The sequence below is a fragment of the Anoplopoma fimbria genome, chromosome 6 (assembly GCF_027596085.1).
Source record: "Anoplopoma fimbria isolate UVic2021 breed Golden Eagle Sablefish chromosome 6, Afim_UVic_2022, whole genome shotgun sequence".
Lineage (NCBI taxonomy): Eukaryota > Metazoa > Chordata > Actinopteri > Perciformes > Anoplopomatidae > Anoplopoma > Anoplopoma fimbria.
In genome coordinates, this window is record NC_072454.1 from 2,819,038 (window position 1) to 2,891,126 (window position 72,089).

The 72,089-nt window shown below is 39.2% G+C and overlaps 1 protein-coding gene across 2 annotated transcripts; it reads right to left on the minus strand.

The window, feature by feature from the left end:
- Positions 1 to 14,779: 14,779 nt before the first annotated feature.
- b3gnt2b (UDP-GlcNAc:betaGal beta-1,3-N-acetylglucosaminyltransferase 2b) lies at positions 14,780 to 37,042 on the minus strand. 2 transcript variants are annotated; one of them, XM_054600669.1, is made up of 3 exons: positions 36,608 to 37,042; positions 23,757 to 23,888; positions 14,780 to 18,563 (listed from the first exon to the last, which is right to left on the minus strand). In XM_054600669.1, exon 3 carries the CDS (start codon positions 18,539 to 18,541, stop codon positions 17,351 to 17,353), a length of 1,191 nt encoding a protein of 396 aa, XP_054456644.1. In that variant the 5' UTR covers positions 18,542 to 18,563; positions 23,757 to 23,888; positions 36,608 to 37,042; the 3' UTR covers positions 14,780 to 17,350. The 2 variants fall into 2 exon arrangements, with proteins under 2 accessions (XP_054456644.1, XP_054456645.1); XM_054600670.1 differs by lacking the exon at positions 36,608 to 37,042 and adding an exon at positions 24,669 to 24,729.
- Between the last annotated feature and the right edge of the window lie 35,047 nt (positions 37,043 to 72,089).

A 72,089-nucleotide genomic window follows, 5' to 3' on the forward strand; every position in this document is an offset into this window, starting at 1 on the left:
AGATCCATCGAAAAAATACGAATTTTAAGCATCTGACAGTCATGCATTTGTTTTCATTTAAATTAATGAGGATGTATAAGCAAAAAGAAATATACAGGATGAATGAATTAAGAGGTATATTGAGGTCATTTGGGTTAAAAATGAATTATATGTAATATACATACTTTTGTTTCTGCCATTTAAAGGGACAATGCGTGAGATGTTGTGGCATCTTCAGGTGTAGCTGCAGATTGCAACCAACTGAATTCTCCTCCGATCGCTCCTCCCTTTACGAGAATGCGGTAACGTGAGCCTCCGAGTATAAAACCGTGGTAACGCCATTGACCTGCTCGTAAACCATCCATCCTATAATAACACCACGGTTTTACACTCTGCAGCTCACGTTACTGCAGTTTCACAAGCGTGTCCATGAACTACGTTGGCCTTCAGGTAACGTATGTAAGGTTTTTTCTGTTCTTGGCTACTGTAGAGTTTTAGTTTTCGATAAAAATATAAAAGTCACTTGTTCTGAATATTTGTTTCCTGGTTTATGGTCAAAATTTGAAAACACATAGTTAACATTGTACACTGAAATGATAAAACACTTGAAAAAACTTCTTGGCTAGTAGAAAAAACACAGTGGTTCAGCTCAAAATAAATTCAAAATTGAAACAAAACAAAACAAAAATGCAACAAAAAGTACTTTTGTTCACAACAGTCTTCTGGATGAAAGCCCTGTGCTTTCTTTGACACATCCACCACCTCAATCTCCTTATTTATGCTGACGTCCATGGACTTCCTTATCCAAAACAACAATTTGCACAAACATTCATGGTCCTAGAGGATGAATCCTGTTGATGTTGAAGATCCCCTGATTTATCCTCGAAGGTCAACAGCAGTTCAAATGTTCATTATCCAATGAAATATCTCAACATCTTATGAATGAACTGGCTCAACATTTTTTACAGACGTTCGTGGTCCTCAGAGGATGGATCCTACTGACATTGGTAACCCCCTGATTTATCTTCAAAGGCCACCAGCAGGTAAAAATGTTCAGTTATCCAGTTAAATATCTCAACATTTACTGGATGAACTGGATAAACACTTTGCACAAACATTCAGGGTCCTTAGAGGATGAATCCTACACTAATGAAAGCATAGCAATGAATATATTTTTGCTAATAGATCCCTTAATGCTACACAATGACCCATAAAACAAATTGGAAACCATCCACACTTTCCTCTGGGACTCCTGGAAGTGGAGGAGAAAAGACATAAAATATAAATGTGTGAATCCACTGCAGTACGATGGTGTAAAATAGAACAGGAATGCCCCGCTAACCTCCCCGACAGGAAAGGGAAACGAGCCGGAGAGATGTCACTAGATCAGCACACTGCTGCGAGATCATTAGCTAACAAGCGTCAGCCAGTATCAGCTCACTGGATGAACAGTGACAGTCCAGCAGACCAGTCTCTCTCCAGTTACTCCCCCGAAAGAGAGAGAGAGCGCTCCTCTTCCATTCACACAACCTGAACAAAGGGGCTAAATTAGTCCCTGGATGTCTGTCTCGGGGGCCTGAACCCAGTCAGCCGGTGAGCAGAAACACTTTCCTTGTGAGCTCCACCACCAGCAGCCCTGATGAGAACCTTCCTCTGTTTGAATAGCTTGTTAATTAGCAGCACGGTGGCTGGATGAAGTAATCAAGAGGTTCACTGCAGGAAGTGATTCATCAACACCACAGGGCTCGTTTAATATGCTGAAATCAATAACGCCTCTGATTCTCTCTGGTGTTCCTAAATGGTTGTATGCGAGGCACACTTTCAGGATGTTCTCTGTGTTGTTTCATTTTTCTGCAGGCTAGCAGTGTAGGAACATTCATGGTCCTTAGCAGATAACATGTTCAGTTATCCAGTTAAATATCTACTGGATGACCTGGCTCAACATTGTGTGCAGTCATTCATGGTCCTTGGAGGATGAATCCTACCGATGTTGGGGACCCCTTGATTTATCCGTTAACAAGGTTGACATTTCTGGTTTTGACTTAAACAAATATTGGACAGATTGCCATTCAATTTGTCAGACACATTCATGTCCTCTTCAGGAACTCGAGTTCGGCGTTTTGGCCGTCGCCATCTTGGCTTTTTGCAACAAGTGAACAGAAGGGCAGCGACCAGTCACTCACAGTAAGCCCCGCCCTAAAGCAAACTCTGCTTTATGGTCTGTTTGACTCTAAATGGAGCATCATTTACTAAATGAACATCATGCTGTATTGAAGAAGACTTGAAACTAGAGATTGAGACCATAAACTCATGTTTACAATGTTTACTGAGGGAATAAATCAAGAGAGAAGTAGAGTCATTTTCTCATAGACTTCTATACAACCAGAGGAGTCGCCCCCTGGTGGACAGGAGAGAGAATGCAGCTTTATAAAACTTTAGTGACTAATCGTACTTTTCCAGCAGCAGACTGAAGCAGTTTGTGCAGAATAACCAGAAGTTGAGCTTGTTAGCTTTGTCCCTCCACTCATCATTCTTCTCCATTTAAAGTCATGTTTCCACTGTGAGGACAGTCTTCTACTTAAATGAGCCTGTTCCTGTGTGGAAAGTCAGGTCAACTTCCATGTAAAAGCAGAAAACAAAATTACATTTTTAGGGTGGAAAAACTTGACACCTTGACAAATATCCTGCATTAGCATCAGCTATTAGGGGCTAATCTGCAAAATGCATCCAGATGCGAGGACTTTGGTGGACACTACGAGGCTTTCAGCGCTTGTTAATCCGGACTGAGAACACATTGTTCTGTTGGACGGAGGACGGAGGGTCACATGCATTAACACACCAACTACTGGAGGCCTTTGATAGGTTTCTGTAGAGGATAGAGTGCTATTCAGGGTCGTTTCTAAGAGAAGAGGAAGTGTCAATCGCCTCACTTCCACCACCCAGATTTCTGCAGATATTGTGCTCATTTGAACTGGCAGGTTTCCAGTACACAAGGCCACTTATCTTGTTTTCCCTACAATGTAAACACAACAAAGCATCAACACATTTGAGTCAGCAGTATTCATGTAATTATCCTCCAAGTGGAGTTCTGCTGGAGGTGAAACAGAACTTTTGTTGAAGACACAAAGAGTCTCAGAAGTGAGAGAGAATAAGATGTTGGTCGGGTTTATGTCGGCTCAACGCAGGTGGCTGTAAATTCCCTTTTCTCCTGTTTAACCGAGCTGAATATTAGACTTTATTGTTTCTTCTCCCCGCGGCTGCTTTGTCACTGAAGAGAAATTGACTTTTTCTCCCCGTCGCCAACAAAGAAATAAGAGCAGCTCCGGTCTGTTCGGCATTAGCGATGAAGCTTTTATTCAATGCGACAGAAGGAAGACAGTGATTTGTAATGTTCAGCTGAAGAGGGAAACAAAGTGTTTTTTGAGCTGCAAAATACAAGAAAAATCAAAAGCAAAGAGATGTGAAGCAACAGATACGAGAACATCTCTTCTGTTCCATCATTTCACAACCGTTGCGAAATGTGTCGCATTGAGTTTTGAGGAACGGTTTCTTTGTGAGGTCGGAAGTTCACACAGAAAAATGCATCTGTCATTAATATACTGCAGTAGGGTTATTGAACGTGTCACCTCTCACTGATACTTTCCATCCAAACATGCTGACATGAGCATTGCAGCGCTTCAACCAGTTACAGTATAGCTTTACGTATTAATGTTATAATAAGAAATATTGTTGGAAAGTCTGTACAAGATGTGACAAAACTGCTGATTTAGCACATTTTGGCAACCATGTCAAAGTTCATTACCTTTAGTCTGTTTTTTTCTTTCATTTTGTATGATATAAGGCTGTCATTTAAGTTTATTATACTTATTAAACAAGAAGTAGTTTATTTTCTTATTTAATTTGATTGACCATTTGATCTATAAGATGTCAGAAATAACAGAAAAGTGAATTATGAATTCTTAAAGCTCAAGGTTAAGTGTTAAAGTGTCTTTTGTCCAACCACAACAGATCACATTCTTTAAGTATCGCAGAAGACAAATAAACGCCGAAAAATCACAATTTAGAAGCTCGAAGTGGAGAAAGTTTAGATTTTTTTGCAGAACTTGAATACGGACTGTGCTTCAAGATGTGATGACTCAGCAGTCACGCTGATGATCGCTAATAATGAACAAACTCTCTAAAGTCACGGCTGATTCGTTAATTCAGCTCTTGAAACACTGCTTCTGTTGTGCTAAACTCTGAAAAGCTCCCTCTCTCTCTCTCCCTCTCTCACTCACCCACAGTGAGATTGGCACAGGGATAATCGATTTGTTCTGGAGTTTATTATCAGGAGTTTAGTCTCTCTGGCTGTCCAAACACATTGAAGGCAGGAGAGAGAGTTCAGACTGAGGAGTGTTGGCAGTGTTTCCACAAAGAATTTAACGACAGGGGAAGAAAAAGAGACATTTTAAAAAGGAACATGGAGGAGGATGCAACAAATATCGAGCTCTTAGATTATCGTAAAAAGCTTTTTATTGAGGAAATGAAGAGCTAAATAAAAAGCATTAATAAAAGGGGGAGCGTGGAGGAGTGAGGAGTCCCTTGACCCAGAAAATAAAAAGCAGAACAAAGAAACGAGCAGCTGCATGAAGAAGCAGAAACAGGGAGGATGAAGAGAGAAGAGTGCCTGATACTCCTCCCTGGATGATCTCCAGTTTGCTGCAGATCTTGCCGACCCGCTCATTGCTTGCAGGTGTAATAACAGGGACTGATCCAGAACCGGGGTCGGGGGTTCAGCAGCTCACAGAGAAGATATTTCTAAACCCCTCCTCCTCCTCCTCCTCCTTCTGGAAACCAGCAGTGAATATCTGCGTCTCTATCTGCCACGATAAAGAGCCCAGAGGAGTCTCCCTTCCAGTTTTATTATCGCTTTTATGTTGCATTAAATCACGTTAAGTGTGCTGGACTCGAATCCACACAATAACAGGCAAATCTTCTGTGAGCCGTGTTTATTAGATAAACATTTTGGAATCTAATATCAGCAAAGTGGAGGTTTAAACTCAACGGTTATTGAGGTTCAGGCTGCAGATATGAAGAGATTATTGACAATGTTTTAACATGTTATTGATCTCTGGAGGGGAATTATTTCCTCCTCTAAAAAGGTCAGAGGTCAAAGGTCAGATTTGTGTGTTGTTTTGAAAAGTCTCGGCTGCAGAAATTCTTTCACGTTTTCATCCCAGTTTGCAGAAGAATGTGTTCAGTTATTACAGTGTTTATTCTGTCTTTCACTGCTTGTGGGGTTCTTCAATTATTATTTTGCTCCATTTTTACTTTTATATTCAATTTCTTCTTTACTTATAACAAAAACCCTTTAATAAGTTGATGTATAAATGCATTTCTGGACGCATGAATGAATATGTACAAAACAATGTGTGTAAATGGATAATAAAGAAGAATGTTTTTGTTCTTTTACTTTATGGCATTTGTAATACTGCATATATAAAATACAATATCAATAAAAAACATGTAAATATATTGGACATTTTGTGGTTGTACTGACTCATGAGTTTATCCCAATAAAAAATATATTAATAAAAGATCAATTATTAGCTACAATAACATATTTCTCTGCAAAGTCTACATTTCAAAAAGAGGCAAAAAAAAATCACTTCTGCAAAACTGAAACTTTAAACACGGTGCAGTCAAGTTACTCAGGCATGAGGAATTAAAAAGTCTCTTATCAAATCAGATAAAAGGATCACTGCTGCAAAATGAACTGAGGGGGAATTCAAACCAGATGCTGGATGACTTTGGGTCACATCTGGCTTCATCAGGGCTAAAGAGACAGATGTTATGAGCTAATGTAGTCGCAGCTATTGTGCTGTTTTTGGCAAATAGGCTCTATTATCAACATACTTACTGAAAGTACGATAAGGAAAAGAGCTTGTTTTCTGAGAAGTAAATTTAGACTTCCTTCCAAAGAGAATGTTTCTATTGGTCCATAATCACAGAATAATCACTGATATTATGGCTACAAGAGGATTTTACATGATGGAGGCTAGAACCAAGTTCCCAGAGATTAACAGAGAGATTTGGAGCCAACAATGTGAGACTCTGAGGTCCAAAGTGATGACACAGTGCTTGTTTGTGAGTGTAACTCTATTATATGTTAGTAAGTAGGATGGTAAACATAGTCAAATGCTCTAACTCCTTTAAACCAGCACTTAGTGACCTGCCGACTTCACAGACTTCCCTCAGCGTTCCTCTGAGAATGGAGCATTTGAAGCTCTGCAGAAAACACACCGACACAATTATGCTGAGCAAACACAGAGGCCTCCTGGGTAACTCGATCAGAATAATTCAATTCATTTCTTCTCCAAACAGGCTGCTCGGCTGTAAGTTAATTTAAAACAGTTTATGCAACGTTTAGACGAAGCTGCCTCAGTGTCACGATTTGTGATAAAGGAAACAGGACGTGGACCCAAACGCAGACAGTAGAAGGATTTCAATGATTCGAGGCCTTTACACATCGAATAAACATATATTTTTGTACTGTTGTTTTTGTCATGAAGACTTTAAAAAGATACAAATATTACACAGCGAAAAAACTATATTTGTGTGGAACAAAGTTGATTTTTCTGAACTTTCTTACAGCAAATAAAAGCATCTACAACGGACATATTCAAAACATAGTGTACAAAAACACTTAACATTTTACTACTCCTTCCATCTTTAACAAACAGACAAGATCCACTTCTTTCTATTCTTACCTTTCACAATAAAAGCCCTAGAAATGTTATATTTGCTGGCGAGTGTCTTTCATATTTGTCTCATTTATGTGTCAACATTTTATGCGTAAATGCCTTTACTGTGAAAATAGCTTTACAGGCTTGAAAGTCCGAATGCAGGCAGGTATAGGTGGTCAAGTATCACGTAGATTCCTGCAGCTTTAGGCAAGAAAAAAAACTAGAAACTGGAACAGAAACAAGAAGCACTAGGGGAAAAGCTGGACCACTGAACACTGTGGTACGAACAAAGGAACCGGTGTGGTTTATATGTGACTGATTGTGGAGGAGAGAACAGGTGAGAGCCGGACTAATGGACAGGTGAGACTAATCAGGGCGGGGCAGACGATCAAAACTGGCGGGAAAAACGCACAAAAGCAGGAATTAAGCGGAGAGGAGAGCTACAAAATAAAACATTTGAGTTGTCTGACTGATAAAGATGAGGAGAAAAGTTTCCATTTGGGATTCCGTGCCACTGCTTTCCTCCGTTACAGAATATAAAACCCACATCTGCTTTCACTTTGGGAGGGAGAGATGTTTCGTTTGCTGTTTGTTTTGGTTTTGACAGTGAGAAGGCGTCTGACGCAGGTGGAGCTCAGGATGAAGTTTAACAAACTGTCCTCACAACCTGAAACAGGAGAAGAGAGAAGCAGAGAGGGGAAATAAACAGAGGAGGGGTTAAGAGGTTTGAAGAACTTCACTTTGTTTAACAGAAGAGGCGAGAACGAGGTAAAGAGAAGAAGAAAGAGGAGAAGAAAGAGGAGAGGGTTCACAGAAAACATGATGGAGGGAGCTGCTCTGACACTTAGAGAGGAATTTGGATGAAAATGAGTTGATATTTAGGGGATTTTTTCCTCTAACCATCAATAAATATGAGAGTGTAGAAGGGAGATTAAAAGAGGCTGGAAAAGCAAACACTTCAGATCCAGATCTCAACTTCACCCAAACGTCATCAAAAGGAAATAAGTGTTTTTGTGTTGTTTGGCCAAGCAACAGAAGCGCCAGTTAATCATCCATTGATCAGCCAGGTGCAGAAATGTTTGGTCTTGAAATGAACTGCTCTGCTTTCACAACGATCCAAAGTCTAACGCTCCAAACATCTGCACCAATCTGGCAGAGTCAACTCTGTCTCCTACAAATCATATTCATATACCACTGGTAGATATAGAGACTCGAAATGACAACAAACACACACAAAACATATAAGAATAGACAACACAACTACAACGAGACACAAAACAACTTAAAAAACACACACAGCAACTACAAAAGGACCAAAATAACCACAAACAGACATAAATGAACAACAAAGCGACCAAAACAAATACAAAGACACATACAAATCTACAAAAAGACCACAACAACTACATACACACACAAAATACTTCATAGATACACAAACCAACACCAAAAACACAAAACAACTTAAAGGACACACACAAACACTAAACAGAGACCAAAATAACCAAAAAGAGACACAAATCAAACCACAAAGACACATAAAAACAACTACAAAGAGGCCAAAAATAAATACAAAAGAAACACCAAACCACTTCAAAGACACACAAAATAAACACAAAAAGTGACCAAAACAACTACGAAGATGCAAATAAACAACAATAAAACACAAACCAACTCTGTGTCTTCCTCCTCTGTAGCAGAGGTGATGCGGTCTTTCTCTCATCACCTCCTATGGTGGGAAACGCTGCATCAGGCCCTTTATCACACTGTGGAGCTTCACAAAGCCTTTAATGTTTCATCTGTGTTTAGTCTCTACAGGCGTCATGGATCATGAGTGCAGGTTTAACGAGTCCTGGTTCTATTAAAAGTCTGTATTAATGAAATAAATCTGACGTGCAGCATAGCTCCGGTCTCCTGCAGAGATTAAATGAAGCCTCTGTGCTGCAGAGAACTGAACTCTTTGCATTTCAATATTCTCCAGAGGTTTTCTGCTTCTATTTCATTCTTTTTTCTTTTGCCACATTTCCAACTCTCCATCATTTCTTCCTCTTCTTCGTCGCTGCTTCCGTTTCCTTACTGCAGAGAATCAGAGCGAGTCTTCCTCCCTCTGAAGCAGACCGGAGGATCTGTGTGATGGTTAACACCAGGGCTGAGGATCATCCATCATAACTCCCTCCACCTTCAGGACACTCGTTCAGACACAGCGTTGCACTAAATTGCTTTCTTTCCCTCCTGTGAGCAGAAAAGTGCTTCCTGTGGATGTTCATCCAGCGGAGGGAAAACACGGCTTGTGTTTAAGAAGGATCATTAGTTTTATTACTGGCTCTTTTTTCTCTTATAATTATGTTTTTTATTGAGAAAACAGAGACAATTTTCTTTATGGTTGTTTGTTGTTAATGTATATTTTATTAGTTTGTTAGTTTGATTATTCCCACTGTGTATTTAATGAAACCACAGTTTGCATTGGACTTATCTTTGCACATTACGCACATAAAACTCAAATAAAATTAACTCCCTTGTTAACTCATTTGTATATAATGTTTTTGTGTATTTGGATATAATGTTTGCACATCATTTTAAGTATTAACAATTGTTTCACTACGATTCTACATGATCGCTCTCTCTTTCAACTAGCTCATCTTATTGTTCTTATTTCTTAGTGACACCTGCACAAAAACAAACAAAGTAGTTCCACAGAAAACTTCTCACAGCGAGAACTTTGGATGATCCAGAGGAACGTGCACACTGATTATGGAAACACTGTTTTACTGTTATTTTTTAATGATACAAACACTAAAAAAGAAACTCCATTTGCGATTATATCGGGGGGTTAATGGCATTTAAACGTCACCTAACAGACATTTCCTGCTTCGTTATTTAAACTGTAAAGAGTAGATTTGGATCAGAGCAGTGACTCACTCCCTCCATGTCACATCCTCCTCCAGACAAAAACCTCCTCGCTCTCTGTGACCGACTGTTTCCTCCACGGAGATTGTTCCAGTTCGGAAAAATAACTTAAAAAAACCTTTCCAGCATTTTGGGTCGTAGGAATGAGACTCAGTTATTCTGTTAGAGGAAGTTTCTCTAAAGCGTATTCCCTAAATGTCCAACTTTAAAGCTTTGCAACTAAATGTGACATTCAGTTCATGATATATGCAGGAGATGCAAGAATTAACATATTTTGAGCATCAGTGTGATATAATTCCACACATGAAAACGTCCCTTTTCTTTCCTCTAAATAAGAAAATGCACAAAATTGAGGAGTACATTTTAAATGTTTGTTTTCGCCCTGATTGCCTGAAAACGCATATCACATGACCAATCACGTGCACTGGGCCTGCATGTTCAGGTGTAAGCAGGAAGCAGATTTACACACTCTGAGGTTGGTTGTTAAGTTGCGGGAAATACTACGAAGGAATATCAGCACAGCAAAAAGTACGACCAGAGATTTCATCACTTGGAGGTCAAACCTGTGCTGAAAGTAACATTTGAGTTAAGGAGGTCAAAGTGACGTCTCCCTTTTAAAGGTTCTGAAACGCCGGAGTAGTGTGGACGCTAGGCGTAAACGTAGGAACAGATATGAGTTTTAAACCGTAGTAGTGTGGATGAAGCCTAAGAAGTATGTCATTGGAAACTGTTTGGAAAAGGGAAGACACTTTCAAAAAATACTTTTCAGTCTGAGAAGATGGTAAACGTCTAGAAAAGCCTTCAGTGTCGTTCTTCGCTCTTCTTTCAGTGAAGACATGCTCTCCAGTTCTGATATAACTGATGCTAACCAAGCTAAGCTAACCTCTTCAGGAGCTGCCGCCGTTGTTGTTTAGAACGAACAGTGGCCTCTCCGTGTCGTCACACACACACATAAGACACGCCCAAAGCTGCCAGTAGATCCTCAGAGGACACCGATTGGTCCGTGATCTGGCTCACCGGACCAAAACGCATTACTTGATGCCTGAAAAGATGGATTTTTGTTGCACGAAACCAGCTGTGAGAAGGACTGAACCTGTATTCTGAAGTGTGAATAATGTCGGCTAACTTCTGCTAACTCTTCTTCTGTCTTTTCATCTGCAGGCACCAGTTGATGCTGGAGGCTTTAAACAGAATCATGTATGGAGTGTCTGCAAACATGTCAGAGAGCAGGTGAGAACGGGAGGAAGAGAAGGCGTCCCACAGGGATGTAGTTATTTTAGATGGAAGACGAGGAAGTGAAAACCTCCTGAGACGCTGAAGCACAGATCAGCTCCTCTGTGTGTGTGTGTGTGTGTGTGTGTGTGTGTGTGTGTGTGTGTGTGTGTGTGTGTGTGTGTGTGTGTGTGTGTGTGTGTGTGTGAATCGCTGCTCCCATCAGTTTTCCGGTTTATCATCACGGCTTCCTGGCAGTATTATGGAGATGACGCATCCGTGAGTCAGGATGTGGTCGGCTCTGATGATCACCTTCAGCAGTCAGATCTTTAGATTATCATTCAGTCAGATCCAAGGAGGGCTAAGTTAACAGAAGCCATTTTCAGGTCTAATCATAACCTTTACTTCTCTAAAATGAAGATTGCAGTTATGTTTTTTTGTCTAATATTGATGGAGTGTCTTTGCTCAGCTTGTTTAAAGTCCAAAAATGTGTTTCCAAGCTGATGGCGTGAAATCTAAATATTGGCTTAAAATGAAAATCCTCACTGGTTGTGAAGTTTGTTTTCTGCATTAAGCAATCAGCAACAACTGTCCGAAAACAGATAATTTATTTATGAATATGAAAACAATGTTCCTACATTTGATACAGAGACATTGAAATGATTAAATTAAAGGTAATTCAAACTATATAGAGGAAGAGAGAGATCTAAACATGAACAGAGAGAGAGAGAAGACTTTATAATCCTTGACAAAGTAAAACTGGACCGGCTTTTAGTAAAAGTGTTTAAAATAAATTTAGCTGGAGAAGAAAATGGAAAAAAAGCTCAGTGGTGAGAATGACTCAGTCTCAATTTTATCCTGCAGAGTACCAGGTGGGTGGGGTTTGTTAAGTGACAATGGAAGCTTTCTAGTACATTTATTTATTTATTTATTTACTTACTTATTTACTTACTTACTTACTTACTTACTTACTTATTTACTTTTATTTATTTATTTATTTATTTATTTATTTATTTACTTACTTATTTAATTATTTATTTAATTATTTATTTATTTATTTATATCCCTACAGTTGTTTTTTGCAATTTCTGTCTACCACAAATTGTTTTTTTTTTTTATTTAATGTATTTAATGTATTTATGTATTTAATTTCAACAGAAATACATTAGAAAAAAAACAATTGTCTTATATATAAATAAATATTTTTTTTAAGAAAGAATGAGGCTGTGGAATGAGTTAAGGACAGTTATGGAGGAAAGACTGTTTCTTGTACTGACAAGTGTTCAGGTGTTGTTTCCAAAATGCCTCTCTTTTCAGTAATGAAGGAACAATGTAATAAAAAGGTAATGAAGGAAAGGTGGGGTTCGTTAATGTGATTTTAATTAGTTTTTGAACAACAAAGGAGCTCTATGGTGCAGAGGAGTAAGACAGGCGTGACTTTAAACAAACTGGAACTGTTTGAATAATATATTTAAACTTTGTGTTTTAAGAACTGATTGAGCCGAAGCCCCAAAAATAAAAATAAATAAACATTTGTCTTTCAAAATGTCCTTAAAAGGTCATAATCCTCAGTATTGAAACAGAGTTGCCTGGCTTCAGTTAAATGTGGCAACACTGACGATAACATAAAAGTGATTCTATTAAAACTGAATTAATTAAAATTAAAATCATAATAATTACATAAATATAAATGAAAAAAAAAAATTAAAATGAAAATGAAAATGAAATATAATAGAATAAAATAAAATAGAATAAATTAAAAAAAATAAATTAATTAAAAATGAGTCTGTAGAAAACACCCTCCCTCTCATGAACCTCTCTGCTCTCACACACCTGCACCAGATGAGGATTGCCACCTACCCTTAGGGCTCCGTCGTCATGACAACCGCATCCCATCATTCGAGTGAAGAGGTGGAGAGGAAACACCCGAGAGAGGAAAAGGTCAAAGAGTTTGTTTTCTGCTGCTGCTGACGCTGAGCAAGGCACTGAATCTTCCCTTTCAAAATAAGAGCCCATGAAAGGTTATTAAAGACACATAATGACCTGGTAGGTGTTATTGTGTGTGTGTACAAACAATACAAAAAGAACTATAGAAAACAGTAACAACCACAGACTAGATCATTCTATAAATAAAGGAAGTGATTGCATTATTGAAAACAGGATATTTGTTTTAGGTTGAGGAAACACAACATTAATATTTAAGAGTCATTTATCCAGTACTGCAGAATAGACGGTACTTTACTTCCCAAATCTATATTTCATACAGCGTGTATATGCAATTGTTAAACTGGATTCAGCAGTTATTACATAAAAATATCAACATACTTAACTGCTTCATACTAACAGCAAATCATACAATGAGTCTTTTATAGAGACTTTGGAAAGTTACAATTAAAACTAAATGTTTGTTTCTTGTTTTATTCAAATATATCATTTTTTCCTTTGTGCATTGTGTGAGAAACGTGTGCATCAACAAGTTCTCTTTTCTCCACTAAAAACCTGTTTATAATCAGTATTTTAGGATTATGGACACTAGTGTCTCTCAGTGAGTCTCAGTTTAAACACTGCTGCCCTCTGCTGGTGAGTCGCTGCCACTGCATGAGTTAATATGAATATATATATATATATCTTAATTAATAAATCCAATTAATTGTTCTAAAATATAGTGTTTTTCTTTGCATCTGGATTTACATTATTAACCTGCTCTTTGTGCTGCAGCAACAATTTAAGTTTAAGTGGTATATTTGATTTCCATAAACAAAAACGTCTTTTTCTGATTTTTTTTCTGGTAAATGACTGAATACTTTCACCTCTTCAGGCCTCTAAAAATCTAAGTCAACTATTTTCTCAAAGGCTGTAATAATAATCTATTTCAAGTACAAATAAAATAATTATTATCTTATTATAAGGGCATCTCAACAGGTCTGAAATCAGCTGCGTGACTTTAAATATATAGAATAAGGGTCTAGTTTGCTCAGGTTTTCAATTGTTTTATGTTTGCTTATTAATGCAGTAATTAGTCAAAAACAATGTGAAGGTTTAAATTACAGTTGGTTGGTTTTAAAATGAAGTTCATCTTAAAATCAAGTTACTTGTGTGACGCTTTTACTTTTAAAATACAAAAAAATATGTATTAACTTGTTTTGGGCTGCAACTAATTATTGTTTTCATTGTCCATTAATCAGGCAATTATTTTCTTGATTAATGAATTTGTTGTTTAGTCTATAAAACAGTTTTGTGCACAACTCAAATGTATTCAGTTTCCTGTTACTGACGAGGAAAGAATATTCAAATTAAAAAAAGCTGGAATCAGATTTTGAGGGGACTCAAACCGATAAATTGTCGGGCAATATCAATATATATATATATATATATATATATACAGTACCAGTCGAAAGTTTGGACACACCTTCATACTGTACATTTTTATATTTATTTTTATTATTATTTATTTTATTGTATGATATGTGTATTTATTATCTGTTTCTATGTAGTTGAGCTGCTGCAACACCCAAATTTCCCCCATGGGGATCAATAAAGGAATATAATAATAATTCAACTACTTTGAAGAATCTAAAATATAAAACATATTCTGGTTTGTTGAGCATTTGTTTGTTTACCACATAATTCCATATGTGTTCCTTCATAGTTTGGATGTCTTCAATATTAATCTACAATGTAGAAAAAAATTAAAATAAAGAAAAACCATTGAATGAGAAGGTGTGTCCAAACTTTTGACTGGTACTATATATATATATATATATATATATATATATATATAAGTTTTCAACTAATCCGTGAATCACTTCAGCTCTACACTTTCAATTGTGTCCATGTTTGTAGTTTTTTGTGTTTGTGGACATGAAAGTTTTCCAACCTAATCATTTATCAAAAAGTAGAATAATAATTTCTTGATTTGGCATTTTACAAAATCTAAAAATAGACGAACAAATCAATTAAACGCTTACTTCACATAATTTATTTGTATTACAATAAAAATGCATAGAACAGAATATATACAAAAAAACAGCTAAATATAGCTTTATTGAAATAATCAAGTCATCCTAGGTACTTTATAAAAAAAAAAGCGATCACACTTAACATGGTTGAAGATAATCTCACACATACAGTACAAACAAACAGGCACATATTTGGTAATCGACTGAATAGTGCAGGTGTGACACATAAACAATGCTTTTTCTGAATTTATTGAATAATCTGAAGTATTCAGAGATACTTGTAAATATGAGTTAAAGGCTTGTGATCAAAGTTTTTTTCTCTCTGGGTAACAAAAGACAGATTACGGTTGAATAAATGCCCAAACACTCGTGCATTTAATTGAATATTCCCCGTCGTGTTGACAAATACATTTCACTGCATATCAATGGTAATGTGATGATTTTCTACGGCCGCTAGCTTACTCTGCTTCCTCCAAAAAACAACTTCTACAGAAGCTCAGAAAAATAAACATCCTGGCTTCTGAGACCAGAGAAACACTGCGAAAAGGAAAAACTGTGAATCAAAATTTCAAAATAAAACGCAGTGACGAATAAAGGTTTTTAAATTCCAACATAAGAGAAACGGTCAGGCATTGAAACAACGTGGACAACTAGAAAATACATCTACAGCCAATCATCAGACAGATGTAATAATTATATTAAAATAAAATAAGTGATGACTTCTTTAAAAAAAGCATGTAAACATCATTCAAGTAGCCACAAACTGGTCTGTGAGCGGTGGGAAATAAACAGTGAGGAGGTTTCATGATGCTCCCGTCCTTGTCTCCTTGTTTTTTAGTGTTTGTTTTTATCCTACATGGAGTTTAGATGCTTTAAATAGTGTCCAGTAAGCCTGTGATCCCAGAAATAAATGACTTAATTGACCTCTAAGAACCTCCTTGTGATTGTCTTTCAACTTTCTTTGATTTTTTTGCATGAAAAAAAATGGATAAGTTGCTGAAAGTGAATGAACGGATGATTAGAACGTGAAAAAACAATAAATTAGGTCTACAGTTTATGGGGTCATCAGTGTGTGAGGATAAAGATCAGCATCCTGACCAGCAGGGGGAGCTCTAACAGAGGCCTTCTCTCAGCTCTAAAGTGTAACAAACAGGTTCAGGGACCGGCTTCTTCACGGACATTCAGAGTGACAATACTGAAGAGAAAATCCACCTGTTGACCCCTTGAACCTAAAGATATACATTCATGTAACGCACTTCTCTGACCTTTGCTTTTTACTAACTGAAAAAAAAACAATAAACGGCATCAACTTCACTGAGACCTGTAACATCAGAAAGAAAACAAAAAACGTGGATGTGCAGCACTTCTCTCATAAAAAGACTAAAAGCCGTACAGCAGTGACCTTCAAAAACGTGAAGACTTTCATTCCAAAAACATCCTTAAAGCTTTAAGAAATGATTTCCTCCATAAACATACGTAACATTATGAAATGAAGCCGAATGAACATTGTAGAGACGAATAAATGTGTGTTTTCAAAGCCCTCTGACACACTGCATTGCATTCAACACGTCCACACAGCAGCTGCAGCAGCACACTCAAAGTTAGAGCGAGTATTTCAGCTTGAAATATCGCTGACAATGCACTTATGGTTCATTTGAGCAGCTTGTCTTTTCTTTTTTTTTTTGGCGTGTAAAGCGAGAAAACCTGAAGCGGCGTTAAGGACAGCATTTGGATTTTTCAAAAAAGAAAAAAAAATCAGGCCCAGACCTGCTGAGCAGCACAGAGCCAGACTCACATTCCTGTTTTTCCACATCGAGAGGATCTACAGACGATCTGAAGTTTGGTCGCGAGAATAGAAAAGACGTGTAGTTTTTAAGAGAAACAAACTGAATGATGAGTTTCAGGTGAGAACAAAAACAAGGAACTGGTTTAGCTTGAGTCCAAAGTAAATACTTGAGGGAGTGTGGATGGGACTAGCAGCACAAACTGAGCCTCCAGCAACACCGAACCAGGACGTGTTCACCAGGAAGCTCCTTTAAAGCTCTGTCACGCTCTTATTTTGAAATGTTTTAACCACCCGACACCGAGTGCGTTTCCCTTGAACGGAGGAGACACACTGACTCCCAGGTGGACACATCCTGGTTTTTAGTCTCTTCATCTCTATAATACAGCATTTAGATGCTCCGTCGCAGAGCTCACACACACACACACACACACACACACACACACACACACTCACACACACACACACACACACACCAACACAGTGTTAAAGCATTTCGAAGGCCATATAAATAGTTGTGATATAAATATGTGCACGCAGAGAAAAGACGGTCACTTTGGGTGAAGCTCGTTTCGTTTTTTCCGACGGTAAAGCGGGGTTAGCTCGTCTACGGAAGTCTGAAAAAAATACTTATGGTGGTCATGTTGAAATCATTCATAAACTTCTCTGAGCCGAGGCTCCACGGGACCGTTGTCATAACGTCTTAACTTAAAGCTGCCAACTCTTAAAGTCACGACCCGGTTTTCAAAATAAAACATTTGTCAACAGCCTCAAAATGTCTCTCATCACTGGCACTTCAGAACTGGACTACTGAGCCAGGCCCAGATCTGGATCATCTCCTGTGGCGTCCTCGGGTGGACGAGCATCAAGCTCTTGTAGGCGCACGGGTTGGACCGGTACTTCTCCTCTATGTTGAAGGTCCTGAAGCCCTTGTGCTTCTCGGGGGCGAGCCCCAGCTTCCTCAGACACATCCCCGTGTAGACGTCGTCTATCGGGTAGAGCGCCACGTGCCGCGTCACGTTGTGAAGGCGAGCAGCGATGTCGCCGGAGTACAGGTACCCGCCCCCGCCGGCGTACGGAGGGTACGTCCCCACGTACATGCTCTCCGGGATGAAGTATTTGACCTTCTTGTCCCGGTGCGGCCCGGCGTTGGTGATCACGTCGCCCACAAACAGGTCCCTGGCTTTGGGCTCCGAGAGGCCCTTGAGGAAGTCCATGATGCGGTAGGTGTTGACGAAGACGTCGTCGTCGCCTTTGAAGATGAAGCGAGCGCCGGGGCAGCGGGTCTGGATCCACTCCAGGAACAGAACTTCCTTGACGGTCAGGTTGAAGAAGGAGTCCCTGTAATCCCACTGGATGACGTCTTTATGGCGGCCGCTCTCGTAGCGCAGCATCCCCGACAGATCCGGGTGGTGGTCCCCGGCCGTGGCGTTGCCGAGGAGGAAGATGGTGACCACCGTCCGATTGGCTATGACGCCCGCCCGTCCCCAGGACTGGCGGATGGCCTGGCGCCGGTCAAAGTGCGGCGCCAGGGACTTGACGGCCAGGAGGAGGAACGGCGGCTCCTTACAGACGTCGGGCTGGTCCACGATGATCGGGTACGACCGGCAGTGCATGAAAATCAGGAAGTCCTTGAAGCGGACCGGTAGGGAGTTGTAGTCCTTCACCTGAGTGGTTACCCTGAAGTTAGGCTGGCAGGGGTCAGAGGTCGAACTGGTCTCGTTGAGCCACTCTGGCAGGTCCCCCCCGCTGTAGTTAGACGCCAGGACGGGGTTGTTCTGGTGGTCCAGGATCTGCTGCTGCCGGTTGCAGTAAGCCGCACTGGGGACCAGCTTGGTCCAGAACGGTTTGGAGGGGATGTGGACCTTGTGAAGGTCGTTCTTGTCCTGGCTGCTGTGTCGGGAGATGATGATGAAGATGAAGAAGTTCACCATCATGATCACCATCACCACCAGCTTCAGCCTCCTCCGCGCCATGACGCCCTGCAGCCGTCACCACCTGAACACACACAGAGGGAGAAACAGAGGCGTTAAAGGGATTAGGTTGCAACCAACTGAAACTGTATGTAGATATAAGTGGCTCATTCTAAGATAACAAAAACACACAAAAAAATGTTTTCAGGTGATTATACACAGAAGAAAACGTTTTTCATATTATATTCCATTTCTGCTAATCGATCATTTTAATGTTATACAATGTACATTTTTTCAGTCAGTCTTGGTCATTGTTATGATAGATTTCTGTAATGTTTCCGTTTTTCTTGTTGGATTTTGCTTCTTAAAAACTTCCCAAACAAAACTAAATAAACAAAGTGTAATAAGTGACAGTTATCTGTGGCTTATATCCGTAAAAACATCCATAAAAAAAGAAAAACACTACAAAATACAAAACATTAGAAGAGAGTGTAAGAAAGGGGAACTTTTGAGACAGAAGAAGTCTTTCAGAAATGAATGTTTCTCGGAGACTGTAGAAAAAAGTAGAGTCTCTTGTCGTCCACAGGCTTCTGCAACACTGAGCATCCCTTCTCTTGTAAGAGCTGAGTCAGACTTAACAGGAATCCCTGATGGAAAAATTAATTTAATTTCATTCCTCAGCCTTAATGATCATGTAGTTTCCATTTCAGGGAACACGAGATAGTCATCGCTGCTTTTATGGTCTGTTAGACGTGACGGTACCATGGAAGTAACGAGTTTTAACCACTTCTCTCTTTGTTAAGGAACAAATGGGTGAGATAAAAAATATTTTGAACCACAAGACACAAGGTCACATGAAGACTATTTAAAACTGCTGAATGAAACTAAACGGAGATTTAATATCTGGGAATTCATGTCACATTTCCACAAACAAGAGCCAGTGTGTTTTCGAAAACACTTCAGGCTTAAAGATCCAAAAGTCTTATTGCAAATCCTTTTTCTACTAACTAGTGCTGCACTTTAAACTCTTCTGGCTTTATTATTGTTTTCACCGGATGTGTAGCTTTAAAAACAGAAGGTTATTATGCAAACTCTGCAAATCATGAACCAACTGTTGCCATTCAGGTAACCAGGGGCGTCCTGAGGGAAGGAAGTTATCACGACCATAAAATATTAACTGACAGTTCTGGCAGCAGTCCTAACGGATTACAATAAAACAATCATTAAGACAATTACCCACCATAAAAAAGGTTTGCCTGAGGTCGTGATACAAAGCCTGCTAGTTAGTCATCTGCTCTGTTAAGGCTTGTTTGCTTGATTCAGGCGATATAATGGTCATAAAACTCACCGTTCAGGTCGCATCATGGACCAGAGACAAAAAAAAATGTGTTGCCGACGTCCGAAAACAACATTTAAACCGCTCTGAATTCAGCGTAAACAATCAAAAGTTCTAGAATTGCTTTGTTAAAGTCAGGTATAGTGTTTTATTAATGTTTAGGAAATAAAATATAGTATTTTTATGGATTAAAACAGATCTTTTCTTCTGTCAGTAGTTATAATGATGTACTACTAGAGGTATTGTATACAGCTCATAATTCATCTCTGTAAAAAACATCTTCATACGACTGGCTTTATCCAAGTTTCTCACCAAAACTACATTTTCAATGAACAGAGCCTGAACGCATCATAATGTATCTGAGCGTAACCTCCGTTCATTAGCCGTTAGCGGTGCTGCTAACGTTACCAGCTCTCCTCCTGTCGCTTTAAACACAGATTGGTTTGTTTACAATGTAACGTCATCAGAGATCAGAGACTAGATAAGCATAAATGACGTCCTGATCTCATATTTTACTGAAAACCGGATACCGATGGTCAGTAAATCTTTATTTCACACTGTGATGGTTAACGTTAAAGTGTGGAATTAATCAGCCAAATACTCCAGGATGTGTTATGTCCCTTTTTGGCAGTGTAATCTGAACGCACCGAAAAAGAGAAAGGCAGAAAACATGTGAGGTTGTGAACAGACTGTGCCTCCGGTTTCCTCTTTGGCAGACTCCCTCATCCTCTCTGATAACATCCTCTTTGCCATGCCGCACTCTTTCCTCTCCTTCCCGTCACTTCCAGTCTCCGTTTCTTTCTTCGAATTGAAAAAGGAATGTTAGGTTCCTGCTCTCTGATACTTGTTATAAATATGAATAACACTAAAGCAAACCGTTTTAAAGGGTGAGTGAACTCTAGCTGACAAGTTAAAATAGATAACTGACTCGTGCTTCAGTGGGTTCATCCTTCCTGCCTTCTGTATTGTGTTGCTCTCTCTCTCCTAGCAACAACTCTGCTCTGCTGGGCTCCTGTTTGCTTTCTTTCCTACTCCCCATCTCTTGTTTATCTCCCTCCCTCCCTCCCTCCCTCACCTGCCATCTCCTTGCTCCCTTTCTTGTGAATTTTGCTCATGTTCATGTGAAAACAGAGTGAAAAAGGCCCGTCACATCTCCACAGGATGAGGATACATAATCCTGAAGGGATATCAGTGTTACATTACAAACCAGGACAAGCACAGGCAGACAAGTCTTTCTCTTCAGACCCCCTCCTCCTCCTCTTTCTCTCTCTCTTTCTCTCATGGATGATCAAGCTGTCCTGTCCTCTGGATCTCAATACAAACAAGGAGACTTCTGGGAAATGAGTGGGTGGGGGAATGGGAGGAGGGTTGGTTCTAAAGAAGGAACAACATGTTGACAAGACTGCATCTTCCGGACGTCTAATTACCCATCAGCAGCGCTAATCACACGTCTAACCTGCATCAGAACTGGGTTGTTGCCGACTGTAATATCTGAAAACTGTTCACACGAGTTACTTACAGTCTTAATTCATGACTGAGGAAGTCCTCATAGCATCAAGTCGAAGTGTTTTCCCTCCAGATGCAAACTCGTCACCCAACCCTAACCGCTGCTGTTGTGGTTTATACTGCACATTTTGCACAAACCAAACTGCTGCACGAAGACGTTCTTTATACACACAAGGTCGGATTTAGATGCAGAGCTCACATGCACGTTTCCCCCCCAAGAATAGACATAAGAGTCCGAAAGCAGCCCAACAGGAAGCAAAGCAAATGATTGAACTTGAGAAATATTGGTAGAGAGCACAAGTAAATGACTAAACAGTGGAAGTGAGAGAGAGAGAGTGATGCGTCTGCTCAGGAGACACTGGATTACTGACTTTGTTGTACTTTTGTTGTCAAATCGGACACTACGTTACTACTATTAGTTCCTTTTTAAAAATGTATTCTATCTGACAATCAGAAAATCCATTGGCATGACTTTCAGTGATTCATTTCAGCACATTAACATAGATACCAGGCACATTTCCTCCATGTTACTGTGGCTTTTTTTGTTTTGTTATGCCATATTTGTTTATGATTCAATTGATTACAAGAGCACTAAGTTCTTCATCATATATCGAGCCTCTAATAACAATGAAAGTGGACAGAGTTATGGACTTTAATGGAGGAAGCCATGAATATTGTATGAGATCAGATGTAGAAAAATGAAGGAGCAGAGCGGTGAAAACAACCATTAGCTGATTTAACTGTAAGTGAGTCAGGCATGAGTGTGCAGAACCATCAGGGCTACATACAATCCATAAAAGAGTGTTCACGTTTTAAATGGACTTTAATAAGTGTCTCCTTCTTACAGTCGAAGCTTCTTTCACTTCAAATCCACACAACTCAGAGAGTTCAGTGATGAAGTAACAAGTGGGCGAAGAACTGCACACCCTGTGACAAACCGCATGATTCTAATATTAAACAAATGTAATGTAACAATAACTAAATCAAGGAAGAACGTCCCGTATCAAAGTTGGATAATATTAAATTTAATCAAATTATATATTAAGAAACCTCTCAAAAGGCCTTGTTTGATATTTCCAACAGGTCTTCTAATATTGAGGTTAATATTTAACATTTTATCTACAAATCTAACCGTATATCGTGACAGTGAAGGTCATATCCTAGCAACGAGAGAGAGAGAGAGAGAGCGAGAGACGTTTTTAGTTTCATTGATCAGCAGGTCGCTGGCACACTGATTCAATCTGTGTTTGAACACCGGGGTTTCAGTCTGATTAGCGTCCCGGTGGGGTGAGACATCTCACCTGCGTGGGGGAGGGGGGTGAGACAGAAGGAAACAATGGCTGTGGGCCGGTTTAAAACTAAACCCTTCACACAGAGCAGGGCTCCAGATGACTCCATCATCGGAGGAAAATTACTACGTAGATGAAATGTTGATGCTACTTTCTACTTCACTGCATTTCAATTTACTTCAATACAGTCATTTATAATAATCAAATTGTTCTACATTAAATTAGTTTAGGTTTATTTATTGTCCAACTAAGGAAATTAGATTTTAAATCACCCGAGTCTGAGTCACAACCTTGTTGTCTCTCCTCTTTCTCCTCATGTTGCTTATTTTTGTCCACCATAAGTCGCTTCATTTTTGGAACATGGCAACGTTTAAATCGGATTGATTGGTAAACTTTTTTGCCAGGACATAAACGCAAATCAGGCGTATAAATCACATAAAAAAACAGGCACATCAAGTGATACGAGGGCACAAAGGGAGCAGGAAAGCATCCTATCGAGGGATCATTTCTGCTCCACCCTCCACATATTCGCAGAAGCTCAAAGCTTCGGTCATCAAGTTGACTTACGAGACGTTGATGGAATAGGAAGTGGCCGATGCCGTCACTCCACAATGACCATCATGCACTGGCATAATGTGACCATGATTGCATGTGCAGTCGATCGTGTCGTCTGCTCAGAGGGTAAGAAGCTCCTGGAACCTCGTTGCTTCACCCAATGTGCAGTTCTTGGTTGCTGTAAGTTAGCTGCTATCGTTGTTATGAATTTACCGGTGGTCGCCCTCGAGCCTTTCATACAGAACAGCGAGGCGAAATAACAGCCCCGCCTTGAACAGGGTGTATGAAAGGGGCTACAGTGAGTGTTCCTCTGAGTTTAAGTAGATCTAAATGAGCTTCTGGGTTCTGTTTCGACTAAATGTAAATACATCTTTATGCAGTCACAGGTTGAATTGAAGTGTAATTTGGACAGTCTTTTGAACGCATTTGTCCAAATTGAATCATCTTCCAGACATCTGACTGTCAAGGCTTACTGATAAGTTCCTGCCCTTATAAGGAAACAGATTCATTCCCAGAATACTTTGCGGACTAAACGGTGTTTTTAAATGTAATATGACGTCTATGCATGCGTGTTTCTGAAGGAACATCTTACCTGTGCAGGTTAGACGGCCTCCTCAGCTTCGTGTCGTCTCGGTGTCTCCTCTCAGCTCTCTTGCCCCATACTTAGCTCTGCCCTCTGGGGGAACAGCAGCCAAGGAAGGTGAGACGGAGGGGAGGGTCCAACCTGAAAACGGATGAAACAGCCTTTGTGTCAATAGCTGTAAGGAACTTGGCTTGCAGGAAATGACAAAGATAAATATCAAATATTGAGGAACTCTAAAAAAACTTTACTGAAAACCTGTTGAAAAGCAAACGTGTACAAAAGAGAAAAAAATAATCTCTGTGGCAAACAAATGCGTAACTGTTTTGTTCAGCAAGATAATCTCCACAAATACTTATATGATTTTTGAAGTATGAAGACAATCAGCAGAAGTTAGGCTATAAAAATGAACTACAGCCGGTCACATGAAGCTAAATGAGGACCAGTGTTCTGGTGAGGACGTTTGGTCGTCTTATTTAGACACCTAAAAGCTTCTAAGTTTAACAGAGGCGCATTTACTGACCTATTTTATGCCAGAAAACTTAACATTAAAATCCTTTCATTCCCAGGTTTTAGGACTGACTCCAGAAGCTCTATATACATGAATACATCATCAGGGGTATCAGTAATATGTGGACAATAAATCCACCCTCTCCAGGGGGAATCAGGTTTCTCTAATCCTCCATGCTAATTGCAGAAAACCAGGCTTCTCATTTACATGATGTCAAAGAAATCAAATTACTGCCGAAACCAGACCGGCGCCTGGATATTCAAGTGCATGTAAATGACCTCACTGACAGTTAAGCACATGCAGGTGGAGTAACGAAAATAAGACATCACGTTTTGCAGAAGGGGTAACATTCAAAAACAGGAAACAGACACCGACCCTGCATAGAGTTTATAAAACGGAGCGTTCGGACTCACTTGTGAGGAAGATGTGTGGAGATGCTGAATTTACTTGAAAGCTCAGACAAAGTCACAGATGTTCTTCCCACCAGAGACACCAGCAGCTGCTCTAATAGTTGTTTTCAGAGACTTGCATTAGTTTACAGACATTTGTGCTCACCCATGTCATATTGCCCTCCTCTGGCTTAGCGCTCTTTATGTTCGAGCCTCTCTTATTCATGTATACACGCTGCTGCATGCTCGTCTGCTGCGCTCCACATGCATCAGGGGGCGAGGAGGGTCTCATCGTTCAACCACAGCTCTCTGAAGCAGCAACGCCCCGTTTACCACTGTAATGCCTCCATATGAGTCATAAAGACCCTGTTCAGACTGTGCATCTGGTATCCAGACCGGCTTAAATTGTGCCTAAATCCTCCAGGTACGTTGTGCAAAAACAAATTCAAACGACCCTTTGTGATAACGTCGCTCTTTTTCTTTCCCATTTAAATTTACGTGCGGGAAAACAGAAAACATTTGTATTAAGCCACACTGCTAGACTGCTAGACAGGAGACGCTTTGTAGTGCATCGACTACACATGGAGACCTTGTTTGAGTTGTTTGTAAAGCCAAATATTTTCCTGAGCTGCCGTGATTAAATTAAAACAAGTGTGTAAACAGGGCAGAGGGAGAAAAACATCAGGGGTGCACAACACGCTGGTGAACTCACGTCTAAAGCATTTATTTTAAGCTCGACTCCAAACCAAGGATGAATAACTCTTTTGTATATTTACCACGCTGCTTAACGCTGTCGTCATACTGCAACACATTGATGATTAATAACCACCAATACGTCAGAAATAAACACCAGTCAAGCAGCAGATAAAACCAGCGAGTGGTCAAACACTGGTAAACTAAAAACATATTATGTGCCAAAGACACAGATGTGGAAAGCTCCCTTTATACACACACGACTGGGGGTTTGCTAATCATTAACCACTGGTTCTACTGGTTAGGTATGAGGGGGCAGCAGAGAACAAGGACAGATCACCTTTTACAATGTGGCGTTAACGGACAAACCGTCTGAAATAGTCACTTAAAGATTATCCAACACGTTACAGTGAATAAGAGCAGAAGAGTTAATCAACAATGGAATGTCTGTGTAGTTCCTGAATGCGCTCTAATCTAAATACTGTGTGCTCAAGAGTTCACCCTGTGTTTGTTCTTCTTCACTCCTCAGTCTGTTTGACTTGTGCAATGAGCCTTCCACCTTTAATTCCTGGCTCTAATTCTCTATTTTAAATGATTCAGATTCGTTCTGACGTAGTTGTTATAGCATTTATTTTAACAGCTTTTAAATGTTGGTGTTTTAATAAGAGACAAAATAATCGTGCACACTGTCGATGGCTTCTAATCACTTCATCCAGAACACGCTTATCTACACGAAAATAAGAAACGTGCCCCAATTCAGACTGGAGCTAGACTGATAAATAGGACAGGCTGGTTTTTAGCCTTACACAGATATAAGTAACAGCATTGGTGTGTATCATGGCCACAGTTCTTCAGAAAAAACTAATCTAATGGGGTCCACAGCATTGTTTTAAGTTTAAAAAAAGTAAGGCTGATTTATCGTTTAGAGATGCACCTATTGCAATTTTCTCGGTCGATTTCAGAATTTAAAAAAAGTCTGAAATGCCGATCCCAATTTTTGCCAATTCCAATTTAAAATAAACTATCATGCAGCACATGTGTGTAAGCCGATCGTCTGCCAATCGATCGGTGCATCGCTAACATTGGTCACATTTCTCTCGACTCCTAAATATCGACATCTGCCTGAAAAAGAAAACCCAGCATCGTTCAGGCTGAACATCAGACACTCAACAACAACAACGACTAAACATGCTGCCATCTTTCTCCACACTTCCATCGCTGCCTGCCACACAGAATGAAATGAACAAATGTCAAAAAGGTGTGACATCTCTGGGGATTTAATAACTGGCCTTAATAACTGCGGTGCGTAAACGGTGAACACAACACGTCTTGACGGAAAAACAATATTCAGGTTCAAGGTCGAGTTAACGGCCATTTCTATTAGCAGAGCTAATGAAGCAACACTGAGGAGCACACCCTGCTGTTCTGAAGTCTCAGAATTAGAGAAGTGTTTCCAAAGTCATGTCCAAATATTGTCTAGAATAAAAAAGTTGTACAGGTGCATCCTCTGCACCAACCAGTTATCAGTGTGTGGAGTTTGTAGTTTGTATAAATACACACACACACACACGCACACGCACACGCTGCTGCTGCTGCTGCTGCAATAAACATTTCCTCATTTTGGAAGTGCTCTGATGTGTGAAAGCAGATAAAGAAGCAGCACAAGCAGTACAAGCACACAAGTATCCACCACAGAGGTCACATCAGGTCTCTGGATGAAGTTCAACTCAACATGAAGCCAAAGGGGTTTGAACGTTTATCTGTGGGCGTTCCGACGTGACCATAAAAAAGTCCTAACTAGCATTGAGTATAAAGACCTGGCTCTGCATTGAAACCAGTTTTCCTCGCAGCGAATGGACACCATAACAAACACAGTGTTTCTTTCAGGCATGTCTACTTCTCATGTTTTACTTCTTAAATTCCACAGTGGGGTACCATGTGACGTCCTCGGCGAGAAATAGAAAAGGTAGGCACACGACCAGCTACCCATGCCACGCTGGAAATGCATCTGCTTGAAATACTGCCAGTCTAAATGGATCCTACAAATGGCCTATGAATACACACTTAATCATTCCTACTTCTCAGGCAACTGCAAGTCATCCAAATCAAAATATACAAGATGTTTTACTCTGCCATGTTTCGTAGAGTATCACTGTTTTAACTTTTTAACTGCTGTATTCTTATCTCATAGATTGTATGCATTACGTAAAGCACACAGAGTGTATCAATGGTGCAATGTAAATAAGTGTTCCTCGCCCCTGTCATCACCCTGCACTTGTGTACATTACAACCACCAATGAGATATTTTTGAGGTCTACTCGACAGAAGGTCTGAAGAGTATAAGAGCACGTTGAGGGAATGTGGGCCTAATAGCGAGATGGTGCGAATAGAGAGCTCCAGAAATAGACCAGGAGCTGACAGCGAGAGAAGGTGGCGTCTGAGCTGCAGTCTGCCCAACAAAAGATCCACAAAGAGGGTTAAAGGTTTCACGTCAGCCATTAGGGTTCGGCTCACTCATGTGGGCTTGGTTTATGGTTTTGTTGGCTTTTAACGTAATCCTGTTTGTCTTTTTTTCTGAATGATGCATCATCTAAAAACGTAAACATTGCCTCGTTGCTTGGATGAACACTGGTCAGGTTAGGGATGAGTAAAGTGTGCCTGCAGTTGATCACGTCTTGCTCAGTGACACTTCAGCAGCCGTCAGCACTTAAAAGATGGATTACAACGTGATGGCTTGAACCTTGACCCCCTCTGTCTAACGGATGGTGTGGCCAAAACAACAGTGGCCGACCTGCTGACTTGTTCTTATCCCTCAATATCTTGTTTAAGCGACTGAATAAATGACGCATTATTACAGCGAAAAACACGTCTGTGGATTAAAGATAAATTTACTTCAGCAGGCAATAATCCACACACACACACACACACACACACTTTAAATAGAATGGAATTTGTAATTATCAACAAATACTTGTGACTCAGACTCTGCACGCTAAAGGTCAACTCTCTCTCTGGCGCGACTCGTTCACTCACACTCAACGTAATCTAAATTTAAAGGTGTGTGTGTGTGTGTGTGTGTGTGTGTGTGTGTGTGTGTGTGTGTGTGTGTGTGTGTGTGTGTGTGTGTGTGTGTGTGTGTGTGTGTGTGTGTGTGTGTGTGTGAGACTGGCCGATAATGCATTACATAAAACATCCCAAGTTTAACCCTGATGAGCAGAGACACTGTGTACATACATCAGGCTGCAAAATGAATCATGCACTTTATACTGTCATGATTATACTACACAAGAACTATAGAGTAGTGATATACAACAAACAGGATTAAAGGCATTATGAAGCAGCGCTACGTCCATGAATATAAACGCATTAGAGTTAAAACCTAGAAATATCCACCTTTGGACAGTATTAAATAACCAGCAGCACAATCCCATCAGTTTATCATAAACCACCATCTATGGGTCATGATATGGAATATAATTGAATGTCACAATGCAGCCGTCATCATGAGGAACTATTTTTCCAGTGTTTAACGTCGATATGTTAATCTTGTTAGCGAGCAGCTGCCCACTTTCACATCCAGCAAATAAGGAGAAACATTATCAATCATTCGGAGTTGACATGAAATAAATATTGTTCAACAATATAAACGATAATGGTTCTCACATACCACAATAACAGAACAACAATCAATTATTCAATACTGGTTAGGAATTTTGCATTATATTCAGTCTCTTTCGTTCTCTTGCTTTCCATTTGCTTCACCGCTTTGATGTAGAGAATAAAGAATAAAGTAACAACATGCTGGCATACGTATGACACTGTACGTAATTACTAGGGCTGTAACAAATCATTTTAACATTCAAAGCTTGTTTGCTGATTGAGGGTTTTGAATAAATGTCTATTGTTATATTTTACGATGTAATCCCCTTAACAAATGGAGAAAGTATAATTGTGTTATTGTGGTTATATAAATGTCATTAATGTTGTTCATAATAACTTGAATGTGAACGTTATGAAAGAAGCTTGAAACTATTCGGTACAGCCGTAGTAATAACCAATCCAACGACGCCCGCTTTTGTTAGAAGAAAGAAAACAAACGCACCTATTTGACAAACTAAAGGAAACCAGAGAGCCATTTGTAAACTGTGCTATAAATAAACTGGGACTAAAGAAGGAAACAACATACATGTACCCTCATCTTAAAACTCATCATTTGATAGAATAAACAACTCCCCCCCCGACTCCATCCCCCAAAGAGCAGCTGGACCGAAACCCCCCCAACGGTGAGCAATCAATACTCAATCATTGGGCCGTTTGCAAAGCACTGTACCAAGACCGGTTCTACAGACCTGTAGAATAATGCTTACTGCCAATACATTTTGGTCAGTTGCTATTAAAAAGGTCTGTATAGATGATGGAAATGCAGATTAAAACTATATTTCTGGGTTTGTCACTACACTAAGCCTTTTAAACATTACATATTGTCATTTGACTCATTGATATTATAAAAATAGTGATGAGTGCTGGTTAAATACATCTACAGGTGAAGAACAATGCAGCTTCACTGATGATAAAGCAACTTAAAGGAGTACAAAGAAAGAAAAAGGCTCAACTCTTGTTCGTCAATTTTATACATTTAAGTGGACTGACAGAAAGCCCTCACTGCAGCTGTGGGAGATGTGGTTGTTCAGCCTGTAAGTGAAAAATTGCAAATTGCAACTAATGGCTTTAGATATTACAGGAAGGCAAATAAATATTACCGAGTGCATCTTAAATCGAGAATTAACGGTCTCTCCATCTTGTACGCCTCCAATGTCTCCAGTGACTGATAGATGGATAGATAAATCAAATAAACGCTTCCTGTTGTGTTGTAATAATCTGGAGGCTTAACCGGTTCATTTCTCAGATCACAGATAATCGTGTGAATTAAATAATGAAAAAGCCAAACAAACGGACAAGGGAACAAAAAGGGCAGAATCCTCCCAGGTGTGTCTAATTTAAAGCGCAGGTTAGCATCATGGCTAGGCTAAGGTTAGCGTGGTCTTCCCACAAGGCAGACTTGCTTGGTGGATCCGTTACAGACAAGCCTCTCCCTCCTCCATCCATTCACTTCCCTTCTTCATACGTGACACAATGAGTCCAACACATGACCATATTTCAAAACAGGATGCTGAAGATGCTGAAGTGTCTATAGTCTATATATGTGTTTCTTGAACTGCGCCTCAACTAAATCACATTAAAATAAATCAGATTATAACTTTCCATGTGCCTTGAGTTTGAGTGTTTGTAATTAAATAAAAGGAGAGAATGATCATTACTGAGATGATAAGGCTGGAGCCTTAGATCGCGTTGACCCCAGACAACCTGCATGCACTAGAGAAAAAGCCAATGGACCCTTTGCAACATCTGATATCTAGCATTACGTTTGGATTGTGAACTAAAAACGGCTAAATTAGTATGCTACACATCCTCAGAGACGGGAAGGAAGGAAGAAGGTATGTGAAAGAGAGGGAGGAAGAGGGCAGACAATAGTGCAGACAAGGTTACACAAAGCTGACTGAATAAGAACATTTCTAACTTCTTAGACTCCACGTGTCTTTGTTGCGTGATTCCGTTGTAAAGTTTAGCAAAGCAGTTCCTCTGTGACTGGGTTGTATCCTCACATGTCAAACAGTCGTATCCTGTTGCACAAGTCCTGAGGGGTTGCCTCATTAACTCCTCTCATTGTCGTCTCTGCCACAGTTCACAGAAAGGAGGGAAATGGGTGGAGTACTAGGCAGCGGACAAGTCACTGGGTGTGGTTCCACTACGGGAATTTAACAAACCTGGAGCTGCTCATAAGCTGAGCTTGTCCATCCCAACTTTCATAGTCCAATTTGACACAATTAAATGTTTTGTCTGAACAACAATTTTGTTAAATATCATAGAAGACTAAGAAAACCAGAAAATAATCACATTTGAGAATGCAAAAGCTGTTATTCTTTGGCGTTTATGCTTGAAAAAAGCCACAAAATGAATCCATTATCAAACTGGATTCATTGATAAATGTTTTGTTGATTAAATAATCTCATTGTTTTAGCTGCAGGTGAAGAATCAGGTGGAGACTGCAGGTTCAACAGTGAACCGAATACCTTTTGGTTTTGTTCTTTTGGTCAGACAAAACCAGACATTTCATGACGTCACCTTAGGCTCTGCTAAAGTGAGATCGCCATTTTTCATACAATCTGTAGACAAAACAATTGAGGTAAAACATCATGCATACAAGATGTTACATGGAAGTTTGATTTAGCCTCCCGAGCAGTGCCGAAATGTAACTCCAGGAACTGAGGAAGTAGGCAGGAAGAGTGTGAAAAAGCAAAACTGGTGAAAAAGGCTATAAGTTGAGTTAAAAGTGCTTTATACAAAACTAGGGGCATGAGTATACCCTCTTAAGGGCTCTTAACATGGCCACGGCTGAGCCACCAGGTAGAAGCCAACAGTGTTTACCTGGGGGGGGAAACTGGATCTCAATCTGACCACTTGTCAAAAAACAGACTGGGTGGGGACCCAAAAGAAAGACGTCCACCCACAGAGAGGGTTACTTCCTAAATCTGAAGCCCAGAGTGCTCATACAACAAATATGTCTCTCCTTGCTATATGTAGCTATTTAATCTGCTCATTGGACTGAAAACATGCACAGTAGCACTTACATAAAGGCTCTCTGTGCGCATCATACTGGTGTCAGTTTATATCTTCCCCTTAATGCCTATAAAGAGTTTAAAGCCACTGATGCATTTGCCCTAGTCAGGAGCTATGCTGTGGGAAGAATGACTGTAACATTATGGATTAGCTGTGTCTATGCAGCAGTATATCCCCATAAGCTGGTTTTAATGGATCTCGGAAAACACGGAGGCAGCCAAGCACTTTAAAAGAGGGGGGGAGGAATCTGCATCTGACTTTGGAAAATTCACATTTGAGTTGAGACTCATTGTACGCATTATTAGTATCAACACTGTAAGAAAACATTCAACCATGGCCCTCTTTTGAGAGTTAGATGACACGTGGTTGGACGAGACATTTAAGGTCTTTTGGTTTTGTGTAGTTTGACTACAGTGTCTCATCAGAGAACTGAAACAGCAAGAAGAGGTCAAAGTAGTCATGTCTGACTTTCATACCTTTCTCGAGTAAGAACTGTGTGTGGGTGATCAGAAAGTGTGGGCGAAGTTATGAAGTTTTTTCACAGTGTTGATACAGACCTTTGTCAACTGTAGCTGCTGACACGGACACTAAATACTGTGTATTTTCTTACTCACTTTTAACAGGACATTTTATAATTATCAAGGTATCATGCCAGCACACAAACCGCATGAGTAATGTCAACCAGCGATGCTTAACACGCTGACATTTTGGGAAATAACACTGAATGCTTGTTTATTGCATTACAGGTATTTAGAAGAGGAGGTCAATATCGATTTCATTTCTTTGCGTCCTGTGTGTCGATACGTCCAGGATGAGTTAAGCCTCGCTCAGCAGAACCAGGGGAAGCACTGCTCTGTGAAATGTTCATTCAAAGCCATCTTAGTTGTATTTAACATATAGAAATTGAAAATGAGTCATTGTGGTTTACAGGATGTACTAGCTCAGTAATGCTGTGCTAGTAGTCAAGCAAAACGTTTTGTAGTCTTGTTGTACTTTAACAGAAGCGTGAGAGTTTTGTTGGGAGGTGTTTGGTGAGCTAGAACCTGCTGCTGCTAAAAAAAAAAGCAGTGAGTAAGAAGACTGCTGGTTGTGTTAAGATAAGGGCTGCACAATATATATTGCGATATGAAAAAAATACAGGAATATTGTCCCTACATTTAAGATTATATGCATAAATCTAGGCTAGATGAACATTTGTTGTGCTCTAGTGAACGATTTGATCATAAACACATTGGTTGTATGAATGGTTACGACAAAAAACAGTCACGCCCACAAAGCGTGGTTAACGAGACGGGATGCGTGTTTATAGACCGGGCCGATGGGTGGCAGACGTCGCCGCAAACCCCTCCCACTAACGACAATCCACCACGGTTAACAGTCACACCAGGATCCTCGCCCGCCCCTGAAGGGAAAGAGGGTGCAGCGAGCATTAAGTCCAAACCCTGGGAAGAACGAGTTCCAGCCGAGGGGTGCTGTAGACTGTAGGTAATGAATGGGAAACACTGGCTTAGTCATGGAGAAGGAGAACTGTGGGAGTTTTCCTTCTGTGTCAAGCAGAAAAAAAAAAAAAAAGGTGCCAGCACAACCTGTTTGAGTGAATTTGACGACTGTGCACTTCCTGTGGTGCGACCGTTTGCACACTGGCACTTTGCAATGTCGCTGCGGAAACAATCCATCACGTGGGCCTGATTTAAAGAAGATTAAACTTCATTTAGACGGTGGGAAATCGTCGTGGCCCTCCCAGTTGTTTTGGGGTAAAAAGGGATCTCTGCTCCTGTTGAGTCATAATGCCGAGTTTCTTAAAACAGACTAATAATGTGACTGAGTACGTGGCAACGCAGGAAATGAATATTTAGTCAGGGTTAACCAAAGGAAACCAATACCAAGAGGACCTCTTGAGAGCTGGTTGATTACGGGGTGTTTCTTTAAACCAAAGCCATGTCTGTATTAATGCAGCTTTTGTTTAATATTTAATATTGATGCTAAAGGAAACAACATATCTGCCGATGGTAGGTAGTGAGCAGAGGAAGCAGGTGGATGTTAAATCTTTTTCTGTCGTTCCCTGCCATTATCGTGCAGACAATGCCTCTTTTGTTTGCTGATTTGCTCGGTGTGCCCACTTAAAGTCGGATGTGATAAGCAGCTCAGGCGACCAGCCAGGTAAACACAATCACTCTGTGGTCACTTGTCGCCGGTTCCATGCAATGCAAACTAGTTCTAATGGGGATTAGTTTGACAGTCTCTCTAAACAGGAAAGAGCAGATTTCTGTGTCAATACGAGCAACGACATTGTGGTTTTATAGAACACACCTGAAGGGATGTCCCTGTAATTAGCAGCGCCGCTGGGTAGATCCAGATCTCCCATTTGGGATGTGCTCAATTCACTGACCTTGAAAGGAGAGGAAGGAGCAGATCTGTCAATCAGCTGCAGCCTTCCAGCCAACACCTAACTTCACACTTCAGAAAACCCAATTCCTTAAACTATTCTGCATCGAAAGCAGCCTGTTTCCTGCTGTACAGCCAATAGTCACCTCCCCTTGACAGAAAAAACATATTACTCACCACATTGCTAGAAACTGTTAGTCAGCAACTGTCAGCTATGTGGCTGGAATAGTAATGATTCATTTGGGGAGGCATGGATTGAGTTAGAGGAATAAATGAAAGTGGGTAGAGAAAAAGGTCACAGGTTTGATTAAATCAACAGGTGAACGCACATCCCGTGACGGTCAGAGTGTCCTTGAGCAGGAAACTGGAGCTCCAGCCTGCAAATGTTCAAAAGAAAGCCCTCTGCATGGCGTGGAGAAAGAATTGGCTGTTTGTGCAAAAATGCTGGACGGGCGAAGCAGCTTTGAGACGTCTCTGTTAGGCCATTTGGCACACTAAACCTTTTCTGTGTTAAATTAAAGATCTAATAATACAGTGAACAGCAGTTTATTATTCTCTAGGGGTCATGAAATAAAAACATTTATGAAAAATGACACCCGTCACCCCTATCTCCACCAACCCTTCTCTAACATCTCAAATACATTAACGATGTCATTTTAACCTCCTTTATATAACGAGCACATCAAAAGACAGACAAGCTGTACGTGCATACTGTTCTGCTTTGGGCTACCAGACTAGATAGAGAGATAAATAGAGATTAGCCACATCAGAGAACTTCAAGTAGGAACACATTTCTCACGACTTGCAACCTGGTGTGCAGAACAGAAGTGTATAAATGCAACGACATATGAATCCAGGATAATACATCTTATATTCATGTGGTTTGTAATGCAAAAAAAATGAGCCAAACCACCAAATGAACCAATCACTTTGTTCCAAAATGTCGTATTTTTCCATATAAAATCTCAAAATAGCTAAACTTGCCCTCGGCTGGAAGGAGGCTTCTCATCCAAAGTGTGGTTTGGACTTCTGTCTAAACACAGCAGGACTACGAACAGCGCTGACACACACACACACACACACACATCTGTGCAGATACTCTGGAAAATATTACTCATGTGATTAAGAACGCTTTTATCTTGGAGATGATGGATGAGAGGAAGAGGAGAAAGAGTAGACCACTACGTCTGGAAGAGGAAGAAATGTAGGTGAAGCAATATTCCCTCAGTTATCTCTGTCAAATATTGGATATTTACCTCCTCAAATATATATTATTTGTTTGTGTAATGGGAATAATCAGCTGTCTAGCTCGCTATTATGGTAAAAAAGTGAAAAATAGATTTTAAAAACAGGATTTATCATGTAAGGAAACACAGATGTTACTATTTTCTTCTCTTAAATGTATTTATTCTTAATTTAACCAGAGGGAACTTTGACTTATGATTACTTTTGACGTTTGTTTGATTGCATTTTCCTGACAAAATACATTGTAAAGGGAGTGAATGATTGCCTCCTTCAGGGACGCGTTGTGTGTTTAGCTTGGTGAGTGTTTACATTGCCTAGGGCAGCAACTAATGATCATTATCACTATTGATCACTATTGATTCATCTGCTGGGCCTTTAACATAAACTGCTCTTTTGTGTAATCTTAAAATAAATACAAAAAAAAGGCCCAAGAACTGAATGTGTGTATTTTAAACTAAGTTAAATGTTAAAATGTTATTTAAAACAACAGAAACACCACAAATATTAACACGTGAGAAGCTGAAAACATGTGTTTGTTCTGGTAACGTAAGAAACGTAAGCTTACGTAAGAAACGTAAGGTAACGTAAGGTAACGTAAGAAACGTAAGTTTACGTAAGAAAAGTAAGAAACGTAATAAAAGTAAGAAACGTAATAAAAGTAAGCTTACGTAAAAACGTAAGTTTACGTAAGAAACGTACTAAGAGTAAACTTAGGTAAAAAAACGTAATAAAACTAAGAAATGTAAGTTTACTTAAAAAACGTAAGTTTACGTAAGAAACGTAATAAAAAGTAAATTTACGTAAAAAACGTAAATTTACGTAAGAAACGTAATAAAAGTAAATCTACGTAAAAAAAGTAAATTTACGTAAAAAAAGTAAATTTACGTAAAAAAAGTAAGTTTACGTAAAAAAAAGTAAGTTTACGTAAGAAAACGTGATAAAAGTAAGAGAACAAAACTCACGTGAAAGCTCGGTGCTCCTCTGAGGTCCTCACAGGGAGATAAAGCTGCTCTGAGGTCCTCACAGGGAGATAAAGCTCCTCAGAGGTCCTCACAGGGAGATAAAGCTCCTCAGAGGTCCTCACAGGGAGATAAAGCTCCTCTGAGGTCCTCACAGGGAGATAAAGCTGCTATGAGGTCCTCACAGGGAGATAAAGCTGCTCTGAGGTCCTCACAGGGAGATAAAGCTGCTCTGAGGTCCTCACAGGGAGATAAAGCTGCTATGAGGTCCTCACAGGGAGATAAAGCTGCTATGAGGTCCTCACAGGGAGATAAAGCTGCTCCTCTTTATTCCGCCGTCCGTCGGCGCCCCGAACATGACGGAGAAGTTCAATAAATCCATCCGACTGCTGCTTCCTCCGTCAGAGACTCCTGCGTGTCCGCGGCGCTCCGCAGACTGAAGAGAGACACAGAGAGAGAGAGACACAGAGAGAGAGAGAGAGAGAGAGAGACTGCTGAGCGATGACGGGGGGGGAGGGGCTTACTCCCTCACCCTCCCTCTAACACTAACACACATGACACACACACAGAGACACACACACACACGACACACATGACACACACACATACACAGAGACACATACACAGACACACACACACACACACACACACACACACACACACACACACACACACACACACACACACACACAAAGACACACTAACACACACACACACACACACACACACACAAAGACACACACACTAACACACCTACACACATACACAAAGACACACACACTAACACACACACATACACAAAGACACACACACACATACACACATGACACACACACACACACACACACACAAAGACACACTAACACACACACACACACACACACACAAAGACACACACACTAACACACACACACATACACAAAGACACACACACACACATACACACATGACACACATACACAGAGACACACACACATACACAAAGACACACACACACACACACACACACAAAGACACACACACTAACACACACACACATACACAAAGACACACATGACACACATACACAGAGACACACACAGAGACACACACACAGAGACACACACTAACACACTAACAGAGACACAGACACTAACACACACACACACACACACACACACACATGACAGTGGAAGAAGTTAAAATACTCTTGTACTCTTGTTACTTAACTAAAATATAAACAGCAGCAGAGGGTAAAGTGCAAACAAGAGACAGAAGATAAAAATAAAATGAAATAAAAAACAAGTTTTATAAATAAGCAATAAAAAACAGTAAAATCCACAATAATTGAAATATTATATGTACAGACAGAAACACTATTATATATATAATGCACAGTGTATTTTAATGCACAGTGTATTTTAATGCACATGTGTCATGTGGTCAGAGTTAGGCTATACAACTATATATATTATAGGCTAATAATAGTGATTAATCACTTTAATGCTCATTTAATTACTTGAGAACTTTTTAATTTTCCCCATTATTATCTTAACCTTAATAGTGTATTAGGTGATTATATTTTGTATTATTTAATCTGAATCAGCAAAGTAAGTATTAAAGTATCAAATAAATGTAGTGGAGTAAAAAGTATAAAACGGAAGGTCGAAGGCGGCAACAAAGTCGGCTATAACGTTGATAAAAGTTCTTCACAGTAATTTAAAATAATATCATTTCTTTTATGAAAAACTCAACCTCACAGCTTCCCTTTGTTCAGCATTCACAACTTTGAAGAGCCTTTTTGTAGCTCTATTAAACTGAAGATATTGGTCACAAATCAAGTCACTTTTTGGGTAAACATTTGCTCCTATTAAAGGAATAATTTGATAATAATCTTTTGGAACTACGTCTAGTTTGCCAGAGTGTCCGTCATCAGTCTGCAAACAGAGATCAGTTACAGTCCAGTGGGTGTGACACTCTCCATTAAAGTCTGTTTATTTAATTCATCCACAATTAAAAAATCATCCGTAACTGGTGGTCAAAAAGAAATAAAAGAGACTAAGCAGGTGTTTGTACTAAGAGTAAACTTACGTAAAAAAACGTAATAAGAGTGAGAAATGTAAGTTTACTTAAAAAAATTAAGTTTACGTAAGAAACGTAATCAAAGTAAATTTACGTAAAAAAACGTAAGTTTCCGTAAGAAACGTAATAAAAGTAAACTTACGTAAAAAACGTTGTTTATTTCCCATTATTATCTTAATCTTAATAGTGTATTAGTTGACTATATTTTGTATTATTTAATCTGAATTAGCAAAGTAATTTAAGTATTAAAGTATCAAATAAATGTAGTGGAGTAAAAAGTATAAAACGGAAGGTCGAAGGTGGCAACAAAGTCGGCTATAACATTGATAAAGGTTTCACTGAAGATATTGGTCACTTTTTGGGTAAACATTTGCTCCTATTAAAGGAATAATTTAACATTTTTGGAACTACGTCTAGTTTGCCATGAGTCAGATTGAGAAAAGCAGTCATTTAGGTAGGATGAGTGTCCGTCATCAGTCTGCAAACAGAGATCAGTTACAGTCCAGTGGGTGTGACACTCTTCAAATAATGCGGTAATTGCCCCCATTAAAGTCTGTTTATTTAATTCATCCACAATTAAAAAATCATCCGTAACTGGTGGTCAAAAAGAAATAAAAGAGACTAAAGCAGGTGTTTGTTCTGTATCACCATTCATTCAACGGTTATGGTCTGGTTGAGGAACTGGATGAATGAATGTGAATGTCGTCATCCAGATCGCGCTTTTAACGTGTTGACTCTGTTTTTCTTGTTTCACTTGCTGTTTTTGTTATCAGACACATTACATTACATTACATTACAGTAAAAACAGTAGAAAAACACAATAACTGAAATATAATATTTACAGACAGAAAAAAACTATTTTAACACTGTGCAATAATAGTTAAAATAGTTTTTTTCTGTCTGTAAATATTATATTTCAGTTATTGTGTTTTTCTACTGTTTTTATTGCTTATTTATAATACTTGGTTTTTTTTATTTTTTTTTTTCATTTTCTTTTTTTTATCTTGTCTTTCTTTACTATGTCTCTTGTGTGCACTTTACTCTATGCTGCTGTAAGCCTGCAAATATCCCTGCTGAGGGACTAATAAAGGATTATCTTATCTTATCTTATCTTATCTTATCTTATTACATTACAGTCATTTAGCAGACGCTTTTATCCAAAGCGACTTACAGTCAGTAGTATATTACATATCATTCACCCATTCACACACTGATGACAGGCTACCATCAAGGTGCCACCATCAGACTCTAACTAACATTCATCATCCAGTCCACACCGATGGCAAGCCTTCAGGAGCAACTTGGGGTTAAGTGTCTTGCCCAAGGACACATCGACTGCAGAAGCTGGGTATCGAACCACCGCCCCTCTGATTGGAGACACATTGGAGACACCTTAACAGCAGAACTGAAGGAACCAAACAAGAGGCACCCAGATGGCAGTTGGAGGTGTGTTTTGTGCATTGGGTGTGGGGTCTCCAAACAGCAGGAGGGCCCGTCCCGAGGCTGTCCTCTCTCTTAATGACCCAGGCTCAGACAAAAGGGGGTCTGGAGGCTCTAGAGACCCGCTCTACAGACCCACAGCTGGTCACCCCAATGGAGATAATGGGCACCAAGCCTGTGCTCATAATTAATTATTCACATCCGACCGGGCTGCACGTCCACACTCTCTGAGGCCGGACTGAGTTGTGATGTCTCTTTAACCCTCAACAAAGCAGAGGAGATCGAAAACATGTGTTCAGACGAATAATGTATCCGGATCTGTTCTCTTGATGCTACAGATATGACTTAACCCCCCCGAGACTGATCTCTATGGAAGTGAAGCGAAAAAACAAACAAACTAGTCACATCGTGTTGCAGTTAAACAAAATCTGTGGAAAAGTATTTACCAAAGTGCAAAAATGTGCTGATAGAAGCCAGAATCAGAGCTTGTTTGGAGCTGAATTTGCCGCCATATCGCATCAACTTATTTATATATTTATAAAGCCAGGTTCACTGTTGTCAAACCATTTTTCCCCTTAACAAAGCAGGCAAATAATTATTGATATACTTGAAATATACTGGCGAGCTGAGGTAGAAAAGGGTCTTTTTCCTGTTTTGCCCCACAGGCTCCTCCAGGGAACCTCCTCCTCTTTGATCCTCCAGCTGCAATACAGCAGCTGCTGTACAAAGTGTTGTATTCAACAGTGATGTCAAGAACATGCTACATTACATTTGGAGTTTACTGCTTGAAGGTCACGGCTGGTGAAATTCTATATTTTTCTTATATTGTCAACAGATCCCATTAAAAGACACAAACCGACATTAACTGACTCATTTGTTGTCCGAAAACTATTAAAAAACATCAATGACGTTTTGAAGCCTAGTGTTCTGCGATTTCGCCGTCGCCATGTTGTTTTTTGGCAACCAATGAGAAGAGGTTACCATATTTGTTATTCTGATGAGTGATGTAGAGACGCTGTATACGTCTCTGGTGTCGACCTGTCAATCACTGTGTAGCCCCGCCCTAAAGCATCCCCTGCTTTATGGTCTGTTTGACTCTAAATGGAGCATCATTTACTAAATGAACATCATGCTGTATTGAAGAAGACTTGAAACTAGAGATTGAGACCATAAACTCATGTTTACAATGTTTACTGAGGGAATAAATCAAGAGAGAAGTAGAGTCATTTTCTCATAGACTTCTATACAACCAGAGGAGTCGCCCCCTGCTGGACAGGAGAGAGAATGCAGCTTTAAGACACTTCTGTATTGGCCTCAATTTTCAAAACCAGTGGTTGCCTCCTGGTTTGCTCTAGCGTTCAAACTGCACACTTTCAGAAGACTTGAAACTAGAGATTGAGACCATAAACTCATGTTTACAATGTTTACTGAGGGAATAAGTCAAGAGAGAAGTAGAGTCATTTTCTCAGAAAATTTCAGAAAGTTTGAAGCTTGAAGCTTAAAGAAAAAACTGAATCTTACACATACAGAAAAAGACAACAGAAATGAGTTGATTTTCTCATAGACTTCTAGGATGCAGAATGAATGAATACATCCTGTTTTTATATTTAATGATAATAAGGAGATGATGGATAACCATCACGCCAAATGACGTTCTCAATAGAAAATTATGCCAATTACCGAAAACAGCTCACACGCGTCCTGATCGTAATTAGAGAGATAAGTGCCCAATTTGTCAAACACGTGTATACAAGCGCGGTTATGGTCCACACCCTGCTGTTAGTTTGGGTAAATTGCTTCTCATACATTAGGAGTCATCCACAAATCGCTGCGTCATCGGCTAACGACACTAACCAGACGGGATAGGATGACCGGGTGTGAAGGAACCGGCCGTCAGCCAGGACTCAGGTGTCTCCTCTCTGTCCACCGCCAGAGTCTCAGGTGTTCAATGAGGCGTTGTTTACTGTGTGTGTGTGTGTGTGTGTGTGTGTGTGTGTGTGTGTGTGTGTGTGTGTGTGTGATCACCCAAGGGTGTCACTGCTGCCAGCCAGCTGCTCGTGTATCAGGTTGAATCAGACAAACACTGCTTTTAATAAGGCAACAAGAGCGAGGAGTGTAAGAAGGATGGATTCAAAACAAGACATGTTTTAACAGCCTTCATCTTTAAGGTGTATTCAGTTCATCACTTTAAGTTTGCTCTAATCGCCATAGCAACTGAGAGGGAGACTTTGTTGACACATAATTAGGATTATGAAGACTTTTGTAGGTACAATGAGGAGGTTTTCATCCACACAGACTGATAAAACTTTATTCACTGTCACAGATGGATGCAAATGCAGTTTGAGGAGTTCCTTTCAAATTATGCAGTTTGTTTTAAATGCTTCAAACTAATATGAAACATTAAAAACTTGATTCATAAAGAGCTCGCTGTGCTGCGTTGGTTCTCGGGTTCAGCAGTTCATCTGTATATTTAATGAGAGCGACGGTGTGTGTGTGTGTGTGATTACATCCTCCAGGGTAACTGAGCCAAGACCCGACACAAAGAGTGTGTCCTCGGTCCAGTTTACACACACACACACACACACACACACACACACACACACACACACACACACACACACACACACACACACACACACACACACACACACACACACACACACACTGAGCTTCCAGTTAGACGTTGATTTAGAAACAGTAAGCACTACGGGATGTATCAATCAACTGCATGTTGTAATATTTGAATGTTAGAGCACACACACACACACACACACACACACGCACGCACGCACGCACGCACGCACGCACGCACACACACACACACACTCCCTGTCAGCTCATCAAATAGTAAACAAACTCACTGTCAAACATAAACTCTAAAATATAAACACAATTACTTTGAGATCATGTCTGTATCTAAAATGGTAATAAAAACATTTAAATAGCAAAAAACATCTGCAATATTGGAGGTTTACTAGCAGACTATTTGTTTTGGCCGTCTGTGGATTGGACCAGAGGACAAGAATTCTCAGAAAGTGCAAAAGGTTTCATTTATTGGAAAATCATAAATATTTAATCTAAGTATGATTTCATCTTTAAAGCAATGATGTGAGAAACACTGAGCCAATGCACAGTGAAGGCGTGTCCGGCCTCATGCTACAGACAGGGAGGAGATAGAGACCCTTTGTTTACAAAATAAACTGGTTGTTATAACAACACCAGATAACAATGTAAGAAATGTAAACCTCGGCGCTGTGAAAAGAACAGATGACTAAGTTTTTCTGGCTCGTGATTTCTACAGCAATGTTGAGAATGATGGCTGACATCATGAGGAGGAAACCGGGATGCAGCTGCTGAGAAATGATGACCGTGGAGGCCAAACGGAGCTATTTTAAACTACATGCTAACATACTGTATGCTAATCTTTGTTAATCTGGGTCCTGACCTCAAATATCACAGCATACTTCAGAAACATATGGTGTTTATCCCATTAAATTCCTTCTGCTGATTAAATAAAGTTGTTTTTTTTCATCTTTAAAGATTTATATGAAGTCCAAACTGTTCAATATTAAATAAATTAAATAAATTAAATAAATTAAATAAATTAAATAAATTAAATAAATTAAATTAAATAAATAGTTTTATTTATAAATATAGATCTATAAAATAATAATTACGTAAAATAATTAAAAAAATATTAAAATTCAATTCATTATTATAAATGTATAATAATTCCTTCTCCATTTATTTTTTTCAAAATGCAAAAGTTGTATCGGAGTTATTTTTTTTAAATTTAAATTTCATAATTTCATATCTCATTTTATGAAATAATGGTGTCGACGCCCAATCCCCTTTCAGCTATTCAGATGTCCCCAGTTATTAGAAAAATACTGATACATTTTCATAATTTTCACAAATTGTTTTATAATATTTTACACAATTCATTCATACGATCATTTGTGTCTTCATTTATTGAATAACTTTGGGGTTCCATAGATTTTTCTAAAGGAAGTCAAACTGTAAACACAGGAAGCCGAAGCTTCGCTCGGAGAATTGAGGTCAAAAGAACCACAACAAGCTGCCGTTTGGGGGCATCCAAGTTTATGATGGGAAATTCCTCAGACGTCGGAGCAGCGGAGACATTGTTATTCTGGGTCAGGCATCTGTACGGTCACAGACACGCACATAAACCCACACACAACCTTAACATGAAAACACACAGAGAGCACTCTGTTGCTTGTGCAACAGGTGAGAGTCACGGGACGAACGGCACAAATGAACTTCACACTCGTTGGATCAGGACTGCAGCCATGACACATTAGTGCCAACGCTTCACGGCCATGTTGGATTTTATATGATAATCTACAAGCACACAATATTAAAAAGAAGTCTGAGGATGTTGACAGATGAAGATGAAGATGTGCAACAGCTACGTCTGTCTGTTTTCTCTACATAAGTTTTTTCTCAGACTCTGATCCATAAATCTCCACTTTAGTAGCTCTTACATACACCAAACTTTACAGTTTCATTCCTCTCTATATTCTGAAGGTTTTCACAGAGGGGTTTGTTCATGTATCATTCATAGCCTGATTTATGAGTGATACAACGAGATATACAAAATGTCCTCTGTAGAAACCTTTGGCTCCAATATGTCAACAAATGAAACAAGTGTTTTGTTTGTTTAAAGCACACATGCAAACTAAATAAAGTTTTAATAATGAATAATTCTAAACCCTAAAACATCCTTCTTTCTTCTCCAGTACCTCTGGTTGGATGTCAGGAGAACGGCGGGTTAGCTTCTTTGTCGTTTGTGCTCTCGAGGTTCCTCTCGGAGCAACAATAGCAGCTTTGTAGCTCGTTGGTCAGATCCTGGCAGCGATGTCCTTCAGTCCTGTGACCGTCCGTCTGTTCCTTCCTCTCACACAATCCGGGCCCTCTTTTGCCGCGATTGGCGCCGGGCAGATCAGAAGACTAAAGGCTGATAAAACGTATCTCTGATCAGACCGTTGGGTCAGAGAGTAAATGAAGACATCACCTGCTTCCACTGGCTGATAATAAACATTTAAAAGCTCTGCATGCACATTAAGGTGCTCTCTTTCAAAACTGCACTTAAACTCATCTATTTAAATCTGCTTTTCAACTAGTTATGCATGTTTGTCTTGTTGTTGTTTTGTTTATTACTGCTATAATTTCATCTCTCTGCCTTGTTTACATTGTTATTTATTTTATTGTTAACCATGTAAAGTGCCTTTGAGTCCCTTTTAAAGGTTCGAAATTTGCTTCAAGAAAAATGAACCACTTCAATGAACTCCATACATGAAGTCAAAAAAGTTTGTTTGGATGTTTCATACATTTATTTGTAGCATCAAAACTGTGTGTTAGCTACACCTTAAATACCAAATGAATCATGTCACTTCCTCATTTGTGACTCCCACCAACGTGACGCAAACACACTGCCGCAGATGTTTATGTGTGTTTAGTTGTTGAAGAAGCATCATGGACATATTAGTATAAAATGTTTGGTTATAAAACCCTAGTTCTGCATTTTTAACTGTCAAGAGCTTAAATTACTTCAGTAGTTCAGTTGAAGCCTGAGACATAAACTGTGTCATAAACCTATAATAAATAATGAAATAATTATTGACACCGAAGAACCAGTAGATCAGCAACACGGCCTGGGTCTACAGCAGAGTGGTGTTGGTGTTGACTCCCAGAGAGGAGAAGCTCTGCTCCTGGAGGAGGAGGAGGAGGAGGAGGAGGAGGAGGAGGAGGAGGAGGAGGAGAAGCTTCTGCCGGGAGCTGAGCACTCCGCCTCCCTCCGGAGCTCCAGACTGCAGGTCGAAGGTTGCAGCAAAGCCGGAATTGGATTTAGCTGCCGGCATCCCTGTCTCCATAAAACTATATTGCACCCTTAATACATTTTGAGGGAAAAAGACACAGTTTGAATCAGTTTGAAACATGTGGTTAACCTTGTAAAATGTATATATAACATAACAAAAACACAATAAAAGAACATTAATATCAGTAAACCAGATGAAAGGCCACATTGTTTTGACCCATCCACCACCTCAACCTCCTTGTTCCACAGACTTCTGTGACCTGATTGAAAAAGGTTTTTGTGATACATCAAAAGCAATTGTAATCCACATCAAAACAAATTTCCCTTCAAAAGATAATTCACAATGCTGCAGACGTCTGAGCTGAAGGAGTTTCTGGTGAACCTGCATGACAAGCATTAAGAACAACTATACAGAAGTAAACTATTTTCTCATTGATGGTCTCGTTTAATTATATTGAGGTATCAGTAGTTCCTCACAGTAACTTTCCATCATTTCCTGCCTCAACATTATGAATCATGTTATTCTAACTGTGTCATTATGAACAGATAGGAGTTCAGTATTTATTAATGCTGTCATGGGAATGAACATCTTTCTCAGCTGGACTGTGAGTGTGTGACGGTGAGGAGATCATTACCAAAGATCAATATGTGAGGCCAAAGCGGGTTGAATTGTTAATCATTATCTGTGACAGAAGCTACTGATACTAATCCGTTCGGTCGCGGGTTAGAGGCCGCAGCAGTTATCACATCAGTATTCTGGGAGAGAAACTCATCTCAGACATCTGACGATAAACGTTCAACCTCCTCCGTTGTTTTATTATTCTAGCATCACGTATTTTCACCGCAGACCTACAGAGGACAAAGCTGCGTTTCCAGATGTCAGTTTCAGGTCCTCTTAACTCTGAAACCAGAGGAAGAAACTGCTGATGGTGTCCTCACTGTTTGACCCACAGGAGCCTCTCATGACTTTAGACTTCTGAATTGTTGCGTGTCCAAATGTGTGTGTGTGTGTGTGTGTGTGACTTTCTACACGCACACACATCCTCTTTGTGTGAGGAGGAAGAAATGAAAGACAGAAAAAAGTCAAGTTTTCATTTTACATTCAGGAATCATGTGAACGCCTCACGAAACATGACTGTCGGAGAGTGTTTGAGTTTTGTTTCTGCTTATGTTTCAGTTTACTATAATACACCTAGTCTGGACAAAAGGCTAAACTCTTTCTTCCTCAATGCTTTTTGACTCACTGTATTTCTGTCTCCGTCTCTCATGTTTCAAAGCTGTATTCTAACTCTTTCTATAAAACTCTATACATGCAACAAAACAAACAATCAGGACAAATGAACCTCTCCTTTAACCTGCAGCCTGACTCGTCCTGTCGGATCCTGTTTAATCTCGACCACCATGTGAGAAGCTTTGAAATGAGTCTGATGCTGTAAACTGAGACGCTCAGACGGACAGAGAAGGAGAGATTAGAAGAGACGACGCACTGGCGTCTCGCCTCACTGAACGGTGACTCATGCTTTTATTATAGCCTGTTGTGAAGTCAGCCGTGAGAGATGTAGGAGTCGGATTTACTTATTCAATTGCATATAATATATAACGGGTAAGTGCTGATGAAACTGGGATATATGCAGAAATTAAAGCCAAAATATCTGCAACTTAAATGTCTAAATATGAGTTTGATATTATTTTTTAATCACCTGAAACAAGGAAGTTAAATAAACAATGTAACTTATTTGCAGAAGTGATTTCAACCAGGTTCATTTTGTAGAAGAAACCATTACAATGCATATTAGATGCAAATACGCTTGACCTTTTTCAGTTTCTCCCATCAAGTGTGCCGATGTAGAGAACACAAATGTCCTTGATTTGATAGGGAAATGTGTGTGTGTGTGTGTGTGTGTGTGTGTGTGTGTGTGTGTGAGTGTGTGTGCAGCTAAAAGGCTTCTCTGTTTGAATGTTTGCACTGCTTTCTGTGCCACGTTCTGTTTGTGAAGAGGAAACAGTTTCCATAGCGATGCGGTGATTCCTCGAGGGACAGCGGAGGGTTACTGCGTCGACTCCAGGTGACACATGGTTCTCTGGTTAACGAGCAGACAGACATTTGCTTCACTAAATCTTCACAGTGAAACCTGAGTTCATTGTCACAGCGATCAAATGCAGAAACTGTTTCACTACAGGATCTTCTCTATTTACTCGAATTACATTTTTATGTGTACTATATCTGGTTAAAGAAACTACTTGTACTGTGAGTTTCAGGTGTGTAGAAGAGGAGCTCATTATTGCACTATTTTATCAGTGTTTTACCTTAATTTACTTATCTGTTGTTACACTGCTATACGTCAAAGCTCTATATAAACTCTAAACACTTTTTTACGTACTATATAAATACAGTTTTTGTTAGAATTATCTTTTAAAAAATCTTAATTCCCCAATAAAAGCGTCAATTTTTTTTTAAAAAGCCAGCAACTCCAAAATCTCAAGGCTCAATCCATGTCAATTGTTTTTGGTAATTTGATTATTCCTTTTCTTTTTTACGAATATGCACTATTAAAGCAAAAATACTTAAAGGTTAAAGCAAAATACCCTCTGACATGATAAAGGCTTTAAAGTTAGATTTATATGAAAGCAAACTCCATTTCTTCTTAAGATAAATGCATACAGTCTTTTCAAAATAAACTTCCGTCTTTACAGGAAACAGCACAGTTAGGTTTAGCCAACAGAACTACTTGGTTAAGTTCAGGAAAAGATCGTGGTTTGGGTTAAATCAACTACAGATGTGGTGTTACTTAAGGACAGAAGTTTTGTAACAAATAAATCAAAGTTGACTTCCTGTTTTGCACTAAGCTCAGTGGCCAAGACTTAGAAACATCCTCACTAGCTGTTATTTTAAAGTATTTACACTTTCTTTATACTGTTTCTACGAGGAAACAAATAAACTTAAACATTTGTTTCCATTAGAATTCCTCTGCATGGAGGAAATGCCAGAGACACCGACGATCAAACCGCCTGCTGTAATCACCACGCTGAACTTCACTGAATCTGCGGTCTGCCCTCTCTCCTTAAAGCTCTGCAATTACCCCTGATGGGCCTTCCACCACGGCCGTACATATGTTTTAGGAATGTAGTTCAGAGACGGAGAGGGAGGCAAACAGAGACATTCACATCTGTAAATTCATTGCAGACCGATAAGAAATGTTTGGTACCAATCAGCCATTTTAAACTTCTAGTGAAACATTTCCAGGTGAAGAAAAGGATCAGTGTCATTTATATTCTATATTTTCACTCATCATACTTCAAGTTGTATTTGAAGTATGATGAATATAATACATTCATTCAGTGGAACACGATGCTTTGTGCCGAGTGTATTCATGTGTGTCTCTGTTGATGTTTTATGTTTTCTGTGAGAAACTCTCACATGGGAATAACAAAGAAACAGGCTCCGCCCCCTCCTGCTTCTACCACACCTGCTACTAAGGTGTGGCAGCTACTAAAGAACATGCCCTCTTATGTGTGTGTGTGTGTGTGTGTGTGTGTGTGTGTGTGTGTGTGTGTGTGTGTGTGTGTGTGTGTGTGTGTGTGTGTGTGTGTGTGTGTGAAAGAGACACCTGGCATCGGAATGCATCTCACCACTTGTGATGGGATCTCACTCATTCTATATGCAAACAGACACGGATATCATTTCCTTTTGCAAAGACCAAATGTGTTGTTGTTTACAACCGCTTGTGCTTTGAATTATTTAATTTATTTACTTGCATACTCCAAGGCTACATCCACACAACTACTATGTTTTCTATGTTTTTGTTGTATAACGGCATTTTATAACAAACACAATTTCCGTCCAAAACGCTTGTAATTTGTTACCCATGATGAATTCTCCTCTAAATCCAGGTTGATGTCATTCTCATCTTGAAAAGGGTCACATGATAGTGGCATGACGAGTCAGGGAAGAACACATTGTGACTGATAAGACCCAATCAAGAAGCAAATGTTGGTGTCTGTGTCATCATTATGAAAAGTCTTAATTTCTGAGTTTTCAAACTAAAACAGCTTCAGCGGCTTTTTCAAACGTCTTAGTTTTAGTGTTGTGTGTATTTTCAAAAAAAAAAGAAGAAGGTGGCGACTCCTCTGGTTGTATAGAAGTCTATGAGAAAATGACCCTACTTCTCTCTTGATTTGATGATCAGTTAGCATAAAATCTGAATACAAGCGTGTGTTTGTTGGGTTTCAATGGAACTTCATTCCATTTTTACAACTTAATACCCAGCACTCTTCAGTGGGTCTTATTTTGTAGTTCTGTCCATCACTTGTCGGTTATGAGAACATTTTCCTCACAGGATTCATCACCAAAGCGCAAAATATTATCGTATTATCAAAACTATAAATAAGCTGTGAAACAGATGAATGATACATTTTGACTGCAGAAAATCTGTCCCTTTACTCTCTGGTTGTGGGCTCATTCCTTCACCACTGAATCCATAAAGCTGAACCTAAATGTAAACATCTGACATCAGCCTACAAATCTTCCTCTACAAAATTATACATTATCCAAACCATAACTCCACAAACCAAACTCAACTTTAAACCCCAGTTAAAACTAAAATCTGTGGAATTCTAATCTTTCTGTCCTTGTGAGAACATTTAGTTCCCATAGTGCGTATTTGCACAGATAGCACAGAAATACAAGAACACAAACATGGAGAGACTCGTCATTTTTCTCTTGCTATCTCAGTGGATAAAATGTGTTGATTCAGACTTAAAAATATACATTTTTCAGAGTATTTCAATTTAGTTAAACTTTTTTGTTTTCACTTTTCAAACAACAACAGCCCCAACATATTTGCTGCTGAAATTTTCAGATTTCTAAGTTCATTATAGTAAATCTCTGCACTCAGATAAAAGCTAAAAGACACCAAATCATAAGTGCACACAGAGAATTTATCATTTCAACTGATGCATGCATGACTATACTGTATATGTTTGTGTCTTATGACTCAAAGCACACAGTGGAGCTCATGAACAGTGAAGCAGTATCTGAGTCTGTAATCTGGTTTGGATACACGTTGAGAGGTTTGAATGAGAGAACCAGACCAACCAGTCTGTAAGGTAGATATGTTTTTCCTTTACATGAATGATGGGTATTCATATTCAAATACAGTACAAACCGATTATAGTGACCACGGTTACAGAGATCAACTGCTGTTATGGATCTAAAAACTTGCTGTTTACATAATTTGCTTATAGTGGTCAAGTTGTCTGCTTACAGAGTTGTTTTGGGGGCTTTTTTTATACATGACAACATGTGGAAATCTACACGTGTTGCTGGACTTTCGTAGGATAATGCACGAAAAATGAGACATATCATATGAACCGTTGTTTGAGGATACGTTGTTCAGTGCATGGAGCTCCACAGAGACCCACGATAGCAACGCTGCACTGGCAGAAAAATATTCCCTGATGGAAGTGATGCCTGTAGATGTGGGGATTCCCCAGCTGGTCCGATGTATTTAGAAACCCTTGAACAGGACCACAACTCAAATATAGACCCCGACCACTTTCACCGCCTCCATAACACTTTTATTTTTCAATAAAAACAATCGTATTTCATCCATGTCTATGCCTTTTCGGTCAACAAAAATAATCATTTGAATCGTTAAAATATGTATATTGGTACACAAAAGAACAAGAACGATATTCATTGTTCTGCTGAAGACTCACCGAAACTGACATCAAAACCAGGAAGATACCAACTTTTTTTTTTATTCGCGTGTGTTAGGGGAATATAAATAATCAACCCTGACAGCAACTGGAACACTATAAAAATGATTCTCAAATGTTTCCTGGTAATATTCCTTGCAGCATATTTCTTTCATGTGATAAGATAAGATAAGATAAGATAATCCTTTATTAGTCCCGCAGCGGGGAAATTTGCAGGCTCAATGCTGACTCTGATTAGATGCAATGCTCTGATACCCGGAATACAGTTCTGAGAAACACTAACTTTAGTGAAATGAAAGGGACAAGCTGCTTATAAAATACAGAAAGAGTGGAAGAAGGAGAAGAAAAGCGAGGGAGAGGAGAGTTTAGTAAACTCTTTTTTAGAAAAGAAGACAAAGCAAAGACTAATAAAAATCGCCTGGTCCACCTTTGCAACTTAATCTTCCCGATATCAAATTAGAAAGTGTATGCATGCATTTAAAAAAAACGCTGATCTAATGCTAGAGAGAATTAGAGTGTCGTAAAACGCTTGACTTCCTAATGTATCCGGCCGGTGAGTCACTTCCTCTCCTTCACTGTAATCCATCTACTCTGGACACAGAGGTCATGGAGTCTGATGTGGGCGTAGCCTGCAGGTGGATGGATACCTGGAAAGTTGACCCGTTGAGGGCTGTGAGTTAAAGTTTCCACAAGGGACTTTCATTTTGTGTTGAAATCTGGCGGTCCAACTGGTTCTGAGCACCAGAGTCCCTTTAGAAAACCTCCCATTTTACTGCAGCAGGGTCTGACAGTCTTCCCCGCTCAGTCCTGGTTCTGGTTCTCCCGTGAATCCCTTCCCTCCAGCGGGCCCAGCAACACGGCCTGGGTGGTGATGTGATGGACTGGTCTCTGAAGGAGTCTCTGATGAACCTGCATGATTTCATCTGATTTCATCAGAATCCGACTCTATCCGACTATATAGAAAGAGGAAATCTTCTCTCTTCTCTCGTTTGCTGATGGAGGTCACATAGAGGATCAGGGTTAAACTAGGACTGTTTCATCACCAGATACAATTCCTCACAGTAACTTTAATTAATAAATAATCAAAGAAAAAAACACACCACAGTCAATAATTAGCAGCAAAAACAAAAGCCTTTTTGTGACCGTTATAAAGTGGTAATATTTGCAAAACTTTATTGTTATTGGTTCAGACAAACAGGACTTTCAACCATCAGACTGGTGTTCTTTACACAGCCGTTTCACGATTACAACTTAGAGTTAGATAGCACACGAAAAGCCTGAAATACGTTATCATGACACCCAGAATGTTCTTAAAATTGTTGGAAAAAAACATTTAATCCTAATAAAAGAGGTTTTAGCTGCTTTAATTATGCATAAACGAAGCTGCGGTGCACCTTGAACATTTGTCTTTCTCAATATCTGCAGCTCATTGGTTCCTATTTATGTCCTGGAGTTGATAAGGTGCTTGAGAGAAGCAAACACCCTAGTATCTTTATTAACATTTTCATTGACTTAAATAACCCACAATTAAACTGGCCTCCTCCAATAGCCTCAAAGGACAAGCAGGTGTAAAAACCAGTAGACGGGAAACCAGTTCTAGCACCCACAGGTGTTGTGACATCTGTGTTGTGACATCTGTGTAACGATACTGAGGAATTAACGGTAAGTGAGTCTCTGTGTCTGTCTGTGCTCATACAGAGGACAACGAACCACTTCTGTTTCTCAAGAAAGGAAAGTAACCCAGCAGAGGAGGAGAAATGCTCCACTGATTAACTGATTGAAAAGTGACTCAACACAGGAAGAGATGCAGTGACGTGAAACCCTTTCAGTCAAAAAACGTTCACCAAACTTGATTTTCCTTGAAAACGAAATTCAACTTACAGTAAATTCTTGAGGCTTCTTTGCTCACTTCCTTCTAGTTCTAAGTGTCCCTCTAAGTACTGTGAGATGGAAAGAAGATTTTCTCAGATTTCTACTTATTTACTAGAAATATTAATATATGGTTGCTATGATTACAGTGACAAAGACGTTAATGCATTTTTCCTAATTAATATAATCAATTCCACATTCACAAATGTCAATTTACTAAGAATGGAATGAAAAAAAAAGATTTCTTCCTCACAAAATAGAAAAACTATCGAACAATTAATGTAAACAATATATTTTAAGTTTTAAGCGGATTAATTGTTATACACTTGCATGTTTATTCTACTTAATTACATTTCTTGAATGTTGGATTAGTCTCATTTCTGTTGTCTTTTTCTGTATGTGTAAGATTCAGTTTTTTCTTTAAGCTTCAAGCTTCAAACTTTCTGAAACTTTATGAGAAAATGACTCTACTTCTCTCTTGATTTATTCCCTCAGTAAACATTGTAAACATGAGTTTATGGTCTCAATCTCTAGTTTCAAGTCTTCTTCAATACAGCATGATGTTCATTTAGTAAATGATGCTCCATTTAGAGTCAAACAGACCATAAAGCAGGGGATGCTTTAGGGCGGGGCTACACACTGATTGACAGGTCTCTACCTGAGATGTATACAGCATCTCTACATCCTCCATTCTTAGTTTTTGATTCTCTTTTCAATGTGGAGGCATAAGAGAATTCACAGGGTGAGTAATTCATATACAAATGGTCATTTTTGCAGATGAAGTTTTCCTTCAAGAGTAAATCTATTACAAATTAATTTAATAAGCAGACAGGAAAAAGTTAGAGCGACAGCAGCGCAGCTTATCCACCAGTATCCTTCCTGGTGGCCACTAAACTTGAGATGACACAAACCAGACCAACTGTATATGTGTGACGGATTAATAAGAGTCCAGTTTAGGTCGTGCGTCGGTCCAGACTTTGTGGCTCTGCCAGCGACCCGTGGCGAGGAGCCAGGCCATCTGAAGGAAGCAGGAACACGACGCTCGGATTGTGTCTCAGAGATTAGAGAGGAGCAGCTCGGCTGGACATCAGCTTGAAACACTGCTGGAACAACATCAAGGTCCTTTTGCAGAGAGCCACAAACACAACAGAGCTGCAGGCGTACACACACACACACACACACACACACACACACACACACACACACACACACACACACACACACACACACACACACACACACACACACACACACACACACACACACACACACACACATTACCAAAGAAGTTCATATCGAACCACCGCCTCTAATGGACCACTTCCTGTGCAGTAAAAGGCAAAGACTCTCTCTGTGGGTGTGTCTCTATGGAGGGACATCGAAGGAGAAACTACACTTTTTGAATTTCTGCTGCTCTGGATGAAGGCGAATTCAAAATGTATAAACAAAAGCTGTGCAGGCCAAACATTCCTTGTGAAATATGGAGAAGAGAAAGTATCAGCACAAAGTGAGAGGATGAGCCCGAACTGCTGCCTGATACATGGAGCTACTGTGATGCCCATAAAAGGGAGCAGGAAACGTTCTCTTTCTCCTCTGTGCCTTTTGTGTCTCTCTTTATGACTGATAAGCAGAAAACTGATCTGAAACTGTATTTAAAGATTTTATTCTGAAAAAAAAGGGGATCAGAGAATTTATTTTGGCGGCATCACGTTGCTCGACGCCCTCCCGGATCATATTCTTCACATGTTTACAATCCATCCTAATATTGTCATCCTGCTCTTATTTTATTATTATAAATTGCTATTTTTGGGTCTATTCTGCACACACATCATCCATCACGTCTGTCCTAGAGGAGAGGTCACTCCTCTGTTGCTCTTCTTGAGGTTTCTTGTATTTTCTTTTGACCATTAAAGGAGTTTTTCTTGTCTTCAGTGAAGGTCTGAGGACAGAGGGAGTCATATGCTGCTAAGACTGTAGAACCCCTAGTGGTTAAATTGTGGTTTTTGATTTATTAATTAAATGGACCTTTTGTTTCTTAAGAACATTGTATAACACAAAAACTGTGCAATTTTTAAATCATTTTTAGGGTGTTGAGTCAGATTTGTCTTCATTTTCTCAAAAGTCTTATTTAAGATGAAATAGAATAAATCTTTAATAATCTCAAAGGAAATTCTTGTGCCAGAGTTTCATTAAGATTACAACAGAAAAATAGCAAAAAACAATAATATAATAAATATATACATATATGAATAATAGAATAACAATTATTAAGTGTAAAATAAATAATACTGACATCATTTTCAAATAAAACAGTAAAATTGCATTATAGGACTCACAGAGCTGTGAGTTTAGCCAATGCTCTCTGTGTTGTGTTTGTGTCACCTTTCATGTGTTAATAACATTATGCAGTGCATTAGCTTTAGGTAAAAGAGGGCTTTGTTTCCGTTGCTCTACTTTGACTCACTTCTCCATTTGACCACATTGTTTCCCGTCTGTCAATTTATGATAAAGCCATGTTAGGTCAAGCATACAATTAACCCTTTTAGATCACATCATCGGTCCTATTTTGCACCTATATAACAATATATGCAATTTTCTTTTACAAAAATTCAGTCTTCGTATTTTTTATATCAAAATCAATCATATTTCTTCCTGTTAAATATATGACGCAACTTCAACCTAACTATCAATCAGGTATTTCCCCTTCGATTGATCCGTGAGATCAGTTAAAGAGCGAGATACAAAAATAAGCTGAAGGTTAACCCACATGAAGTAAGTGACATGAATACTAGACCTACTTTCCTTTTCTCAGAATGTTTTAGATCAGTGAGTTTTGTTTTTATGATTCACTTTTGAGGTGTTTTGGGGGGCTGTAAATCTGTAAATGTAGGTTAAGAAACACCAAACCCACAAAGCTCCATTTCAAAGCAGCCGACTATTTGCAGCAGATTTAGCATTTTAATGATCATTTTAGTATTTTGAAAGTCTTTCAGAAAGGTTTGAACGAGGAAGAAATAATGGCTGAAGCGTGGGGGCTTGACTCTGTGTTAAAGTTTTGTTTGTACATGGAGTGAATACCTCTATCAGGGTTTGACAATCATAACACTTTACTGGCCAAGCTTTTCTCATTCAGCATTCATGCTGCAATTTTCAGAAATCTCACAAAATGAATTTGTACTTAATCCGCCTAATCTAAAACCAGGAAGTATAAAGACTGCAAAAACCCACACAGGGCGGCAGGAATGGAGGTAGATATCTCAAACAAAAACCTCCGAACCAGCAGAACGCTGTTTGTTCGCAATGTAAAATAAGAAGTCATCGTTGATTTATTTGTCGCATAACTTTCGTGCTTAACTTAGCCCCCTTCCGTAGTTATTTTGACCCAAAAACATAATTTTCGTAAACCTTACTAAGTATTTTACAAACTAACTAAGTAGTTCTGTCACCCAAATCTAATGAGTGGTTTCCAGTGAAGATGAAAGTTTATTTTAAGTAGACTGTATGAATGTAATGGGCGGAAATTCACTAGTTTTTCTGGACTTGAGTAAAATAACATTAAAGAGATTAAATCAGTTGCTCGAGGCCGTTCTGTTTCCTGGGCCGCAGCATTAGTTTCCTTTATGAATCAGAATGAGAAGGAAATATCACTTAAACTGTGATAAAGACCAAACGTCTTGCATTGAAGTGATAAAATATACTGTATGTGTTAAAGAAAACTTATTCAGAGACGAATGCTAAGTAGAAGAGGAAGCTCAATAGACCAGAATGCACTGCAGCTCTCTCTCTTTTATCACCATTATGGCTCTGTCTCATTTGTTAACACTGACCAACATTCCAACAGAGTTATGTTTGTTCTCTGTTGTCCAAAGGCCTTCTCTGAAATGTGGGAAAGAGCCATCGAAGCCGAGATAAAGCAGATAAACCAACACTTTGTCCCCAAAAAAAGGAATTCTTGGAATGCATGACAGATAAGATGAGAGAGTGGATGTACCGTGAAATCAGTCACACCTTAAAATGTGCTCAGTCTGTGTTTCTGCTCCTGACAAGCCTGGAGCAGAAACGTTATGTAAGAAACTGAATATCAGCAGGTCCTCCCCTGAGATGTAACTGTACCGGGGACAGTAACAGTGTGTTGGTAAACATCAGATGGATCATGTATCTTAACTTGTTGCTCGAATGGACATGTGAGACTTGAACTCCGTGCAGCCACTGAGGAGGTTTGTGCACCAGCATTAAGATCAGTATCTGGCCTGCAGGGTAGATATCTTCATAGTGACCTTGTGGCAGCAGAGTCGGCCTCTGAAGCATGAAGGCGGTTTATGCAAAAGCAAGGAGGGTCATCCACCCATGATGAGCAGCGTATTATCATTCCAAAGGGCGTCAAATACTGAGGTTTGTCTGTCAGCTCCATTGGTGTCTGATGACGAACACACAAACAAAACACAGGACTTTCAAGCAGGAGACAGGTGTTCGTGTCCTAAAGTGTTGTTATGTTATTTTTGAAGTTTGTACTTAAAAGTAATATTGAAGAACATCGTATAAAAGTTTGACAGTCATCAGCGTTATACACTGTCATGCTGCTGGTTCCAGTTTATGTTTTAAGGACTCTTCAGCTTTAATGCCCAGTTTAAAACATTTGTTGTAAAAGTAAATCAAACATTTTAAAAATGTTGAGTAGAAATAAGTTGCATTTCCTTCCAAACATGGCTTATAGCTCCTAAATAAATAAATATGTCCAAAATATATTCACTTGGGCAAGTTTGAAATAGTATTCAGGTGTTTGGAGATGACCTGCAACATCATTTTGAGGGATACAAAATACATTTGATGTGCATAGCTTCAGCTCAAATACATGAAGTAAAGCTGTTTCTGTGTGAGGGTATTAACACAGTGGTTGGTGGTGGAATCTTGCCTATTGGTCACCACATTGTTCAGACTTTATGTGACAGAAAAGTCCTGCAGAAAACACAAACACACTCCCAGGTACATCAAATTCAAGACTAAATCCCATACGAGACACTACGCTAAATAATTATTCCTTTTACGACCACATAAAAAAAGAATACAAGTTCAAAAACACCTTCTTCTTCCATTTTACCATGTCATTGCAACGCCATCTAGTCTGCCTTCAGGGCGGTTAGTTAGTCTGAGTCTTATATTTAAGGCTCACTCACAGATCAGACTGAGGAACAGAAGAGGGTTTGAAGGACTTAATGAGCAGGGCTCGTTGAGGAGAGGGAGGAGTGTCGCTCTCTAAAGACTAACAGCTTGTGAAGTGGGAGGTCAGCAGACGAGAGAGAGCGTCTACGTCAGAGTTTGTGTCTGTGTGCATGTCTGTGTGTTTCTTTGTAATGTACTTTATAATGTGAGGGCATGTGCTCTGCCGTATGTTTCTGTGAAGTGAGGATGGGTGAGGTGAGGTGAGGTGAAGGGGATTTCCTCCCAAACACAGGCCTCTTCCGGAACACTTGTGGTTCTCTGTAACAGCGGCGTGGCTGTGAGGCTCCTGACAGGAAAAAAAAAAGCTCCTTTGAGTTTGCAAAACAGAGAGGTGTTTCAGAACTTCACAAACAGAGAAATCAAAAGAAGACAGAAAAACGAGAGCTTTGTATGTATGAAGATGGCAAAAACACATTTCTGGTAAAGGCTGAAATCATCTCCAGGGCCAAAGGGACAGTTTAGAAACTGTATTACTTTTTCTTCTAACATTTGTCTTATATTCCTGTTTTACTTTGAAAAACTGGATCATTTTTAATCATTTTTTAATAAAACTGATTCAGATCAGATGTTTTATAAACGGGATTCTGTTTGTATGTTTTAATCTTTTGCCACTTATGTCATCCGTTCTTTGGGACTTTGCTACAGCGAAGACAACCTTTTTGGGGGGTTTACAGTATTTATTTTTATGCTGAAACACCCAAGACGACATTTCTGATACTGCTATCGTGTCTCGTGTCTCATAAATCCACACAGACATTTATGAATCTGATCAATCCAATAAAACCAACTTCTGTAAAAAGAGTTCTGTTACGTTAGAAGATTATAGGGAACTTTTAAAAAAAGGACAACTGGAGAAACTTTCAGAATGACGAACAAATTTGTGAAAGAAATCGTGAACAAGAATGAGTCTGTATCCGAGTCAAGAAATATTAAATATATGTGCCACATTTAAGTGAGTAGACACTAAGAAAGTAAACTGTATTCAGTATTTTCATAGCAGGGTTACAAAAAGTTTTACAGATGGTTGGAAAAGGAAATACAGGTTATGAAGATATGTCTAAGTGGCAAAAACTTGCAAAATATTAAGTTATAAGATGTAGAAAAAGCCAAAGAAAAACATATATATGTACTGATTTGTCCTCTGGTGGAATGTGCACTTGTTAAATAACTCCAAATGAACTATGCTGTAATGGATATATTATGAATAAGAGAATCTTGACTTTCTTCTTGGAGGTCCTTCAGACAGTCCTAATCATTTGCTCTGAAGGACCACAGATAAAAGAAACCAGAGAGATTCAGAATGAAGTCCCCCACACTTCAGATACCGGATGGTTTTCAGTAAACCACCATTTGTCCCACACAGAGCAGAGCGGAGTCTTTGTGCAGCAGCTCTGCTCCGTGTGGCGGAGAACGGTCAAGGCTGTGATGACTGTTTACTCAGCCCCACTCCGACCGAACACTGCCTCCATTCATCCTCCGCCAACACGCCGAGGAGCCCAGTGGAAAGACTGGACACACACATACAATGTCCCACAATGTCAGGAACCAGTGCAATGTTAATACGGTGGTGTGTGTATGGCCTTCTTGCAGAAAGCTGAAGGTAGAATAAATATTTATTCATTTAACAGACTCTTGATGCACAGAGGAAATCTATTTATGCATAAATCTATCTATTTATGCATAAATCTATCTATTTATGCATAAATCATGTGTATTTCCCCAGAAATACACATTTTTGCACCACTATTAAGACATTTGAGTGACCTAAACCCTGTCACAGATGCATGCTGGGATATGCTCTATATCCTACCAGTGACCTTCAACAGGTTGAACACACACAACAGGCAGTCTGTACCTGGGAGGATGTGGAAGAAAAGTTCAATGAACTTTGAGAGCAAGGTGTTCTGAGAACTGCAGGAAGAGTTTAAAGAAAAACACCGTGAATCTAGAAACTACAACGTGAGAGGAAGGAGTAACAAATAAACCACAACTCTAAGTATCTGAAATAAAAAGAGTTTGAATTGAATATTTCTTTATGATCATTTCTCAGAATGAATCAGAAACAAATTAAATGTTCTTTATTTTATTGTGCATATCATAAACAAAGCTATATAATATATATATAACAAAAGAGAATAAAAGCAAAATTGCAAAAATGAAGGAAAAAATTATAAAAATGTAAATGCTTTTATATAGAATACAAGATAAATACAATATAAATATTAAACATTTTATCAACTATGTACAAGAAACATAAATATTGAAAAGCAGAATATCTTTTTTTTAAACTATGAAAAACAAGTACAAGAAGTAAAAGAAAAATACAATGTAAATATTTTAAAAAAATACAAAAATGTGCAAGAAACAAAAAAATTGAATTGGATAAATACATTATATTCAATAATAATATTTGAAAACACTAAAGGAGGTTTTGTGTACTTTGAATAGAAAACTGGAAACTGATCAGAGGTTTAAAGTGCAGCAGCTCCACCGTGTGGACAGATGTTGTCTGTGGACCTTCTAGAATGATTTAGTACATTTATTTTTCTTTGTGTCCCTTAGATTTCAAAAATATAAACTCAAAACAATGAATTTGAATAAAACAAACAAAAAAACCTCTTCTTTTTCTCATGAGGTCCTATAGGAAGGGAAATCCACACTCTCATAACTCTGATCCATTACTTTATACGTTTTGACAGATGTATCAATAATGTATTGACCTTGAGTCCATAAAATCATCTCTAAGCCTCTAATATTAACATATAACACATTGTAGGAACCAGATATTGATGTATAGAATCAGAAATATTCAGATTACTCTTACAACATTCCTACATTATTATATATAGTGACATAATAGTGACCAAAAATGTTTATATTATGCCTAATAGATCTGTACAAGAAAGAGCAAAAATCTGTGTTTAAGATTGTTTATTTAGCATTTAAAAAAACGGATACTTTCACCCTTTTGGGTCACATGAAATCCTTCAAATCAAACAATCTGACTTTTTGATATCTCTTGACTTTAAAGGGTCATAAGCAAAAACAAAGCTGGCCTAAACATTTTGCTTTGCTGACTCTGAAAGGTCTCCGTGATGTCTCGGGGTCTTAGGAAGATGGACGGGAGATGAAGATGGAGGGAGACAGGAGGCAGATGGGGAGAGTTGGAGACTTGAAGACTCGTAATGACCCGTGATGAGAAACCCAAGTAAACCAATTAACAGCGTTGGTCGTGGTTTGTGTCCTCCTCCTCCAGCTTCATTGTGTCCCCAAAAACTAATGCAGCTGATCTGAGGCCAGGCTTCCCTTCACTTTATCTCGGCCAGAGCATTTAGAAGAAATAGTTTGGGAGCGTTCCATTTAAGACACTGGAACAGACAGTTCCTAAAGGACAAATTCACCAAAAGTTACCATTACATAATGCTTCATTTGCATATTTAAACATAACATTTCAGAAAACTTGTAATACAAAAAATACTTGTCTTAATGTCAGTAATCAACTGGTGAAGTTTCATGTTGATATCTATTAGTTATTTTTTTTACCCTATTCACCTGTAGAGTCTTCAACATGTATGTAATTTAACTAAACATATCTTTAAAGGACGTTTTCTCTAAATGAGTTTTTTCTCAGACTCTGATCCAGAAATCTCCTCTTCAGTAGCTCTTACATACACCAAACTTTACAGTTTCATTCATATCTATATTCTGAAGGTTTCTACAGAGGGGTTTGTTCATATATCATTCATAGCCTGATTTATACAACATTTTATAAATAAAAACATGAAGAAAATAGATTTTTTAAAAAGGCTGTTGGCCTGATTTATGGAGTGATACAAAGAGATATCCACAATTCCCTCTGTAAATACTTTGACTCTAATATGTCAACACATCTTAAACACAAATATTTAACCTGGATTATCCAATTTACAGATTTATGGAAATATTTGCAAATTAGCACATATTTAGTAAGATAATGACTCATTTGCATATTCTATTAGTTGATTTTTTCAAAGAAATGTCTTTATTTGTTCATGTTTGTACCTCTGCAGCTCTATGACTATGAATTATGTGTGTTTATGATGTGTTAGTGATTGTTAGGAGTATACAGAAGTCATTGTACGTATGTAGTCTTTGTGTCTAAAGGTGTTGCAGATGCAAAATATCAGCTGTATCTGGTACAAAACATCTAACCCTTTGCATGAGATGAGAGTTTATATACGTCACCTCTACTAAATGAATTTACGAAGATTAAAAATAGTTCATGTATGTGATTTAAATCAACATTTTCCTGCTCTGTAACTATTCAGATTGTGTCATACATTAATACTTTAACCCTTCTGTTGTCTTTTCACTTCTTCACCTTCACTCCTGCAGACATTTTTCTTTTCTGTTTTTAAACCTCAACAGGTGCAGGATGCTGCATATCAGCCCTCGTGCTGTATTTAAGAAAGTTAATCTGTAAATCAGATTGGGAGCATCTCCTCAGACGTCTATCTGTCTCGGAATCAGGTCCTCAAGTGAAAAAGCCACCTGGACCATATGGACCATCTGCTCCATCTGCTCCATCGGCATCTCCTGACTGTAAAACCAGGACTCCTCCTGAGGATAAGAGGATAAAGCTTTCAGTCTGTCGGGCACTGAGGTTTTTTTATGCTAATCTTTGTTTGCGTCCTCTGACTTACTTGCCTGCAGCAGGTCAGTGTGTGCAGACAGAAGGAGACAGAGGACACTCTGGCTGGGAAGTTTGTGTTTTTGTGGAGACAAATGAGGAAGATGGCAGCGATGTACCGATCAACCTCCCTGCAAAACAAGGAACTGATGGCTCTGTACGGAGAGGAAAGAGACCAGTACGTTGTCACAGATGAGGAATGCACCAGTGAGGTGAGGCTCTAAAGATAACAATAAAATCTGCCTGCAAAAATATTCCTCATAGAAAAAGATTTATGCATATATTAATGCAGATGATTTGATCGTTACTATAGAAACTTTAAAATTCTTCAATGAGCCTTGTATGTTATTTAGGGATTATTAGTTTCATGCAAAGTGGGAGAATTTAATACATAAGTAAGCTACAATATTTTACATTTGTAAAAAATACAACTGTTTTGTAGTTTTTGCACTTAAATAAGTTGCAGTATCTTTTTTTTTTTACACATTTAAACTTGTTAAAAGAGATGCATTCTATTCATATTTATTACACCCAACACATCAGTCGTAAATATGTGTTTTTACATAATATGAACATACGCATTCGAATGAAGAAGGAAATCCCCAAATTGAGTTCCTTCTTTTAACCTACGTCATCACCTCAGCTGCGCTTCTGCTTTGAAAGGCAACCAAAGCTGCTGCATGAAATCATTGCATGATGCCCTATTTATGGGTTGACATTTATGTGGGTTGACATTTATATGAACCATTTATAATAATTGAACACCTTCACAGGAAACTGATCAGAGGTTTAAAGCAGCTCCACCGTGTGGACAGATGTTGTCCGTGGACCTTCTAGAATGATTTAGTACATTTATTTTTCTTTGTGTCCCTTAGATTTCAAAAATATAAACTCAAAACAATGAATTTGAATAAAACAAACAAAAAAACCTCTTCTTTTTCTCATGAGGTACTGGGTCCTATAGGAAGGGAAATCCACACTCTCATAACTCTGATCCATTACTTTATACGTTTTGACAGATGTGTCAATAATGTATTGACTTTATAATCCAGGTCATTAATAGTGATAGAGTCCATAAAATCGTCTCTAAGCCTCTAATATTAACATATAACACATTGTAGGAACCAGACCTTTCCCATCCTTTTACAACACCTCATTTGAGAGAGAGTTATAATACAGTAAGTGTTAACATGTTAACAGAATCAAAAAACAGTTTATTGCCAAGCATACAAGAAATTTGCATTGGTTTATTGTTGCATACCATAAAAATACATGAAACACAAATATGAAAGAAAAATACAATAAAAAAATGAAATAAATAATATATAAAATATAGCTGAATTCAAAATTAAAGAGTTTTGCAGTCTCTAAAAGAGGCACATTTTTGCAGAAATGTGCAAAATTGTCTACAGAAACAATATGAGGCATTGCAATGATGATTACACTACAATTAATAAACAGCAAAGAGTTACATTAATGTTAATCTACGTTTATGTCACTTGATACGTCGACCAATCAGCGCTTACGACCTCCAACCTTTCAGGAGTTTGATCTGGATTCAGAGTGCAGCGAGGAAAGAAAAGGAGGCCGAAGCGTTCGCAGGTCTCTGTCGCTGGAAATCTACGGCCTGCAGAGGGAGCCGCACGTTCAATTCTCCAACCAGGAGTACTACCGGAGGCTGGAGGAGCTGAAGAGCACTCACCTGAGGAACATGGCCGAGCTGGAGAGGATGTACATCAGCCAGGGCCGAGAGAGGAACGAGGAGGAAGAGGAGGAAGGTGTGGGGAGGGGACAGAGCAGAGAGGAGAGACTGTCAATCAGGTTGGATATTAGACTTTCATTTAAAAGCTGCTTTTACATGTCTGTGTTAGGGACTTTCCAGAAAATCTGTTTTAAATACATAACTAAGGTGTTTATTTACACATAACTGCAGATTCAACAGAATGGTAACTGTATTTCAATGTGTAAAAGTCAGGTGTATTTTCATTTATATAGCAATGTCAAAACAAAACAAGTGTGTACTCATCTTACAACTGCTTTATACAAGAGGGGCCAAAAAAAAAGCGTTTATTCAAAAATATACAGAGAAAACATTAAAAATCAATCGTTACATTCATATACACCAACAGAGCCTACATTAAGATTATGAAAAGGCCTAATCTTTGACTTTGACTGAATTGTTCACAATCAAGAAGTCTCAAAATGACACTTTATTATATTAAATATTAACAGATACATTGATTAGAAGGTTCACTCCACTTTTGCTGTTATGCTTAAAAGCTTTTCACATTTTTCATCTGCAAATTACCAAAAATCATACCCACAGTTTTCTTTTGTGGCATATAAGATAATTTGTTATCTTAGGTAGTTTCCTAAATTACTGTAAAGTCTGATTCATGGTGTTCAACACATCAAACCACTTCTCCTTTTAAACTGTTGTGGTGTTGTTGATTTGTATTTGTATTTTTCTATCTTTTTTTCTGTCTGTAAATATTATATTTCAGTTATTGTTGTTTTTCTACTGTTTTTATTGCTTATTTATAATACTTTTTTTTTTTCAGAGATCAAGAGACTGATCTTAGATTGTCTGGTTAGACTAGTTTTATTAAGCCTGACTTCTGCATTAAAGTCTCTCCCCCTGGCTAAGCCTGATGTGAGAGCTTTGTTGCTATGACAACAATGTGTTATAAGGTCGGTTAGCTAGCTACATCAACTGTTTAATCCATTACATTTTACTAACTATTTCAACTGTTTATCCATTAGTTTAAGCTAACTCTTTGAACTCTTCACACATTACTTTTACGACCTATTTCAACAGTCTATCCATTACTTTAAGTTAACGATATCAACCGCTCATACATTACTTTTAGCGACAAAATCAACTATTGATCCGTCACTTTTAGTTCACTATTTAAACCCAATGCATTGTGTGACAGTAGTCACTCATAGGGAAGCTTTGTACATCAGGTGCATTTATGTTTCTATAGCAAATATGACTTAAAGTTAGACTTAAGTCTAAGAATAGTCTATTTTTACTTAATTGGCTCCTGATCTTTATTGTTAACTTTATCCATAAGGTGGCGCTATTGTGTTAAGAGCATGGTTAAGAGCCATCCACTCATCCACGGCAGCCATTTCATTGTTTGAAGGGTTAGTCTTCCATTTAAAGACGTTTCAAAGTTTGAAAGGTCAAAGTTCAAGATTGTTTGCCAAAATCATGATATCTGATATCTGCACACCGCAGCAGTGGTCCTGCCAGGAAACTCCAGAGGATCAACTCCCAGGAGGAACTGGACTTTCATGACGCAACATCATCCAGCGGTTCAGACCAGTCGGAGCTGTGTGGAGCAGACAGTCTGGGGGAACTGGAGCTGGACGATCCAAGAAGGTCTCCTGACCAGGACCGAACCTTTGGGAGGTCGGTGAAGTATATCTGCACACATCTGCTCTTAGATCTGGCTACTCTTGGAGAGGAAGCCTGGATGAAGAGGCAGAGAGAAATGTAATAAAGATGATTTGTCACATTTCCATCTCCTCTATTTTCTCCCAGGGACTTCCTATTGAGCCCCGAAGAAATGCCGACCCGGAAGCAGTTTCGGTTCCAGCCCAAGGAATCCTGTCTGAAACCTCAGATAAGACCATCCCGTCAACCTGGGGTCGGGGTCAGGTCCAACGTCAAGGTCACCGTGCCCAAACCCTTCCAGATGATGCTGAGGGAGGAGGAGAGGAAGAGGCACAAGGTGCGGACTCGCTCGGAGATCGAGCTGGAGAACACGCTGCTGAGACGGGAGCTGGAGGAGCTCCAAGAATGCCAGAAAAAGTTCCGGGCCTCTCCAGCGCCGGCGCACACACACCTGCCCCTCTACGAAATCATCAGCCGTCGGCCCGCTCGGCGCTCCGACCGAAGCAGAAGTAGCAGCAGAGACAGCGACCGCGACGCCACAATGGACCAGGCGTCCGCCGTCCCTGCTTCGCCACGGCCTTTCCACTTCCTGGAGAGAGAGAGGAGGAAGAGGGAGGCGAAGATCGTGGCGGAGCTGGGGAAGCTGGGGCCCAAAGAGGAGCGTCGGGCCTTCAGGGCTCGGCCCATGCCCAGCTCCGTGTACGGAACCAAACACGGAGAACACACCAAGACCTCAAGCCGCCAGTTTCTCACCCTCTGCACGTTGGAGAGGGAGGCCACGGAGGCCCAAAGCGATCCAAACTCAGACCTGGAACCGGACACCTCCACCCACTCCCGAAGGCCTCGGAGATGTCCGTCCCCCAAGCCGGTGAAGAAGCAGATAGAGCTGTCCATTGAGATGGTGAAGGAGAGGGAGTGGTCCTACACCGACATCTGAAGCTCCGCTATCCAACGAGAGAGACTGCCTCAGTGTGTGAGAGACGGTGTTCATGAATCACAAGGGAGGAAACCAGTCGCTGCATCTGAACTGCTTTGGTTGATTAGTTTAATATGCAACTGTAGAGTCATTAAAACACAAGTGAAAAGTTTAACACAGATAGTTTAGGTATTGTATGTCCTGTAGTAATAGATGTTGTTTACATGATACATTTGTTTTTTAAGCGCTTAAAAAAAGGTGAATGAATGCCATATGAAGCACATTTATCTCTCTGACTGAAGCTCAGTCAACCATTCACACACATGAGGATTACACCACCACACCCATTGACTCTGTTCAGACTTCTGTAAACTAAATCACCAGTTCTCATGAAAAACATATTGGTGTGTGTTTAATTAAAGCGTTAAAATGCTTATCATCATAAAGCGTTTGCGACGTGTGATTCTTGGGAGTTTGCCAACCTTCCTTGGTCAGTGTTAAATGATGCAACACTATAAATGGTGCGTTGCATCATTTCTTGCCATGTGACTGCTATCACCTGTCCAGAGCTGTCATGTTAAAAAGGAAAGTGTGGATAAACTGTTGATGTCTGCAGAAGCTGTCTCACTCATAGTTATGAACAACACAGAATGATCACCTGAATCTGCAGCTCCACTCATTGTCACAGAGCTTTATAGTGTTTCAGCTCATTGTTTTGTTGTCTGGGCACAACTTTACTGTTTTGGTTCAATCTCACCGCTCTCATAGCTATTTACAGACTCTAGCTGGGGAACAAAGTGGAGCATTTATCAGCTAAAGACGCATATATAACCCTCACTTGAGGTCATTGAAAGGATGATGAGTGATGTCTACGAAGACTCAGGAACTCTTCCCTCTTGTTTTTAAACAGTAGTCCAGCCTCCTCTTAAAAAGCCGAGCCTTCATTTCTCAACTTCCTTTTTTACTTTTACGTGTCCAGTTCGGTTTAGAGCACTACACTGTACATGGAAGAAGCCCTAACAAACAGCTAATGACCACCCATTAACAGCAGATTCAGAGAAATGCTCTTCCTTCTAAACCTGAGTTTGACCTTTGCCCCTGTAGATCATTCTATTTGAATTGAGCGCCTGAAAAGTGGGTACGTATCTCAGGTTTTGCACTGAGTTGGGTTTAATCTTTTTTATCTAATACAACTTCCTGTGAATCTTTTCAAAGCTATGCTGATGACACACAGTTATTACTGCACTTAAGACAACATTATCCAAACTGCTTTATTATTCTGTATCAAAGACATGAAGTGTTGGATTTCACAACTTCATTCTTAAGTGAAATGAACGCTAGATTTCTGAAATGTTCTCAGTGGCTTCTCATCTAATGTGAAGCTTGTGGCCAGAAACTTAAGAGTGATTTTTGGCAGGGACCGAGCGGTGAATGGGTCAAACAAACACAGGACTTTGACCCAGGATGCCACTCAGGACAGGGTTTTGTTGCCTAAATCTAATGTCCTGTGAAGACGCAAGTTTATTTTGAAAAGGACACTGTGCATGTAAAAGCCTGAAGTAACTAGTCTCACCAAATCAGTTTCATCTTTCAAATCTTTCCTAAAAAACACACTTGAGGTCTTTAAGTTTTAAGTCTAGTAAAGCTTTGATCTGCTCATAATTGTACCTCAGTGTTTTAGTGTGATTGTGTTTGCCTTATATATTAACTTTTATTTCTATTTTATTCTCACTGTTTTGGGGTTTTATTGTTTGTAAAGCACCTAAATAAAGTTTTATATAAATAAAGTCCTTGTTGTTGTTATTATTAAAGCTTAGCTGACCCTTTACTAACTGCTGACCTATCAAAGGCAGTTTAGAGGGTTAGATAATGTGCGAGAACCTTCTCGAAGGATTCGGAAAAAGGATTCTCTGAAGCTACAAGGTTCAAGTCCTAAAAGCAAAGCCAACGTTGAAGTGTCTTAATGCTGCATTCTTTCTCTCTAAAGTCGTCTGGTTGTATAGAAGTCTATGAGAAAATGACTCTACTTCTCTCTTGATTTATTCCCTCAGTAAACATTGTAAACATGAGTTTATGGTCTCAATCTCTAGTTTCAAGTCTTCTTCAATACAGCATGATGTTCATTTAGTAAATGATGCTCCATTTAGAGTCAAACAGACCATAAAGCAGGGGATGCTTTAGGCCCGGGGCTACACACTGATTAACGGGTCGTTATCATGGCGGTGTCCGGTCTGGGATTTGACCCTTTCACAGTGTGTTTCCACTTCATGAGAGTTAATTAAAACATTTATGGTCCCCTATAAATGTCTTATTCAGCGTCTGGTTGTACTTAGCTCCGCCCTCTCGTATCACTTCTGGTTACAAAAGAACAATATGTCGATATGCAAAACGCCAAACTCAAGGCTTTAAAACAGCAATTCACGAAGCAATGGGTGAAGACACAGTGACTCTGTCCACTACTTATATAACATCGATGGTTCTACATTTGAAGCCACTTTGAAATATACAGAAGTAAATTTAAGACCAGTGTGTTGAAAGCGACTCCTAAAAGACTAAACGAGAGAGTGCTTCTCGTCTTTCCAGAAGAGTACTTTAAAGAAGTATTGTCTTATTCAGTGAAGTCAGAATAAATTATGTTAGTGTGCACTCAAAACTGTATATTAAACCAAAAAAGTCCCGAGACACTGCGGCTGGAACTCATTCTTTTATACCGAATAATTTAAATTAATAAATTAAAAGTCAGCGTCTCTTCGTGCATCCATTCCTCCGTTCTTCAAAATGAAGCCCACTGGGTCTTATAGACAGGATTTACCAAAAGGGTGGAGGTGTGAGTGAGCTTTGGTCCAGACTTCTGCACATCTGTGTACATGATGCTCGCTTACAGCTTTTGCTCTTCAAGAATGGTCTTCCACTTCCTGAGTAAAGAAGCGGAAATACCCAGACTTCCCGTAATTCATTGAGTGAGAGCTGGGTGAGCAAGAGTGTGTGTGTGTGTTTGTGTGTGTGTGTGTGTTTGTGTGTGTGTGTGTGTGTGTGTGTGTGTGTGTGTGTGTGTGTGTGTGTGTATGTGTGTGTGTGTCATGAGACAGACATGTTACATGTCATATTCTATCATATTCATATTGCTCCTCTTTAAGCAGCTTCCTCACACAAGAGTCATTTCAGGTCAAATCTCTGTCAGAAAAACTATTTTTGGCCTTATGAACCACACCTTCACCACCACAACAAGATAATATCAGGAGAAGTTACAACAAGCCAGCTAGTGAAACTGATTCATCCTGGTTAATTATCTTGAGACAGACTAACTTAACTGGCTTAAGAACAACTAAAAAGGGAGCAGAGCTGACAGGACATTTACAACATGAGTATCAGCTTCTACAAGATGTCAGCAAAGCTTTATGTTATTTTACACTATGAGCGTTTTATCAACAAATGAAGCCTTCTGCTTCTTTATATTCTAATGTAAAGTTGTTTCCATTAGTTAAGTTACCAAATGCAACAATCGGTCATTATTGTGGGTAAGCATGACGATCTCCTGTTCAGCTGGTGATGATGCAATCATAGGGGATTTCCTTTAAAAGTTATGGTTTATTTGCAAACATCTTGTTCTCAGTAGATGTTGGTTGGCACTTGAAAAAACTAAAAAGAAAAACAGTGTTGCTTTTTCTTACCTTCTGTATAACTTAAGGAGTGCATGCAAATTAAAAAAAATAGAGATGTTTAATACTAAAATTCAGAAAGCCTCTATTACCAACACAAGACTCTCAACATGACGACGACTGAGCCGGCAGCCAACAGAAAAAACTGCCAAAACAAGAAATAGAGTCAGAGAGAGTGGCAGGACTGGTTTGTTATTAGTTATTAGGCCGAAAGCTGAATCCCCATGAATGAAATATAACCAGCTCCTGTTCTTATACACTTTATCTCCAGCTAGTTGGTTTTTTTGTCTCTTAAAGCATGTTTTTATGGACTAAACGGCTCATAATTTAATGTCCTAAATTAAAGACTGTTTTGTAGATTAGGTACATTTTTATTGAGGAGGAAAGTGAAATATTCAACTTTCCATAAACACCTTAACATTTGAGCTGTTTGACCTTAAACACATACACAAAGACACATCCCATTACTAAACGGAGAGTATGCAGGGCATTCCAGGGTTTCGGAGTTTCCCAAGAGCAGATCTACGTCACACAGGAGGAGATTAGTTAAATAATAATAATAATGCTGCAGTGCTCAGCTTTCATCTGGACTTGAACCCGTCCTGCAGACCTCTCCCCCCCCTGCCAGCTGTCAATCACCTCCAGATTTTCTGAGATACAATAATATTTTTCTGCTTCACAGTTCATGGAA

Coding starts and splice junctions, on each gene's coding strand:
- b3gnt2b (XM_054600669.1), bottom strand. CDS start 18,541: ATGGCGCGGAGGAGGCTGAAGCTGGTGGTGATGGTGATCATGATGGTG.